This window comes from Rhododendron vialii, chromosome 4a (genome assembly GCF_030253575.1).
Source record: "Rhododendron vialii isolate Sample 1 chromosome 4a, ASM3025357v1".
NCBI classification, from domain to species: domain Eukaryota; kingdom Viridiplantae; phylum Streptophyta; class Magnoliopsida; order Ericales; family Ericaceae; genus Rhododendron; species Rhododendron vialii.
The window spans coordinates 84,619-156,707 of NC_080560.1; the positions used below are offsets into that span (position 1 = coordinate 84,619).

At 41.8% G+C, this 72,089-nt stretch overlaps 2 protein-coding genes, 1 long non-coding RNA gene and 1 other non-coding gene across 5 annotated transcripts; 1 reads left to right on the forward strand and 3 right to left on the reverse strand.

Annotated features, from left to right (window-relative positions):
• Positions 1-1,206: 1,206 nt before the first annotated feature.
• LOC131324974 (small nucleolar RNA snoR100) lies at positions 1,207-1,316 on the reverse strand. The gene has a single exon (XR_009199550.1). It is a non-coding gene; the product is annotated as a small nucleolar RNA snoR100 (small nucleolar RNA).
• Positions 1,317-3,011: 1,695 nt separating this feature from the next.
• LOC131321825 (DEAD-box ATP-dependent RNA helicase 10-like) lies at positions 3,012-24,480 on the forward strand. 2 transcript variants are annotated; one of them, XM_058352779.1, is made up of 14 exons: positions 3,012-3,130; positions 3,518-3,659; positions 3,799-3,922; positions 4,012-4,081; positions 4,953-5,015; positions 6,427-6,501; positions 17,374-17,493; positions 19,423-19,464; positions 19,558-19,632; positions 20,257-20,403; positions 20,592-20,729; positions 21,430-21,541; positions 22,064-22,152; positions 24,175-24,480. In XM_058352779.1, exons 2-14 carry the CDS (start codon positions 3,524-3,526, stop codon positions 24,286-24,288), a joined length of 1,305 nt encoding a protein of 434 aa, XP_058208762.1. In that variant the 5' UTR covers positions 3,012-3,130; positions 3,518-3,523; the 3' UTR covers positions 24,289-24,480. The 2 variants fall into 2 exon arrangements, with proteins under 2 accessions (XP_058208762.1, XP_058208763.1); XM_058352780.1 differs by having other exon boundaries at positions 3,027-3,429.
• A 1,385-nt stretch (positions 24,481-25,865) lies between these two features.
• LOC131321827 (uncharacterized) lies at positions 25,866-30,469 on the reverse strand. Its single transcript, XR_009198640.1, has 2 exons — positions 29,946-30,469; positions 25,866-25,922 (listed from the first exon to the last, which is right to left on the reverse strand). It is a non-coding gene; the product is annotated as an uncharacterized LOC131321827 (long non-coding RNA).
• On the reverse strand, positions 28,720-29,384 carry LOC131321826 (uncharacterized). The gene is made up of 2 exons (XM_058352781.1): positions 28,930-29,384; positions 28,720-28,853 (listed from the first exon to the last, which is right to left on the reverse strand). The coding sequence occupies exons 1-2, from the start codon at positions 29,254-29,256 to the stop codon at positions 28,755-28,757; spliced, it is 426 nt and encodes a 141-aa protein (XP_058208764.1). The 5' UTR covers positions 29,257-29,384; the 3' UTR covers positions 28,720-28,754.
• Positions 30,470-72,089: the final 41,620 nt, after the last annotated feature.

The following is a 72,089-nucleotide window of genomic DNA, read 5'->3' on the forward strand; positions in this document are numbered from 1 at the left end:
TAAATCCATGAAAACTGAAATTATGATTCATGTTTTTCTTTGATTAAAAGAATTCCATGGTAGCTCATGTAACTCTAGTAATTTATAATCTCACACAAGCAGTAACTTATGTTGTTGAATTCTTTTCTTTTCGGATAATCAGAATTAGAAGGATGAGCAGGTAACAATACTATAGAAGCTTATGTAATGGACATGTAATGAATAAGAGGAAGATGTGATCTATGTTGCCGTTAGTATAATGAATAAATAAATCTAGTGACTTTTTATTATTAGAAATGGCTTCCACAATGCTAAACTTATTTATTTTCGAAAGAGGTCTTTGGTGGGACGAACTCACTGATTGATCACGATATTCAAATCCACTAGATTTGGGTCATGACAAGTTTTGTTGATGTAATCTTAATAACAACTCCCTAATTTTTTTTAACAATTTTGCATTTGCTTTGATTCCCTGGGTAATATCTTCTATTGAGATTAAGCAGTTTTAGTGTGAGGGTGCATAAAAGTTTTTCATTGTTTTATTCTAATGCTTTTGAATTAGTGACTTTGGTCATGGGCAAAGTTGCACTCCTCAAATTTTAGACTTTCGAAAGTTTGATCATTTTCAGAATTTGAATACATGTACACTCCTCGACCAAGAAAAAAAATTATAACACTCGATATTTCATCTTAGTCACATTAAAAAACATGTTGCGTCGTGCTTGAAGGCACGGACAATTTCTAGTATCTAATAGTATCATTTAATGGCTTGGTTGAACAGTACCATGTTCGGAAGCGGGGGCATTGTAATCACAGCCGTCCATTTCAGCATTCAGTGGTTTGGATTTAAAATAAACTCTTCTATGAAAGTGAATAATTATTTCTTGGAAGAATTTTTTAAATATTCGGACTGTTGAAAATACTTTCGAACGGTTGAGATGCTCACTCTCTCGAATCCATGTTCCCATGATGAACTCGGGGGTTAGCAGAACCAAATCACTATGGAACAAGGTTTAGAATTTTAAATTGCAATACATGACTGAATTCATATATCAATTTTGTGAGCTTTTCCCCAGGAGTTCAAGCAGCAATAGCAACAATAGAATCCATGCAGTCCCCAATCATTAGAGGTATGGGTGAGGGAAGATTGGAGACAGACCTAACCTTTGGCAATATGAACAAAGTGGCTACTCTCAAAATACTACTGAAACAGTGGCCCCCTATACCTGTTTTGCTGCGAAACTATGCCCCCAAATCAAAGCCAAATGACATCAGAGAAGGCAGACCTAGAAACCCAATTCAATTTCAATGCACATTACCAGGGGTTCAAGCCATTTGTAAAAATAAAAAATAAAAATGATAAACGAGGACATATGATCCGAGTCTTTCAAAAAATTTTAAAACAAAATCCAAGTGGGCCTACACGAGGATTGACTCAATCCGATATGTGTAGATACTCAATTCAAACTTCTCATTCTTGAAAAATTGGGAAAAAAGGAAATAGTAGATTTTCCGATTTTCAAGAATGGGATGCTTGAATCGAGCATTTACACATATTGGATTGAGCTGATCCTCGCGTAGGCCCACTCGGATTTTTTTTTAAAATTTTTGAATGGTTCAGATCATCCGTGCGGGGCCCAGAATCAGCCCAACACGCCGGTCGGTGGAAGTCCACCGACTCCCCCATCAGTGGACGTAGTGTTACTCCCAACACGCCGGTCGGTGGAAGTCCACCGACTCCCCATCAGTGGACGTAGTGTTACTCTTAGATTATTTTAACGAGCCAAAGGTTGAAAGTTGCACGGCATCAGCCTCGTCATTGATTCGGTGGATTTATTTTTGCTACAGTACCTCGTTAAGAAAAGCGCGGCACTGTTCCCTTGTGATTGAATAAAATATTACTCCCTTCGTCACTTTTTTTGTGTCCAGTATTCCATTTTGGGCTGTCCCTTAATAAGTGTCCATTTTGTAAAGTTAGGAGGGTAAAAGTTGGTGCATTGTCTATTTTGTCCCTAAAAGTAGAATTTATTTTGAAAAGTTAGTGAGTAAAAGTGTAATGATGATGAGTAAGTAGGGAAAGTGGAGGAAAAAATTGATGTGAAATGTGTAATGATGATGTCTTTTTAATACGTTGGAGTTACGAAGCAGGACACTTAAAAAGGGACGGAGGGAGTACGTACTTTCAGCAAAAGAATAAAACCTTCAAGCATAAAATGTTTTTATTTTTGCGGGGCTCATTATGGTCTTACAAAGATGATTCAAACCATAAGTCATTCTTAAAATGTTTTTTTATGGGTTCCTAAAAAAAGTTAGCTGAATCCGATATCGGTAAGAACTATTTCAAAATTCTGAAACAGCCTTTACCGACATCGGATTAAGCTAATTTTTTTCAGAAATTCATAAAAATATATTTTAAAAATGACTTGATCGCCTGACCTGTAATGGCCCCCCACAAAAATCATCAATTTCTTGCCCATTTGTTGTGCCTTGTGCCCCAAACAGAGTCCTTGATAAAAAATATTAAATTTAAAAGAGTGAGTAAATAATACTACTATTATTTTTAATGGAATAGCTTTAATATAGAGAGTCTAATGCAATAGATATTTTAAAAGTAATTAGTTAAAATAATAATGTGATTTTTTAAAATATAATTTGGTCCAAAATATAAAGAGTCTGATGCGGGTGCTCTAAAGAAGCCACACGAAAAAACCCTCATAATCAACCAGAGCTCAATAGCTTCGACAGCAATCCGCGTCCGGCAAAGAAAAGAACAGGTACCTATCTTTTTCTTACTCTCTGTGTCGAGCCCCTTTGGCAATATGGATGAGAAAAGAAAAGAAAAGAAATGGGCGTGGTCTCCTTTATTTTGATGAGAAAAGAAAAGTCGTTTCTCATCCTCTCATTTGGATGAACAAAATTGAGAAAAGAAAAAAAAAAAAGTCAATGTGAAGAGTGAAGACAGTGAAGTTTTACCAATATAACCTTTCATTTTATTGCCCTAACGCGATTCCAATATTCCCATAACCTCACAGTTGTCGTTCTCGTCCGTCCAAAAACAAACCAGAGTCCAGATCGGAAGCAGCTGTACATCGACCAAGGAGAAGAAACCGATCGTCGTATCCGGGACTCCTCTGGGCGCGCCGACTCGCCGGTCTGTTCTCTCTCTCTCTCTCTCTCTCTCTCTCTCTCAGTGGTGGTGCGGTGGCTGCGAGGGGAGTGGCGCAGGGGTAAGATCGGAAGAAGCTCTCTTTCTCATGGAATCTCGCCAATATTGGTGAGAAATAAAATGGGGTTTTAAGGGGTTCTTGATTCTCACCCTCCCTCTCCTTCTCTAACCGTTTCTCACCATTTTGATCATCCAAATGTGAGAGAGAGTCCCCTCTCCCTCAGTTTCTTTTCTTTTCTCCTGAAATCATTCAATCCAAAGCAAACATATCGGTGATAGCAAAGGTGGCGTAGTATTTTAGATGTAGATGGAGTATTTTCTATTCAGTACTATTTAAGTTGATTAATTGTTTTTTCTTCGGTTGATTACTAGTTCAACATGGCAGAGGAAGAAGTAGTAGTGAAGTCATTCAAAGATCTTGGACTATGTGATCAGTTGTTAGAGGCCTGTGACAATCTAGGTTGGAAACTGCCATCCAAGATACAGGTCGAAGCCATTCCTCATGGACTTGAAGGTCCTTTCTCTTTGTTTATATCTATCTCATGCCTTCAAATTTTGCGTCTTTGTTGAATTTAATTAAAACCACTTTGTGTTTTGTTTTGGGATTCATTTTATATGCTGACCTTTTTGCGGTATGGAGTTTGTGTTTATAGGAAAGGACCTGATCGGGCTTGCACAAACAGGATCTGGTAAAACTGGAGCTTTCGCACTTCCTATTCTCCAAGCCCTTTTGGAAACTCCTCAAGCATTCTTCGCTTGTGTGCTCTCCCCCACACGGTTTGTTATATGAGCCATTTGTTTGATGCAAAAACAAAATGAACTCGTACATAATCTTCACCTATTTTAATTTTTCCTTTTTATTGTAGGGAACTTGCTATCCAGATTGCTGAACAGTTTGAAGCTTTAGGGTCTGGTATCGGTTTAAAGTGTGCTGTGGTGAGTTTATGTTTGATATTTTTGTATTTCACGTGTATGAGGTTTGTATGTCTTATGAGCTTTGATTGCTGCTATAACCAGATAGATACGCATCTTACTTACAATATCTGGTTATATGTAGTTATTACATGTCTGAAACTCAAGATGACCCAGAAGAAACTAAGCATAGACTTCAAACCATGTTTTCCAGGGTAGATTTCAAATAGTCATATAAATACCATTGTATTCTTAAGTAGTCTTACTCATCAAACAAGTTTATATCGTACTGCGTCCAATTAGACTTTGTGTAATATGGTCAATCAGGGCATCATCTATGAACCTTTTCCTGCAACCAATTACAATTTGTTTGTTGCTATGCATTATAAGTGGGCTTTTGAGTAAGTGTTCACACAATTAGGGAGTCTAGCTCGCTTGACCTCTATGCACTTTGTATACGACTATACGTTACTTCATCGGGAAAAGTATTATCCCATTACCAAATCTGTCCCATGGGCACCTTGTTTAGCAAGTTGCCTAACTTTGTCATCTAATTTTCAATGCAATTTTGTATGAAAAGCATTTGAGGTGGTCTATTTAGATTGGGTTAGTGAATGGTTTTGCTTTCAAATGAAGTGAATACAACGAGGTTGGGACAATGGGATCCCAAAGGTACACAAAATAAAAGAACAAAACAAGATTGGGTAAAGTTTCTTACACAAACCACCTTACTCTTTTTACTTTGACTTTGTATTCTTGACCTTTTAACCTGATGGAAATATGATTCTGTGGTTTTAATACTTTTGAAGAAGTCCATTTGATAGTCCTCAATTTGTTTTGTGTTCTCCTAGAATGATCGAAGTTTTAATAAGTGGGTTCAACATTTATTTTGCAGCTGGTTGGAGGGGTTGATCATGTGCAACAAAGCATTGCCCTTGGGAAGCGGCCACATATTGTTGTAAGTGTTCCTTTATATAGCAGGATGATGTATTTTTGTCCCTTTTTTTCGTACGAGTTTGTGTGACCTGCTTGTTAAATCCTCACAATTTTTTGTGCCACTTTCCGTAGTGAACTGGTAAACCACTTTGTGTACCTGGTACAAATTTTGGCAAGAGTATGTATTCTTCTAATGTTGGCTATTAAAGGTTCGATTAGTACAAGTCAAAAAAAATTCCTGGCTCATTCGAGCTCTTTGAGGGTAGAAATACAAATTTTGATCTAGGTGTTTTGGGCGAGCTGAGGAGTGGAAAACTCTTTATGGCATTGTAGATTTGCATACCAGAGAGGGAGGGGGAGAGAGAGAGAGTGCATGAGCAGGAGTGTGGGAATTTCAATGTTTTAAGGTTTGTTAGAGATGTCACATCAAGTTATTAGACTAGTTGACGCATTCTAAAATGATATACTAAATCTCAGGCACAGACAGAGACAGAGATATGGACTCATAGCATGGCAATTCTAAATTAACAAAGACACGAATATGGCAAGGGATGCGGGAAAAATAGGAGAATAGATAGATATTTTTATATATTTTAAAAATTAATACAAATATCTTATTCGTAAACACCTTAACTAGAAACCAGTACCAACCTTACAAAGGGTTGATCCACCAAAAGACATACCAGGAGGCACAAGTTGCAAGTTTTTTTTCCCTGTTAGTATAAATTTTAACCTTTGAACCAAGTTTTTTACATTGTAAAGTGACCCCATGTGTCTCCAATCTCCGCACTTGTCTCACCTGTCACACTTGTGTCTCAAATGTGTCACGTGTTAAATTTTCTTGTGCCCCTGGCGTGTTGGACACGGATGATGACAACCTTTTAGGTGTGTCAATGGTTCATATTGTACTCTCTCTCTCTCTCTCTCTGTTGCAGGTGCCTATGAGCAACGTACCATAGGTACAATTGCTTCAACGCACCTTCCTCTTTAGCCTCCAAACAATTAATTCTTAAACCTGCAGTGTTGATGTGAAGCCTAAATCCTGCCCCATGAACGTAGGTTCTCGGGGCTATGAGACCAATCGTTGTTGCAGTGCGTCCTAGCCTATGCTTACCATTGTGACCGCGTTTTAGAGATGAAGTTAGAGCCCAGACTATGGCGTTGTCCTTTATGAAGCAGTTAAACGTAAATGGTGCGCGCCATGGTGTAGGATACCATTGCGTTGTATGTACCTACAAACGCTTGTTTAGATAGTCGTGTGACAATTGATTTGATAAGTTCCGTTCTCTGATTCATTGATACCTTTTCTCACCTCATTTGCAGATGTGTTGGTTTTATTGCGGTAGTTTGTAGCATATGTTATCTTTTATTTCATCTTGTTGACTCCCCATTTTCATTTTTGGTATTAACTTAGTTTTTGTGCGTCTTTGTAGGTGGCAACTCCTGGTCGCCTTGAGGATCATCTGTCCAATACTAAAGGATTTTCTCTTCGTACTTTGAAATACTTGGTAAGATGTCTTTCTTTTGTGATTTCCAAGGTGGAATGGCTGTGAAATGTGCCAAATGCACTATTTTTCATGTTAGTATTTGTCATGCAGCATTGTTGCGATCTTCTTGTGTTACACTAGGGAAGCATATAATAGTTACATGCCAAAAGTGCTTGTTGTTTTCTTTTGCATAGGGCTGTAATCAAGCTGAGCATTGGCATGTTCCAGCTCGGTTCGGTAAAAATTGGCATGGCTCGAGCTCGAATTGAGCTAAGACAACTGAGCTCAAGCTCGGCTTGGCAAGTATTTACGAAGCTTGAGTTCGGCTTGTTACAACTTGATCTTTGATAAATGAGCTTGCTTGGCTGTTTCCTTTCCGGTTCAAAATAACTCCTTTTAATCCAAAAAAAGGGAACAAAATTCATTCTATCTCTTGAAATACTTCTGAAAAACAAAAAGAAATACCCACATCATACCAATTATACTATCATACCTACAAATCCATAGATCGAAAATTGGAAACCACCCATCTAAAAACCCTTTAACCATAAACCACCTCTCTGAAAACCCACAAATCGGAACGCCCACAAATCTTTTGCGCGATCTTCTCTCAAATTGAAAACTCACCACAAATCAGTGGAGATCTGGTGGAGAGAGAGGTAGACAAAGAGAGTGAGATCGGAGCCCGATGGGACCTAAGTGCGACAACTTGATTCGGGGTGGCCTGAGAGTGAGATTGACGAATGATGCTGATGCAAACCCAAATACGCATAAATAATGTAGAGAGAGACTCCATACAAAAGAGACTAAGCTCTTGATAGATAATTTGTTCAAAATTATAAAAGCTACCAAATGAAAGGACTCCAACACCTATATATAGGCCCAATACAAAAGACATAAATACCCTTACTACATACTACATCATACTCCCCTACTAAAAAGAAACTTGTCCTCAAGTTAGTGTCCTTCGGCAAATAGGGCACCAAGTGTTGCACGTTGAATGTGATGCTCAAATGAGAGGGTAAGCAGACTTGATAAGCATTGTCATTGCACAAGACTTCACAAGGACCCACTTTCCGATCATTCAACTTCATGTAAGCACCGTGAGGATGCCTATCCTTGCTCAAAATAATCCAAACAAGATCACTTTCTTTGAACAAAACCTCCCTTTTGTGTGCATCAACGACTGCCTTATACTTCGCATTAGACTTTTCAATGTTGAGCTTAACTTGAGAGTGGGTATTCTTCATAAATGTAGCCATATCTTCCGCCTTGGAGTGTCTCTTAGGGGTTGGCAAAGGAACGAGGTCAACCACACTAGAAGGTTTCAACCCGTAAACTGCTTCAAATGGGGAAGTGTGGATGGTGCGATTTAGAGAAGAATTGCAAGCAAACTCCGCCAAGGGAAGAATTCCATCCCAACTTTTTGGATGTTTACCAACTAAGTATTGCAACAAATTCTCAAGCCTCGGTTTACCACTTCCGTTTGAGTTTTGAGCATCAGTTTGAGGATGAAAGGAAGTACTAAAACATAAGTTGGTACCGATCTTCTTCCACAAGGTCCTCCAAAAGTGGGCAAGGAACTTAGCATCTCTATCGGAAACAATAGAAATAGGGACACCATGCAACTTGTAGACCTCCTTGAAATAGAGATTGGCAATGTTAGTCGCATCCATAGTCTTCTTACAAGGTAAGAAATGAGCCATTTTTTAGAACCAATCCACTACCGCCATGATAGAATCACTCCGCCTTTGCGTAGGAGGAAGCCCCAAGACAAAATCGATACTCACGCATTTTCAAGGACTTTCTGGCACCGGTAAAGGCAAATACAACCCCGCATTAGTAGCTGTACCCTTGCTCCGTTGGCATGTTTGGCACCTTTGCACATAGCCCCCACATCTTTACTCATTCCCGGCCAATAGTATGCATCTTGAAGCAGCGCTAAAATCTTATCCTTGCCAAAATGACCCAACTTGTGACTTTCGGCCAACAATTGCTCTCTTAAAGAGCATCAATTATCAAATCTTTGCAAAGCATCGAAAGTGCCAAGAGAGCCACTCTTCAGCATAGGAAAGTGCGAAATTCTTCAAACCCAACCACCTTGTTCTTCATTTCTACCAAGAGAGCCACTTTTCTACTCAACCATTAGCCACTTTGTTGAGAATCCCCGATTTGTGCCTCGAAGAGAATGTGAATTGTTGTAGATAAGCCACCCACTTGGTATGCCGTTCGTTGAGGTGTTGTTGGCTATTGATGTACTTAAGAGCTTCATGATCGGTATTGAGAACAAATTCGTTGTAGGCAAGGTAGTAACTCCAATGCTTGATGGCTTGGATAATGGCATAGAATTTCAAGTCATAAGTAGAGTACTTGAGTTTAGCACCGTTCAACTTCTCGCTAAAGAAAGCAATAGGTTGACCACCTTTGGTTAGGACTCCACCAATTCCCACTCCCGAAGCATCACAATCAAGTTCAAAAGTTTTGTCAAAGTCGGGTAAGGCCAAGATAGGAGCTTCGGTAAGTTTGGACTTCAACAATTTGAAACTCTCGGCGGCTTCTTGGGACCATACAAACACCTTTTGCTTGAGGCAATGGGTAAGAGGAGCTGCGATACTACTAAAGTTGGCTATGAACCTCTGGTAGAAAGTAGCTAACCCATGAAAACTCCTCACTTCATGAACACTAGTAGGAGTTGGCCATTCCACAATGGCCTTAATCTTATCTTCATCCATGTAAACCCCTCATGAAGACACAACATACCCCAAAAATACCACTTTATCAACGGCAAAACTACACTTCAAGTTTCCATAGAATTTCTCTCTTCTTAAGATTTCAAAGACTTGTTGGAGGTGGGACGAGTGATCTTCAAGACACCGGCTATACACCAAAATATCATCGAAGTACACAACTACACATATACCCAAGAGAAGTTGAAGCATTTGAGTCATTACCTGCATAAAAGTGCTTGGAGCATTGGTAAGACCAAAAGGCATTATAAGCCATTCAAAGAGGCCATGAGGGGTCTTGAAAGCCGTTTTCCATTCATCTCCCGGGCAAACTCGAATTTAATGATAACCATATCTTAGATTAATCTTTGAAAAGACCTTTGAACCGGCAAGGCCATCCAACATATCATCTAGCCTTGGAATGGGAAAGCGGTATTTGATAGTGATCTTGTTGATAGCTGTACTATCCACACACATTCTCCACGAACCATTCTTCTTCGGAGTTAAAAGAACTGGCACCACACAAGGGCTAAGGCTTGCCCTTACATAGTCTTTCTCTAGAAGATCCTTAACTTGCCTTTGAATCTCTTCCCTCTCTCTTGGAGACATTCTATATGCGGGTTTGTTCAGAAGGGGCTACCAAGTCAATACAATGTTGAATATCTCACAAATGAGGCAATTTGGGAGGTAACTCTTGAGGAAACACATCAACGTACTCCTTCAAAAGTTTAGAAACGGCCTCAGGAACATCTGACACACCCATATCTGCCATAGGGACCAACACTAGAACATACCCGGCTTCATTACTTTCCTTAAGAAATCATTTAGAAGCAAGCAACGTAGTGGGAGGAGGCTTTGTAGTCACCTTCTCCTTCATAGGTAACAAAGTGAATTGTCGCTTCTCCTTAAGGACGGTGTAGGTATTCTTCTTTCCATCATGGATGGAATGCCTATCATATTGCCACGGGTGACCAAGTAGTATATGACAAGCATCCATAGGAACCACATCGCACCAAGTTTCATCAAAGTACTTTTGCCAAATGGAGAAAGATACCAAGCACCTTTTAGTCACTTTGATTTCATTGCCCTTCTTGAACAAAGAAAGGGTATAAGGATGGGGATGCTCATCTACTTTGAGTTGTAACTTGTAACTTGTCCACCCTGCACCACCTCTTGAGAGACTACATTCTCACAACTTCCGCTATCAATAATCATGTTGCAAACTCTACCACCAACATTGCAAGTGGTGTAAAAGATATTGGTACGCAACCAATCTTCATTGCTAGCATCCTTAGGAGTAAGGAGAGTTTTCTTGATCATCAACGCATAGCCTTCTTCCTCATTATCACCCCCAATTTCTTCACATATGTCTTCGTCATAAACAGGAATATCATCCTCACAACATTGCTCCATTACTTCCTCAATGAAGAGTGCCTTGTTACGACCTCTGGAAGCCTTAACGGCAATCCGAAGACTTGTGAACCCCGGTTCCTCACACTTGAAGCACTTAAAACCTCCACTTTGGAATTGATTCCGAATCCCCGAAGCACCAGATTGAGGCTGATTTTGAGCGGGTATTGAAGCCTTATCCGCTCAATTTTGAGTACCAACCCCAGAAGAAGCGCATTGGCCACCACTAGAGGAAGAACCACCCCTAGAATAGAAGTAAAAGGGCTGCCCGGACTTGGAACCGCCTTGATATTGTTGCCCGGATCTTGAAAACTTCCTCTTTTCTTGCTTTTCGGCCACCAAGTCCCAATTGTAAGCTTCCGAAACCGTCCACAAAGTTTGCATAGCAAGGGCATCTTGGATTTTGGTTGTCAACCCACTTATGTACTTTGCAACCATTTGATCTTCTGTTTCATTCAAATCAACTCTGGCAACAAGTTGATGGAAAGCCTCCGTGTACTCATCAACACTTCCAACTTGTTTGAGATTATGCAAATTCTTATAGAGGTTTTGCATATAGTTGAAAGACAAGAATTGCTCATTGAATTTCTTCATTTTCTCTCATTCTCTTATCTTTCCCTTTCCTCTTCATAACCTAGTTCCTTGCAATTGCTCTCACCAAGCGGAACTTCTTCCTCTAACTTCACATTCTCCTCCTCGGAGACATCTCCATAATCAAACACTCTTTCAACGTTATTCATCCAATCAACAAATTCATTCGGCTTAAGACTTCCATTGAGCTCGGGAAGTTCAATCTTAATGTTCTTCTCCCACCTCAAAGGAGAGTGAGTGGAAGTTGGCCTACGCCAATTCGGATCACCAAACGGGTTGTCAATGTGATATGAGAGTCCTCGGACCCGCCACTACCCGCACGCGACACATGCATGCTTTGCACCATTGCCGTTAGGGTAGCAACTTGTTGTTTCAACTCTACAATCTCATGATTTTGGTTGCCAAACTTAGTATTTCGACCATTATTCACCACAAATCCTCTACCTCTCCTACCTCTAGCCTGATAAGCCATTACAACACCACAATCAACTCCAAAACAAGCAAATCAACAAAATCTACCCACACCCGGTCAACTTAGTCACCAAACCACCACAAATTGCAGGAAATTGCAGAAAATAGCAAGAAAACAAGACTAGCCCAGCTGAAATCGAACCCAAAAACACAGATACGAGTGCCAAAAGAGCAGTTTGGAAGCCCTTACCTCTATTTTGTGGGTCGAAATGGACTAATCGACTGTTCCGAGTTCAGTCGAAGGCTGTTCGAGCCTCAATTGAAGGGTTCGAACACTAAAGAGGCATTTCGCAGGTCTAGAGAACTATTCCGAGCCCCAAAATGGCTGAATCGAGGTCGAATAAGGCTGGGTCAAGTGCGAAATCACCTGTGGAGTTCCGAAACAGGCAGATCTACACTCGAAATGTTGTGAAAAGGCTGGGTCAAGCTCGGAATCACTTATTGAGGTCCGAAACAGGTAGATCTACCCTCGGTTTTGCATTTCGAGCATGACAGAAGGTTTTGGGGTTGAAAAGTGCAGGAAAAATGGACTAAATAGCTTCAAAAATGGTCAATAAGTGGATTTTGAGGGTCGAAATCAAGTTTAGGGCCTTTGGTTGCGTAGATCTAGAGATTTCGAATGGATTAGGGGTTCCGTTGAAGTTTTCTGGCGCCGAATTGGGGTTCCGGTAAGGTTTAGGTTTCTGGCAAGATGAATGTTTGGGACCGAGCTTAGATGGTTTGATACCAAATCATGCAAACCCAAATACCCATAGCTAATGCAGAGAGAGAAACTCCCAAAAGGGATACAAAAGAGACTAAGCTCTTGATAGATAATTGTTCAAATTTCAAAATGATAAAAGCTACCAAATGAAAGGACTCCAACACCTATATATAGACCCAATACAAAAGACATAAATACCCTTACTACATACTACATAAAATGCCGAAAGTGGACGAACAACGGTAGGTGGTGGCCGGGGAGTGAGACCAGCGATGGCGGCTTGGGGTGAGGCGACAGCTTGAGAGTGAGGTCGCCTCTCTCTTGCTCTCTCTTCCTTAGTAACAGTGGAAACAAAACAATAGAGACACATAATAAGGGAAAACCCTAAAATCTACATATATATAGTCCGGCTCACGAGCCAGTTCGATCCGAGCCTTAGAGAGCTTGAGCTCGGCTCATTTGTTAAACGAGCTATGAAACTTTGCTGGAGCTCGTTCATGAACACCTTGAGTCGAGCAGTTACCGAGTTGAGCGAGCTCGAACGACTCAGTTCGCTTACAACCCTACTTTTGCGTGGTGGTTGCATTTCGATTATTTGCTTTAGATTTCCTTCACGGACCATGTTTCTTGACCCATTAATGGAAGAAATGAAGGGATGCATATACCTAATTTCACGATGCTATAAGTTGTACTTGAAGTCAATAAGAATCTTAAATTTATTGTAGCTGTTCCACTTTATTTGAATTATGTAGTCTATAAAGTGTGGAATTGGTGACTTACTTGCCAACTTCATGCACAAATGATGTGTGACATGAATGTCTGTGCCTGGAAAGGTGGCATATGCATGCAATCAAAATGTCAAAGAGAATCAAATATTCAAAGAAATGAGCAAAATCTATAAGGGGATAAACTCCAAAGGGTAGAGAGAGAAACTATGTCTCAATCAATATATTCAATATTCTTAATAATCAAAAGCTACCTAAATGAAAGACCAACATACTTATTTATAGACTCAATACCCTAATAACACTAAGGACACTAAAATGACATAAGTACCCTCAAAGCTACTGCATCATACACCTCCTTTTAAAGAAAACAACTTGTCCTCAAGTTGGACTCAAGACACGACAACTTATGAAGAAAACATAGAACTATAGAACTATTTATCATGCAGCTCCGAAGTAGGCATGTGGCTGCATTTCCTTGATCCATGTCACCCACGTCACAACCAATCTTCAATATGAGCTTCTTCTTGTATACATCCACCGCGGCCATACTTAGGTGTGAATAAGCAATCCATTTGGCATGTCTTCGGTACAACAAAACACCATCAAAAGATCTCCGAACACATACTCCCAAAATATACTTAGACCAATCATCATTCAAAGATTTAATAACGTACACCACATCATATCCATTTCCGTCAAATGACCCGGCCTCCCCTGGCTGTTAGCTGGAACCTATACTTTCTCTCCGTTTCGAATCGTAGTTTTGAAGAAAGATGACCCTCTCCGAGACAAGTTCTTTTGTGGAGCTTCCCGGTTTGCCTGATCATCTTTTTTCTATTTATGTGAAGCTTGAGGATGAGCTAGTTCTTATGGCTGTGCGCTCTTGGAGGATATATAAACCATGTCACGAGTTTGGCCAATTGCTCTCGGAGACCTGCTAGGCGAGATTCCGCTTTAGTTTTTCCTTTTTTAAGAAAGAAGGGGAAGTTCAAGCAAATGAAAGAGGAAATGAAATAGCGCATCTAATCTCCTTAAAGGAATTCTAGAAAGAGTCTATCTTTCAGAAAAGACTCTTTCTTTCAGAGAGGCATTTTGGCATTGGAGAAATTGAATTCTATTTTCCAATGCTTTAGCCTTATTAAAAAAATCTAGCTAGACTGCTTGCATGTCGAACAGATCTAATCACAAGGGGGGCGGCATGTCCTAGAAGCTATAGCTCAGTTCATCCTAGAGTAGGGGCTAAGAACTGTCTCGCGAGGGTAGACCATAGTCCTCTGGAATCCAATGAACAACGATTACTTAGGATCAGCTTGCGAATTTGTGGCAGGAAGTCGTATGCCCGGTTCACCAGGTTCTACCATGGAAGGACCCAATCCTAGTCAAAATCAGAGTTTGATCCTGGCTCAGAAGGAACGCTAGCTATATGCTTAACACATGCAAGTCGAACGTTGTTTTCGGGGAGCTGGGCAGAAGGAAAAGAGGCTCCTAGCTACAGCTTTCTTTCCTACCGGACCAGAGACGGATACGGAAACCCTCCGCGAATGGATGGAGCATATAAGGAGGGACCCTACTCTCCTAAACACTATACCCAAGGGGTCTTCAAATTGTCCTATGAGTGCTTCCACTCCTTTTGGTGAAGTCCAGGGGATGGGTGTGGAGAGAAGTGTTGGCTTGAGGACCAATGTACCACAAACTTGAACATCTTGCAATTGAGACACCCTATGAGGCAAAACTTGGAAGCAATCCTTGATCTTTGGTTCAACCAACTCTTCATCAAATAGTGGAGCTTCCAAATCATTCTCACTCTCATCAAGTAAAGTGTCTTGTACCAAAGGCTACTTGAAAGTCAAGACTTAAGAGCAATCTTCAATCTCAAGGTCACGACTTCCCTCTTCTCCATAACCTTTCGCCAAAACTTCCTCACTATCTTGTCTAGGCCAAAGAAAACTTTCCTTGACAATATCAACAAGTCTTCCCTTTTCACTATCAATGTTGAACTCCTCATTTGGATACTCAACGAACACAGGAACATCTTCAAAATCACCTCCAAAGTTTTCATTTGGATATTCATCAAAAATTGGAACATTAGTGTACTCATAATCATCATTACAACTTGGTTCTTTCACCTCCTTGACAGAGAGAGCATCAAGAACGGGCTCACAAGCCTTTTCACCAACTTTCAACTCAAGAAATGATTCTCCAAGCTTAGAAGCATTTGAATATTCCGCTAGGTGACGGATTTCTAGCCTCCAACATGCCAATTAAAGGTTGTTTTTCAGTGGGAACAGCCCCTAAAGACCGACTCTTACCAAAACTAGTCAAGAAATCGACATTGGGATGTAGGTGGAATGGTAAGAATTCCTCATTGAGCTTCTTCATCTTACCCCATTCCCTAATTCTTTCTTTGCCTATCCTTTGGCGACTATCTTTGAGTTGTGTCCACCAATCCAAAGCTGTCCCTCTAAGGCAAGGAGATGCCAACTTCACCTTCATTTCTTCGGTAAAATAACAGTATTCGAAAACACTCTCAATAGTATTCAACCAACCAATGAACTCTAGTGGGCTTCCACAAAACTTTGGAAGTTCATTATCAACATCGTTCACCGATATGTATTCAAATCTAACCGAATTTTCTCTACGCCAATGCGGAGCACCATAACGATTTTCCAATGAAATGGAATCCTTCCTTTCAGTTGGACGTTGCAAACGCTGCACTTTGTCATATAAGGTAGCAACTTGTTCCCTCAACTCTTTAATCTCATTCCGATTTTGATTTGGATTGCCATGGTTGTAACCATCACCATCATTCACCATGAATGCTCTAGCTCCACTTCCTCTCCTACCTCTGCCTTGATAAGCCATTACCACACCAACAATTCACTACAAACAAGCAAAGGAACCTCAAAATAATCTCACCTAGTCAACTCGAGCAAACAACATGGACTCCGCGAGTTATGAGTCAACACAAGAGTGAGTCAACTCGATCAACAACAAACAAAGATCGACCAACAAATCGAGTTCGGATTTTCAGCAACCTCAATCCATGACATCAAACCAGCAAATTAACCAACAAACAACCCGTATTCTGCCCAAATACAAACCAAAATCGCACGAATCAATTCTGAAAATAAAAAATCCTACCTGTTCGAGTGTTTGCGAGCCACAAATGGGGTCAGAATCTCCGAATCGATCTCCTAGAGCCTCGATTATTGTTCACGCAGCCCTAGTACGTTCGATTAAGCTTCGATTTAAGAGTTTCTTACCACAAAGTAGCTTGAAATGGGTAAAAAATGACTGGGTCAAGCTTGGAAATCACAAAGGAGCCTCAAAACAAGATCCGGGTCCGAAATTGTAATTCGAGCCTCGAAAATGGCTGGGTCACATTTGAAACTGGAAATCGAAGGTTGATTAGGGGCTGGGTCAGCTCGAAATTCACCGACGAGTCCCTTCTAGGGTCTGCCGAGCCTCAAACAGGTATGGGTCTCCCTCGAAATGGCTGCAAAAGGCTGGATCGAGTGGTGTCAGGTACGAAAACACGTTGATAGCTCTAGATCTGAAGTTCTATGGCTCATTTTGGTTCGAAAATCACAAGAACGGGTGGGAAATAGGATTTTGAGTACTGGGTCGAGGTCGAATGGCCTTAATCGAGAATCAATCGAGTGTGAAATCAGCTGGAAGTTGTTTTCGGTTGGCTGAACAGTGAAATCAGGTCCGAAATTGGTGAATCTGTGGGTGTTTAGGGTCGGAATCGAAAGATGGGCTCTTGGGTTGAGTAGATCTGCAAATTATGAGTGAAATGGTGTCTCCGGTGAGATTTTCCGGCGCCGTCTTAGGGTTCCGGTGAGGTTCCCGGCAAGGATTATGATTCTGGCAAGATGAGCGATGAGCTCAGGTGCTCTGATACCAAATGATGCAATCAAAATGTTAAAGGGAATCAAAGATTCAAAAAAATGAGCAAAATCTCATTCAAGGGGATAAACCCCAAAGGGTAGAGAGAGAAACTATGTCTCAATCAATATATTCAATATTCTTAATAATCAAAACTCAAAAGCTACCCAAATGAAAGACCAACACACCTATTTATAGACTCAAGACCCTAATAACACTAAGGAAACTAAAATGTCGTAAGTACCCTCAAAACTACTGCAGCACATATGCTGATAATGTGCCTGGAAAGGTGGCATATGGTAATAATGTTCGGCATGATGGAAGTGTACAGCACTCATTCTTCTCTGTGTGGTTAAATACATTGTATGTTTGACAGGTATTAGATGAAGCAGATAGGTTGCTGAATGATGATTTTGAGAAAGCAATTGATAAGATTTTGGAAGCTATTCCTCGCGAGCGGAAGACATATTTATTCTCTGCTACTATGACAAAAAAGGTAAATGTTAAGTATTTTTTTTCCATGTTCTCTAAAGGGAGTATTTTGTTTTACGAGTTCATTGAACAATATTGCCATGTAATTCGAAGAATTTGTGATAGATATATTACCTGTCATTTTTCTAACTGATTTTGCTTTTATTTATCTTCGTGGTTGAATAAAAATGTTGGGAGTTGCTAACTGCATCCGTAAACTGCAGTAAGGTGCCGTTCCACTTTCTGGAAAAAAAGAACTTTTGGAAAAAGAAGGTAATTTCAAGGTCAAAAATCATGTGTTTACGCAAATAATTTTTCTAGCAATATGGATCTTGTTTGATAGATCTCATTGAGATCTTTTAAACGGTGCAAAAAAAAATTGAAAAACTATTTTTCATTTTCGTTATATTTGTGTTTGAAATTACCTTCTTTTTGAAAAAAAAGGTTTTGGGAGAAAGTGGAACAGGGCCCAAGTATCTTATGTCTAGTTATTTTGTCATCCGATTGGTAGTTCTGACTCTGCATCCAATGCATTCACAACTTGTCACGGTTTTTTTCGAGCTATCAACCCTTTGTAACTTTTGAGTGAAACTCAGAGTTTGGATATGCGATTTCCAGAATAACGGAGAGTTACCTTAAGGGTATTCGATGCTTAGTTATCTGGACATAATCTGCCAGTAGACTTTAGTCCCATTTGCTAGCACTTATAAGCTAACTTATTTAGCTTATTTGCTTAAAAAAATGTAAATGAGTGGTGGTTGGTATCCATTATGAGTAATCACTTATTTAGCTTTTCCAGCTTATTTGACCAAAAAAAGTGATTATTTTAAGCTCCAATTTGTAGCTTTTTTCAGCTCATTTTAAGTTGTAAAAATACGTTTTCCAGAAAAGCACTTAATTCAGGAGTGTTTCTATTGAATGATTACAGTTAATCTATACATTTACTTGATAATAAGCTATCTACCACTTTATTTAACGAACGGTGTGAACTTTTATTTTAGCTTATAAAAAGCTACACCAAACACATCTCCAACTTATTTTAAGGTCGTTAAGTGAATGATCAAAATAATCGTAATCTGAGAATCTAATTCATATAAGTGATAACAAACGGGGCCTTTACGAATTCCTTGAAATGCATGATACCATTTCTCAAGGTTACGTTTCTCATTCCCACCTCCTATCTCTGCCATAGGTTAGCCGACCTTCAAGAAATAATTGATTCATGATCTTAAAATATGTGCCTGAATTAAACTTAGTTATTGTTACGCAGCTCTTGTCAATTGTTGAGGAGGAGCCCATTTTCAAAACATTTTTAGGCTCAAGGAGATATTGAACACTCAACGCTCAAACCTAAAAGTTTGACGTTGGATAATAGGTTCCCTATGGCCTTGCCTCTACTGAGAAGGAATTTCATGCAATCCTCAACGTGTTAAGATGCTCAATTGGACGCATGAAAGGAAAATAATATGAAGTTCAAGAAAGCCTTATGCTTTGAATGTGGGGAGTCCAAAAGCAGGGTTTCAAAGATTGGGTGACTTGTACTCCTGCATTCTATGATGTGTGTTCATATACTCTACCCTAAGTTGGCAGTGATTCAAAGACCCAAGAAGGAAAGGAGAAAGCCTTCCTTTGGATGTGAAGTCTCTGCTTCTGCCAGTGCATTTGTATGTATGTGATGGGATTTTCTACTGATTCTCAGTCACTTGATTGTGTTTGGAAAGAATCAAGTTACAGCAATTTTCCATTAAATCGTCTGCTGTTACTTTTTTTCCTCATTTGGTCCAACTTCTTGTATGATGGATTATGGAAGCAGGAAAGGGCACTTATTAGTGTTATTTTATAGGAACCATGTTTAATATATTTGGTGATTCGAAACTATGTTTTAAAACCTACAAGTTAGGAGAAAGAGTCGTTAAAGGGCTGAAATGACCAAGTTCCTCCTTGTTTGATGCAGGTGCGGAAGCTCCAGAGGGCTTGTCTGAGGAATCCTGTGAAGGTATTCTAACTTACTATCTATCACTGCATCATATATTGTTCTTAATTTTCTTCATTAGTTTCGTGACTAACGTCAAGTTGTAATTCCTTCCAGATTGAGGCCTCATCTAAATATTCCACTGTTGATACCCTAAAGCAACAATATCTTTTGGTGCCTTCGACGCACAAGGTTTCCTTCTATACCATTTTGTGTTGTATGCCATGTTTCATCTTTTTGAAGATTTTGAAAATGAATGCCAACTAGGGTATTGCTTTGTCGACAGCATTTATTTTGGATTTAAGGAAGAGTGATAATCGGCAAAATTGAGGGGGAAAGGGGGAAAACCGTGAATCCTTTAGGTTTATTCTACTACAGAAGTGTGGTTGTTTGGGTTATGCATGAAACTGTTGCTCAAGGAGCAGCTATCAATGTCTTAGTAGTAAATTTGATCCAGCTGAAGTGGGAATGAAAAGGCTAAAATGTATCTTTTTGCAGTGGTTAAAGCTTGTGTTTATACTCCTGAGGTCATTACGAAATAGCAGATGAATGGTTTTCTTCTCTCTCCCCATCACCTCACCTCCCCATCCCCACCCCGAAAATATAAATTTTAAAAACAGGAGGGATTGTTTCCAACCTTTCAAACTAATTTACTTCACCTTGGTATAGTGATTGGGAAACTATGTAGGCACCTTTTGTCTGTGAAAGGAACATGTGGCCAACAATTTACGTAGCTGAAGCAAGGTTTGCCTCCGTGATCACCTGTCATTACTGCGTTTCTGTAGGCCTGAATTGATTTTTAATTGTTGTCCACAGGAGTGCTATCTCATATATATCCTGACTGAGATGTCTACAAGTACATCAATGGTTTTCACTCGAACATGTGATTCAACAAGCCTTCTGGCTCTAATGCTTCGAAACCTGGGTCTAAGAGCCATACCAATTAGTGGTCAAATGAGCCAGGTACGTATATGGATGTTTTGTATTGGTTGACTGCATATGTTTGTTTGCCTTGTTTGTAATAGTCAGTGGTCTTTTTATCGCATGTTATTATTTTTCTAATATGCCCTCATGTTTGTAATATTCAGTGGTCTTTTTATCGCATGTTATTATTTTTCTAATATGCCCTCACCTTGTTTCACTCACGGCAGGCCAAAAGACTTGGAGCCTTAAACAAGTTCAAAGCTGGGGAGTGTAATATCCTTGTGTGCACTGATGTGGCCAGTAGAGGGCTTGATATTCCAAACGTTGATTTGGTTATCAATTATGATATCCCCTCAAATTCAAAGGTCAGGCTTCATTAGTACTTTGTTTTAAATTGTGTATATGGTATCTCATACCTGTCATTTGCATCTGGGGTCTTTGTTTTTTTCCTGCTGTAGTTTTGGTGTGGGTTCGTTTACTTTAGAAGTTATGCATTCATTGTACCCTTCTCCACCGAAGAACAATCTTTTCTTTCTAGCAAGTACCATCTAATATTCGTAATCACCATATACAATCTAGAGTTTGTTTCAAAATTAGGTCTGACCTGGTGGAACAGTGTTCTGTTTCGGTGGAAAGTTTTCTGTTTCGTCTTATGTCTTCATTTTTTGGCATTGTCTCAATTAGTAATCACAGTTGTTGATTACATTTCATCTTTTAACTAACACCTGGGTTATATGGTATGTTTCCTATTTGTTTGAGGTTGGACTATGTGGTCTCTCTGTCTCACGAGTCAGGCTCGTTCACTTCTTCTTTTTTTGAGTTTATTTCTAGTGCTCCTAAATTGTTACTCTTACCGAATTTTTTACATTTGCCAACTTTTGCCGTTCTTATTTCGTTATTTTCGTATGGATTCTTGAAATCCCCTTGTTAGTCACAAGCATGCCTGGACATCGTTACAATTAATGCGCTGTGGATGCTAAAGTTACTGTAATTTAGGGAAAGAAAGTTGTTATCCTCCCTTAATCTGCTGATTCTTATTGTTGCCATATATGAAATGTCCTGTAGGATTACATACATCGAGTTGGAAGAACTGCTCGGGCAGGGCGATCTGGTGTTGCAATCTCAATAGTCAGTCAGTACGAGTTCGAGTGGTATTTGCAGATAGAGAATCTTATTGGTAGGCAACGAATGTTTCGTTTGTTATTATAGGTGTTCACAGTTCAGATGAAAGAAGCTTATTCGTTGTTCTGGTACAAGAAACATAAAAGTTAAACTGAGCCATTGAAACCACTAGTGGAATGCAGTTCTGTTTACTTCCGTATTACATTTCCAAGCCTATTCCTATCACCACTAACTCGTTTTAAGTTAAGTAGACATTTTCACATTATACACCTGATGATATTATGAACTTTGGACCAATTTCATCCTTCATCCACTTATCCAATATAATTATGTGTCATCATTTAGCAATATTAATCATGGATTCATGAGGTCAAAACCATATCGAACCAAATGCGCTTGGTTTTCGATTTTGTGAACCAGGACCAAACCACTCTAAAATAAAACTGGTTCAAACTGTACAAATCACTCTGGCGGCCGGTTTAACGGTTCAATTCCCTCTTTTTTGGGGGTGTGGGTGGGGGGGAATGTTAATCCATGGGCAAGTCTTCTTAAGACTAGCATTGTGTTTTTCTTTCAGGGAAGAAGCTGCCGTTGTTTCCAGCTCAAGAAGAAGAAGTTCTGCTGCTGTTAGAGCGCGTCTCAGAGGCGAGAAGAATATCCATTATGGTATTGACTTCTTAGCTTTTCTATTTTTATCTGCAGTTAGCTTGCCTACCAATTAATGACCTGGACTTGGAACACCTGTTGTAGCAATTGGGATTTGGGACCTAGCGAGTGATTGCGGTCTTCTTGTCTAGGCAATTGATGAAGTTTTATTGAAAGTTGTCTCATGTGGCCTTTTGCCAGCTTTAGTTGTATCGTAATGTTCTCTTGATGGCTTTGTGTTCTATGGCATTCATCGTCTTTAGCTGCCTTGGATCTAATTTTACGCGTAGGAGTTTGAGTGATAAAATGGGACTTCAGGTTGAAGCCAGAAACTAGGCAATTGGATTTCATCCATTGGTGATTTATCGGTTCCATCAGCGAACAAATGATCCTAGTCGAAACTAGTACAAATTTACGAAGACATTGGTCTCTGATCCGCCATATTAGTTTCCAGATGTTTTGATTCTTGATTCAAAGGAATGCTTGTGATGATAGCATATCTATATGTTGTGAACACTTCTTTGACTTTTTGGTACAGACATCGTCCACTAAAGTTAGCCATTTTGACATGCCAAATTAACTGATTTAGACGATTGGAATGAGAAACAAAGAGGGGATAGCCAATCCGAACTGATCTTAAAGGCACACCATTTTCATCCGTCACCGGCCAGCCCCAACCCAGATGCACTCTCATCAGATGCTGGGATAATCGAGGAGAAAATAGAAAAATGAAGTGTCTAAGTAATTTGTTGAAAGACATTTTTTAAGTAATATCCACTGGAAGATTGTTTGGTGCTCTGTATCTTATTTCGTCTAATTAGTTGTTTGTGCGCTTGTTGCCTGAATATGCCCTTTTCGAGTTTGGCATGGGATTTCTTGGCCCCATGCTTGGTTGTGCATGGATGCCTTCCCCGCCGCCCTTGATAATTCACCTTTTCACAGTAAGCAGTGGCATCCTTTCAGCTGGAAAAGCACCAGTGATCTTAATAAGCTTAAGAAGAACTATGCACCATCTAGAGGAAGAGCTCGTAGGACTCAAGCAAGAGAAGATCAAGCAGAGGGAGCAGCTTCGGCCATGGAGAGGTGATTACAGATGGTGGTGGGAGTAGACATGGAAGCCTCAGAGTTGCGCCCACTGTATGGTGTGTTGTAACCAAACCAAGCCTTGTGTCCCAATCAATTGGGGTCCGCTACATGAATCATGTTTTTCTATGAGCTCTGTCTAGGGTACCTCTTCATTTAGATTTAGTAAGCCCAAGTCCTTTCGACTGTAGGGTGTGTCGTCATCTCATAAAAGCATGTCCAAAAGTTTATGTGGAAGCTGAAATGTGCTGGGTTCTGCACTCTAGTCCAATCAAGGAATGATGGTTCAGGTTCCGATATCCAGAATTAGATAAGTCAAAGCCAACTCGAGTGATGGTTGGACCCAAGTTAGCCACAGAAATGCAAGATGGGTTAGTTTCCTTAATGATCATAAAGGAGTACTTGTTCCATTGATTCACTGAGCGAGAGCGCAAAAGCCTCCTTTATAAGAAATACCTAAAGAGCTGGAGTGCCTTAGAGAGTGGTTTTTGTGTGCCTAATTGTTTGTATAGGTACTACTGTAACTGTATACGTCTGTTTAAGTTTTATGAAGACATTTGTTGTAAATAGTGGATTAAATAAAACCCAACTGTTTGGTTAATTGATCGCAAGGAAAAATGTTGTCAGATTGGTAGGTTAATAGGTTCCACTAGAGCACAAGGTTCCTAGGTTGTTGAAGTTCAGGTTAATAGGTTCCACTAGAGCACAAGGTTCCTAGGTTGTTGAAGTTCTTTTCTTTCCCATTTTTCCCGGAGGCCCCTATAATGTTCACCATTGCATATTTAGCGTAGAGTCATCGTTTGAACTTTATTAACATTCTGGAAGAAACATGATGTAACTTGTGCATTGTTGCTTATTACAGATTACACATCTTTTTTCTGTTACTAATGTCCTTGTGAAATGTTTTATACTTTTAACGTCCTCTTTTAATTTCTTTCTTCTGTTTTCAAACTTCTATAGAAAATCAAAGAAAATGGTGGGAAGAATAAGAGAAGAGGTGGAGGAGATGAGGGCGAGGAAGAAGTTGAGAGATATGTGAAAGGAAAAGCAATTAAGAAGTCGAAGAAAAGATGATGGAAAGAGCAGCAGTCAAACAGTGCATGAATGTGAGATCCTCCCGGCAAATTTTGTTTACTTTTCTGTCACAATTTTGCTGTTGTAACTCGTGAGTTTTCTCTAATGTGTAACGTAAACCAGTCTACAATTCGGCTATTCTATTTTGTAAGAACCCAAGTTTTTCATTGCGTTATTGGTGTTCTTAAGCTATTTTAGTCTTATAAGCTGTATTCAGAACGTGCACCTAACACTAAACACGTGTTCTCTAAACTTAAAAATGGCTATCAGGCCTTAATAAGCTGCTTTGCTGCACCAGACACTCTGTTCAGAAAGTTACTCTAATTGAATCTGTAACCTTTGCCAGGCAACCACGATGTTATTACAAGAAACTTCTAATCATGTCCGGTCATTCATTTTCTCCCACGTTATCTTATTTCCAGGTCTCGCATACCGTGGGATGTATTATGATAAGAGAATGACAAAAGTAGAGAATAGTTCCAAATTAAATTTGCTGACATAGATCTTCAAATATGGTTTAATTTTGATTTTGCTATCTCCATTGGAGATGATGTATGGGTTTTTTCTTCCTAAAGTTTGCTCTGGTACTTTTCATTATTGATTGTTGTTTATGGAGTATTCTTTTTGTTTAGTTTTTTGTCGTAATTTGTGAGACTAATCATTCGGCTCAATGAGAGAAATTCAAAAACAAAATATCGACTAAGTTGAAAAAAGTTCATATAGAACAAAGACAAGTGGGCAACTCTTTGGTTTTTTTTTTCTCAGTCTTCAATGGTTGCTTTTCGTCGTAATATTTTTTTACTTTTTAGACTCCTCTCATCGAGACAAATTCAATTCAAAAAGTAACATGAATCTAACAAAGAAAATCCTAGAAAAGGCACAGAAAATCCTAAAATCAACGAGAGCTCAACGACTCCAATAACAATCGGCATCTGGCAAAGAAAACCTAGAATTGACGAAAGCTCAACAACTTCAACAACAATTGGTGTCCGACGAGGAAAGAACAAAACTCTCTCTCTCTCTCTCTCTCTCTCTCTCTCTCTCTCTCTCTCTCTGTTTTTTTATGGTCGCTACCTCTCTTTTATTTTATGTGTTAGTTTATTTCTGTGGTCGTCTTAGAAGATTCTCAAAATGAAAAGGACTTCGAATATTTTTACAGTTCGGACGATGATTACAAAGATTGGTTTCAGCTACCAAATGAAATTTTCCTAGATTTCCAAAAAAGTAAAAATATGGAATATCATATCAAGAGAACTTTACAAGAGAAGCTAATTAAATCCGATTCAACACAAAATTCCATCATACATTTTCTGGATTTTTATTATTACTTAAGTCTATTCTGTAAAAAAAAAAATTAGAATATCAAAAAAATGGATTTTTGTCGAAGGTGAATTTTTTCTGCTTTATAATTTCCCATAAGTAATAAATCGCCTCTTTGGATTGAGGGATTTCAAAGGAAAGGAAAAGAAAAGAAAGTTAAAATTACTCATTTGAGTTCAGTATTTTGGTGAGAAAAATGAAAAATAAAAATTTTGATTGGCTCTAAAAAACGAGATAACGAGATAATAATATGCATAGAGATGAAAAAATAGGCAAGCTTTCACTCGCATGGAAATCGACTTCCTAACGGCCTGCTTGGATGGAGTCAAAAGAGGAGTGAAAATAAAGGAGGGGTAAAAGGGGTGGGCCCAATGGTTTTGCTGCTGCTTGGATTCTCCATTTGTTCCCCTCATTTGTTTTCCTCCGTTCTTCGTTTTCACTCGTTCGAGGGATTCACCTGTGAAACTTTTGGGCTGGTCTAGGGTTCCCCAAAATTTATCCGGGTGTAGAGGGGTGAAATTTGGACGAAATTACCCCTGGTTATCCCCCTTTCCCCAACCCCAGGCCTCCACTGCTTCCTCATTTCTGTCACCGACCCATTGTTGTCTGTGGAGCAGAGAAAAAAGGGTTTTGGTGGCGATTTGGAGTGCAGTGCATATTTGCTTCGTGAACTCAGGTATGGCCTCCATTTTAGCAGATCTCTGTGTGCATGTGTGTGTAATGGCTCCTCGTCTGTTGATTTATTGTTTTGTATGGGTCAAAAATGGAACAGCCATGTGTGTGCGTGCAAAAAAATGGGTACTCTTCTGTCTCATTCATTTTTAGATCCATGTGTGTGTGTGTGTGTGTGTTGGTGTGCGTATGGGTCCTGTTCTGTTGATTTTGTGTTTGGTATGCCTGAAAAATAAAGAAACTACAGGTTTGTGGCCTCTATTAATGTGTTAAAACTGCAGGGGTTTGGTCCTGTTTTATGCCTCCATTTGTGAGTTTATATTGTAGATTTTGGTTCATGTGTTTGGGTGGCTATGATGAAAGCTTTCTGAGCCACAAACTGAGTCAAAACCTCCTCCATAACCTCACCAAAATGCAGCCTCAAACTGGTGCCAAAACCTGCAGTTTTAACCCATAACCAGAGGCCAAAACCTGGTTTTTTTGTGGCTATGATAAAAATTGAACAACACGCAATGAGGACTTAGGCGGGGTAATATGAGAGGGTCGTTTGGCAACTCATGTTGCAGCCTAGTTCTCTCAAAAAGTTATCAACTGTACTCTGAGCCAAATGCCTTAATATGTTCATGTGTTATAACTGCAGCATTTTGGTTCTATTTTTCTAAAGGTTTTGGTTCGGTTTTGTGCCTGCAAGTGTTGGTTTGTGTATCATTTGGTTTCTGTGCTCTGGTTTTGGCCTATGTTTCATTTGGTTTAAAACTGCAAGTGTTGGTTTTTGTTTGTTCCATTCAAAACTGCAGGTTTTGTACTGTATTTGTGAGTTACAGCTGCAGGTTTTGGCCACTGTTGGTGGGTTAGAACTGCTGCTTTTGGCTTAAAGCTGTGTTGGTTCAGTTTTCTGCATGGTTTTGTTCAGTTTTCTAGCTATTACAAACATTTGTGGGTATAAACATGAGGTTATGGTATAAACATGTGGGTATAAACAGATTATGGTGCAGTAAAAGTTGTAGGTTATGGTTCAGTTTGTGATTTAAAACTGTAGTACTTGGTTCAGTTTTCTGGTTCAATTTGTGGTTTAAAACTGCAGTGATTGGTTCAGTTTTGTGGTTTAAAACTGCAGTACTTGGTTAAATTTTGTGGTTCAGTTTATGAGTAAAACCTGCAGGTTTGTGGCCTCTGTTTTATGAGTCAATGAGTGTGTGTATGGTGGTACAGTTTTTGGCTGCCATTTGGTTCTGTTCTGTGGATGAAACTGCAGGGTTTGCTTATGTTTTGTGGCTGTATTTTTCGGCTGTTTTAACCCACACAGATTCTGATTTAGTAACACCTACAGGTTTTGGTTCAGTTTTGTGGTTTAAAACTGCAGTACTTGGTTCAGTTTTGTGGTTCAGTTTATGGGTAAAACCTGCACGTTTGTGGCCTCTGTGTATGTGTGAAAACTGTTGGAGTTTGGTTATGTTTGGTACTTGCATTTCTGAGGTAAAACTGGAGGTTTTTGTTTAGATGTTTTGGTGGCTATGATGAAAGTTTTCTTAGTCACGAACTGAAGCAAAACTGAACTGTATGTATTAAACGAAAATGCAACCACAAACTGAGCCAAAACCTACAGTTTTAACCCACAAAAAGAGGCCAAAACCTTTGTGTGTGTGGCTATGATGAAAAATTAACAAGACACGTTAGGGACTTAGGCTGGGCAACGTTTGAGAGGGTCATTTGGCAACTCATGTTGCAGCCTGGTGCCTTGCAAAAGTTGTCTACAAATCTAAGCCACATGTTTCCAGCTATTTGACTGCAAAAGTCCTCCTATTTATGGTACCATTGTTACTTATGTCATAGTCTGTGTCCTAAATGTGTCAATTGGCGATGATGAAATTTGAGCCAAATGCGTTAATTTTGGTTTTCAACCATTTATTTGCGATTAAGAGGCATTTTGATTCATGCGTTTGTCATGACTTATAATATTGTTTTCGAATAGATTACTCAATGACAGGTGAAGAAAAAGACTATTATTGAGTGATTTTCGTTGGGCATAAGCCGGGCATCTATACAACTTGGGGAGAAGCTCAACTCCAAGTTAATGGATACTCAGGAAGCATGGCGAAAAGGTACAGGACATTTGATGCAGCCGAAGAAGCATTGCTCAAGTTTCACGAGGAGAGATACAACTTGAAAAAGTTGCAAGACAAAAATTCCACATCCGCAAGTGCGTTGGGAGTTGAACATCAAATCAATGGGTGCAAGACATTTGTTGTATTTTTTTTGTTAGGTTTCGTAGGTTGTATTTTCTTGGCACTTGTTCTCGATTCCGAATGAACTTGAACGTTCCAAGTTTCTGTAGAATATCACGTTATGAACAGAGACAAGTTCTAAGATTATTTTAAATTGAAGACGTTCAAACATTACGTTTCAACATCATGAACATAGCCACCAAATGACACATCCATGGGTAATACAATTTATTCTTCCGCGATCTACACCTATTCCTCCGGCTCCTCGGGAGGGGGAATGAAGCAAACACGCCAGTCATCAAACAATGGAAATTGAACATCTCTTGCCACCGGAGCTTGTCGATTAACCTAAGTCAAAATGAATTAATTAAGAACAAGAAATATTTTGATCTTAACAAATTTATAACACTTTATTAAAGCTTACTTGGAGGATTGCAGTCCAAACATCGTCTTCAGCTACCACCATGTTTTGACTTGCGTCCCATTCAAATCTGGGACGATCAATTAGGCCCACAATGATGAAGCAAGTACGACGCCACTGCTTTACCTTCGCTTCAATATGCCATTCCTCAATGCCAGCGTCAGGAAAATCACTGTCCATGATACGTTTCAAATACCTCAAGTAACTTGGACGAAAGTGTCCACTCCCGGTGGTCCACAATCGGGACTCCACCATTGATTTCAGTACTGAAATCAACAGGATCTCCTCAACCTGAACCCAATTGTGACGAGAAGGTGGACGACCAGCCATACAACCAAAAAAAATCTGAGACTTGTTTTGTTATTGAGATTTTTGAATGAGTTTGACAATGAATTTACTTGTTATTTATAAGCAAAATTTACCAACTATTCTACCACATATCCACCATTCAATAATATATCCACAATTCAACATTCAACCAACTTCTACTCTCCATTCTACCAAAAAAATCATACTTTTCATTCAAACCTACCCTAATTTGTCTTTTCTTTGTAAAAAAATCACTTTCCAAAATAATTGAAAAATAAATACTTACCATTCATTAAAAAAAAACGTTTTTTAATATAAATTTTTGAGAATATACATTTTTAAATTCATTTAGCTTTTTATACTTTCAATTTTCCAAAATTTATTTAATATATTGATTTTTGAATTTATATACTTATTTTCATACATAATCAAATTTAACACTGCACATGGGCAAAATAGTCATTTGACAGCTTTTCCCATCATCCACCTCTTCTTATCTCCCCCATTCTATAAACCATCCAAACAAAGTCAAATTTTATCCCTCCTATTTAATACCCCATCCAAACCACATTCTATTTTTCCCCCCCTCCATAAACATCAAATCGATGTGGGCCAACCCATCAAAATTAATACCTCCTACTATCTTATTCACCCTTCTTATTTTTTACTCCCGATTTTTTCCCCACATCCAAGCGGGCCCTAAAGGACACAAAAGACTAACAAAAGGTTTCCTAGTGACCTTAAGTAGGACCGTCCATTGTAAGATCCACTGCCAGACAATGAAAAAAATCACTGCCCATGGGAATCCACTTATTCAAGTTTAATCTTTATCGCACTACTTGTTTAAGTTCTATTTTGGTTTGAATCCGCTCTGGTCAAAACCCCAGACATAAAAGCATTCGCTAAATGCACTAGACAAGACAGGAACAAAGTGTTGCTCAAGCATCATTAAGGGCAAGAACTCCAGAAAGTGGTTTTCCCTCGAGAAGTTCCAAGCTGGCACCACCTCCAGTTGAGATGTGGCTCATCTTTTCCGCTAGGCCAACCTTCTCCACCGCTGCAATAGAGTCGCCTCCTCCAATTATTGTTGTCACCCCCCTTCCACTAAGGTCTGCCAATTTCTTTGCAATTGCCTGCTCATAAACAAAATAGTATTATGTTAGGGCTCTAAGGCAAAGAGGGAAGAGGTTTCAGCTCTAAGAAATGTAAACGTATCAAATGCTTGACCATTCTTGTCAAGCATGAGGCGTCAAACAAGTTCAACAGTTCCTTGGAATTGTTAACTATATGGCTGATTTTATTCCCAACCTTGCCCAATACCGAACTCCTCTCTCAGTTCTACTAAAGAAAACCCCTCCTCCTTGGTCAGCCCTTTGTACCAAAGCTGTAAAAGACCTCAAAGCCATAGCCAAAACTCTTCCTCCATTAAAAAGACCATCTCCACCAAAACTTCATTTCCCAAAGCCCCAGATAAAACCTATCCAGCCTCCAACAATTCCGTCTCCACCATCTATCAAGGGGTCTCTTACTATGTGTAGACACCCCATTCTGGACTGTCCAGATAACGTTATTTGTCGATCTTTTATCTCCCCAGTGATGATTTTGGTCGAGAACAGTCTGAGGACGATGGTGTGTTTGAGCTGTGAGCAGCCCAAGCCTCTTTCAAACCCATGTCGAACCCTTCAAACCAGAGCTAAACGGCCCCAGCAAAACCCAACTGGCTTACGCCAGTACCTTGATAACGTACGCCAGTTAGCTGCCACGTGTCAGTCATCGACCGTTGACTCAGCTATCACCGGCGCACGCCAGTACATATGTGGCGTAAGCCAGTCAATTCCAGTCAAATCAACTTTATTCAGCCACTTGGGCGGGACTTTGTGCCACCCTGACGTTGGCCACAGTAGCCCCTGATGATTATATCGTCCAGGCCCGTTCCCTCTCTCTCCTACACCCCCCATCAAGGCAAGTCCCATGCATTTAATGCATGGGAGGCTCTAACCTTGCCCCAACCAGCCAAACAAGGCTTTAGCCCCAGACTGATCTCAGTCTCTCTCCCCTATAAATACCCCCCTTGCATTCATTTGCAAGGAGTTGGTCTCATTAAGAAGTAAAAAGCCTTCTTCTCCTCTCTTCTTGCTCTCTATTTCTCTTCTTCCATTGAAAGAGAAAAGGAAGCAACCCACCTCCATACACCCTGCTGATATACAGCCACCTTCTCAGCCTCCATCTTCAACCCATAAGTTCAATACCTCCTTCAAACCTCAATATAAAAAAAAGGTATACCACCTTTATGTTCTTTTCTGTTTTCGGCTCCTGAGGGGAACTAGTAAGGCCCAGGCTAGTAAACAATACTAGTCCTGGCCTTAAACTGGTAAAATAAAACAATCGTATGAGGTGTCACATGGCGCACGCCAGTAACCCTATGCCGTACGCCAGACATGGTAGAACGAGCACTACTGGCGTGGGGATCATGGATCACCATTTCTGTCATTTTCTCTTTCTGTCAATCACCCTTGCATGCTAAATAGCCAGTTTACCATTTTCTGTATATTTAGAACTGTTTAGATGTAGTAGCTTATACTTACTTCTATTCTGCTTAAAAGGCCTCTGGGATCCTTCTGGTCGCGTTCCAGAGCCCAGATGATGCAAAGCCAAACACTGGATCCAAAGACAAACTGGCGCACGGTCTCTAATGACTGGCGTACGGCAGTGTCACCCAGGACCCAGTGGCTGGCCCTTGCATCTTAGCTTAGTTTTGGCCTCCTTCCTATCCCCACTCTGTTTAGGGAGTTTCCTGTCTTTTTTTTTATGGCTTCAGGCCATTTCATCTGCCTGAAAATATATATTCTGCTTTATTTAACTGCGTGGTTTGTCTTGGTTGTGCGCTGGTCCCTTTCCAGAGCCCAGAGGGTTGAAAACAAAGATTGAGCAAACAAATAAGTGGAGTACGCCAGTTATGGGGTGGCGTGCGCATGTTCTATCAGCATGCAGTGGTTCGGCCAGTGTATGCTGATACAGAATCTGCTCACATCCCCGCAGGGCAGCGTACTTCAAGTTATCCAGTTTTGCTCAGTGCTTGTTCTCAATCTATATTTAGCATTGCAATCAAGTCATCCATAAACCATTTTGTCACATAAATTGCAACTTGTTATAGTTTTAACCCCCGTTAACTGTTCCCCCGCCCTAACTGGCTAAAAAATGATCAAATGAGAGAAAAATGCAAGCGTTTTACAAAATGCCCGAGTAGAAACCGATCTCCGGATTGGGCGAGAGGGGTGCCATAAAACCCTTCCCCTCTCGTAACCTGGCTCCCGAACCTCAGATATCGAAGGTGACGACGGTCCAGTCTACAAGCCTTTTTTCAAAATCAAAATCAAACAAACGTGGCAAACGTTTTCGAGTTCGGTTCCTTGGGTGTTTTCACCGCTAAAACCCGAGTGGCGACTCTAAATCGAGGCGTTTCGCCGCGCTCTTCCGAAAAAGGGCCGCGCCCGATTTTACAAACAAAATTTCCGGGGGCGCGTGCCCACAGTGGCGACTCCGCTGGGGAACTCATTGCATTGATTGGCATTTGGCGATTAATACATAGATGAACAAATTTCAAAAGCTTGTCAAAACAGTACGCTCCGCGCTGCTGAAGAACGGAATGGTAACGTAACAGGATCTCAGCGTCCGACCAATCCGAACTGGGGCTTTTACTATTGTTCATTTGTGTAATTTTCTCCAAGTGTTGATTAATAAAAGTGAGCCAAATTCAAAAGGGCATTTGTTTTCAAAAGCCTTGCATTTCTCTCTCGTCGAATCATTCTTCGGCATTCTCCGTTCGTATCGATGGTTGGTCAGCCCCGTTGAGGTGTTTTAGGTAACCGACACAGTTTACTGGAGCCCGGGGTCCTCGAATGCCCAACAACCTTGGACGATGATGAGTCGTACTACCGTTCGACCATTGCTTTGCTCTACGCGTTACAGTGGGAGGTATATCACGGCTCTAGTCAGAGGAACCCCTTAAGCCAAAACCGGCCTCTACAGCGCTTACAAAGCACTAGAACCTTTCAACCTAAGACAGGAACCTGCAGGGTAGGATTATTTGTGTCTAACCCCCCATATCCTGTCTATGTGTTACTGCTTTCCGTACCGCATGTCTGTACATGCATTCATGACCATTTTTGCGTAGGAGCATGCTAGGGCGGCTTTTAGGATGTCTTTTGTCGAGTCTGTCTTGCGCCCGTTAGACGTTGCCTTGGACCGATGACGAGTCGTGCATCTCGATGTTGCACGTTACCAAAATTTTCAAGTCCTTAATCAATGAGACTTCGGGATATCAATACTTTCTAAGTCCTTGTCTAAAGCCCCATCGAGGTTTTAAACTGAAAACTAGGAACAGCGGAGGGAATGGCATGATGCTTACACCACTCGGGATAAAAGTGCTAATCACTTACACCAGGCTCCGACACAGTGCTGCTTACGCCATTTCGTTGACGGTATCATGCCCTCTACACCGAGTTGTTCCAAAATCAAACTTTGAAACTTCGAGAAGGATAAAAGTCAAAGGCTTAGGCTGTTTTGGCATCTCTTAGTAACATTCGATTCAATCAAGGATACGCCGTCGAAAAGAAAATCCGAGGATTCTATGGCAACTGTCTGAGTGTCATAAGGCAGACCCCCTCTAGTTCTAGAGTCTAGGAGGACACCGACGACGTTGGCATGATCATTTTCCCATTCTTGTCGATTCTTTCAAATAAAATGACTGCAGGCTGTCCCTGAGCTCTTATACCTTGCTGTCTAGTCATGTCAATGCCAAAGCAGAATTTCGAAATCAAGAGCCAAACCTACTTGGGGCCGTCCGTCGAGTCTGTTTGAGGGTTTGATTTGGGGTTGGTCTCTCAGCCGTTCGCAACGGAAACTCTGGCCTGCACTGTGTCACGGGAGGATTCACCGCCGACTACTCCGCACGAGTCTCCTCCGTCTACTCCGTCTCCACCAGCATCTCCCAAGCTTGTTAAGGCAGAAGTGCTAGCCATGGCAGATGTCCCACCTCCGAATCTTGCAACCGTGCTAGCCGATCTGCAGCGCAACCTAGCCATCATGCAGCAAAGGGCCGACCAGGCCGACGCCTCCATGGCCAATCTTCAAACCCTAATCGAGGAGCGACTTCCCCTTGTAGCAGGAGGGGAAGGCGGCGAAAGGCGAGAATAGGGAGCCGCTGGCCAAGAGGAACCACTGATTGAGAACCCTGCTCCAAGCCCAGAAATGGCGGCCTTAGTCGCCAAGATGGCCAAGTTGGAAGAAGCCGTTGCCAAATCCGAAAGAAAAGGGTCGGGAGTACTAGACATGGACCGCCTCTGCCAATTCCCGAATGCCAGGCTCCCCGATCGGTTCAAAATGCCCGACTTCGCAAAATTCGACGGCACTGGAGATCCGAAAACTCACTTGTTGGCATATCATGGGGCGATGAAACTGCATGGTGTTGGGGAGGATGCCATGGCTCAGCTGTTTCCGCAAACTCTTGCCGGTCCCGCCTTCCAATGGTTCCTATCGCTCGACATCTCCAAGAGGTGGACATGGGAGGACATCGGCACGGCCTTCAATGCTCAGTATAGCTACAACGCCAACTCAAAATGACTACTCGGGAGTTGGAATCCACCAAGATGACTGCAAAGGAGTCCTTTGCAGACTTTATCCAAAGATGGAGAGCCAAGGCCGCTCTCATGCCCGATCGCCCAAGCGAGAAGGATCAGATCCGCATCATCTCCCGTAATCTGCAGCCGGACTTCGCCAAAAACCTCGTGTTGGTTCAGGGCGCAAACTTTGAAACCTTCTATGACTCCGGGCTGGCCATCGAAGAAGCCCTTCAAACCGGTGTTCTGCCCAGGAGCGACAATTCCTCCTCCACCTTAGCCTCAAAATCGAAGCCCCGTGCATACACCGGGAACAGCACTACTTTGTTCGGTGGCAACAGCTATGCCAATGCAAACTCTGCCAACAACCCCTCTGCCCAAAGCTCTAACCACATCGCCAACATCAACCAAGTTCAAACCCCTCAAAGACCTCGAAACCGCAACCAACCCCGTAACTTCGCCAACTTCGAGGCACCTCTTTCCTCGGTATTGGAGAAGTTAGTCAAAATCGGGCATCTCAGGCCTCTAGCCCCAACTCCACTTCCTCAAAATCCACCCCCTAGCCATAACCCCAACGCTTTCTGTGCGTATCACCAAATGCCCGGCCATTACACTGACTCTTGTTATCGCCTCCGTCATGCGATATAGGATTTGGTGGACAATGGCACTCTTCCAACTCCGCCTACCAAGCCCAATGTCATCTCCAATTCCTTGCCCAAACATGACCCTAAACCGCAAGTGAACCAGATAAACCTCAGCTCCACCATATTCAACCCCACCGACCATATTACCTCAACCGTCAATCCTAAGCCGATCGTAGCCTTTCCCTCTGAGCCAAGTATTAACATGATGGCCGCCGGTTGGGCCATAGAGGACAAAGCCAAGGAGTGGGAAGAGCTTTGCAATGATTGGACCGAACAGTATAACATGGGGTTTCCCAAAAAAGGAATTGATAAAGGAATAGTAAGTCTTGTATATTCCATGATACCATTCTATGATATTATGGAGTAGTTGTTAAAGTCTAGATATCACTTCATGGATGCAAAGTTGAGCACATGCAATCTATGCATCTACTTTCTAACCTGAGAATCACTGCAATGTCTATTGGCCTTGTGTATCCGTGTCCCACACACGACATGCTTTTGATATTTAGCTCAGGGTCTGAGCATATAGGGTTAAGTGTTCATCACAACCGGCTATTGTAAATTACTCTAGTTGGATACCTTAGGATTAGAACCACCACACATTTTTGTGGGACCTATGACTAAGTGTATGGCCCCATGTAAATGTGTAGTGGTTCTATATAGTGTGATCTGGAGCATCACGTGAGTACGAGACGGTGCTTCCGGACTAGAACTTTACTGCACAGGTCAACTTAAGTTAAAAACAAGTTGACATACGAGCATATTCTATTTTTTCTTCTTATTTGTGAATGTGCGGTGTGACAAACTCCAGAGAAATAGAATAGAAAGCCTAATTCCAAACTTCATGTGCATCTTTCGAAGTTGGAAAGCTCTTGCATCTTTCGTAGTTGGAAAGCTCTTTAGGAAGTTTTAATCGGTCTGCTTTCGTAGTGGCTCCAATCATTTTTAAATCGGTCTGCTTTCGACTAACTTTTCATAAATGAAACTTTTATTATTTTCATTATTCATTTCCATCATGCTTTAGGACTTTGATAATCATATTCATCAACATAGAATTGGTCTTGATCCGATCGATTTAGAATGAGAGGAATACAAGCCTTTTATCCAAATGATGTGTTTTTTGACTCATTGAGGGTAAAATGGTAATGTCTTTTGAATTACAAATAAGTTTGGACCAAAACCACTTCGATTAGAAAGTAGATTTAACAAACTCTTTAATGGTTCTAACCACACGCAAATCGGATTTCGAGAGTGTCTGTAGCATGCGTGCGATGTTCGGCTTGTTCGGAAATTTTGAGGACTGTGCCCGGGGCGCACAGACATGCGCCTGGGCGCATGAAATTGCGCCTAAGGCGCATCAAAGCTGTCAAAAAAGTCAATCTTTGCAGGCTTGTCCCGGACACTCCCGAACTCCGTTTTACGGGTGGTTTGAACCGTTACAAAGCTTGTTAAATTTACTTTCTAACCCAAGTGGTTTCGATTCAAAGTTATTAATAAATCGGAAGAAGTGACCATTTTACCCTCAGTGGATCAAAAAACAATACATTTCGGTAAAACACACGCATCTCTCTCATTTTAAATCGGATCAAGACCTATTTTGTATAGATAAATAGGGTTTTAAAAGTATGAAAATATGGTGGGATCCGACTATAAAAATATTTAGGTTTCGTTCATGGAAATGATGAATCTCTAGAATAGAAGAAATAGGTGGTCTTGATAGGAATTAATGGACACGTTTCCAAATATATTGGGTTTCCTGTGTTCCAGAGTCTTCCACAATCGTATAGTACCATTCCGTTTTAGCTTTGGAAACTCATATACACCAGATACCACATGCATCACAAAAGATGGAATTTTCAAACTTATGTTTGGACCTTTGAACTTGTGGGGAAGACTGAAAAGTGGAGGACAAATGTAATAGGAAAAAAGGGTAAACGTGAAGTTGCCTCCCATCTCAGTTGGTAGAGCAGGTAATGGACACTTAATTTTGTGAGAGTTCAAACCCCACCCCCACATTCCTTTCTCCTAGTTGGATTTTCTTTAAATTGAAAATAGAAGTATTCGCTTCGAACAAAGAAGGATAGTTTTTTTTTCCATAATAAATACGTGCGCATGAAGTAAACTGCTTGGAATTTTTCGCTCGATACTTGAGTTTCAAGTCTCTATAGTCTGTTGGGAAGAGTTAAACATCTGCTTTAACGCTCATATCACGTGGTAATATCTTAGCTTCGGACTTGAAATAGATGCATTGGAATTTCCTACAAATAGCTATGCAATGTTGACACGTCTGCAAATTTAGTTTATGAAGATAATTGCTTGTGACGTAATAGGGGTGGTTTTTTTTTTTTTTTTTTGTCATTCGTTCTTCCTAATCTACTATATCCTAGGGGACTTGAGGAGAGGGATGGTTGCTTATCGCAGGAACCACAGTAATCGAACCCTGCCCATGTGCGTCGGAGTATAAGAAAGACACCAACTACACTCCACTCCACTTGCAATAGGTGTCATCTTATTTTTCTTCTCCTTAATTAAAAATCAGTCTTTTAACATATAAGCAAGCCAAGGTTTGAACATGTTTTGAAGCTCATTTCGAGTCATGTTTGAGTTAATTAAATTCAACTTTCATTCAATTCAATTGTAAGTGTCTTAAATTGTAAGTACCTTAAGACTATCTCCGTTCTGCTAAGTTTTATTTAAAAAATAAGTAATTATTTTTAATTTTCAAACTTAAAAATAATGTATTTGCTTAAACAATTTTTCGAAAAAAAAAGAAAAAAGAAAAGGAGCAATGTACCAAGGATGGAATTAAATATGCATTATTTACAAACAAAAGTATTCGATTATTCAAGAAAAATCAATATACCCTTGGCCGCATCAAATTTCCCTTGACCGCTAGGAATTACTCTTGGACCCGTTGAATTGCACTTGGCCACATTGAATTGCACTTGGCCGTATCAAATTGCTCTTGGCCGAATTGAATTGCACTTGGCCGCATCAAATCGCACTTAGCTGGTACGAATTACTCTTTTCCGCCTTGAATTACACTTGGCTGCGTCGAATTGCGCTAGGCCACTTCGAATTGCACATGGCCGCATGAAATTGCACTTGGACGCTTTTAATTTCACTTGGCCGCGTCGAATTGCACTAGGCCGCCTCGAATTGCACATGGCCGCATGGAATTGCACTTGGCCGCGTGGAATTGCACATGGCCGGTTTTAATTGCACTTGGCCGCATCGAATTGCACGGCCAAGTGCAATTCCAGGCGGCCAAGTGCAATTCCTAGCGTCCATGAGTAATTCCACGCGTCCAAGTGCAATTTGACGCGGCCAATAGATTCGTAGCAGCCAAGTGCAATTCAATGCTGTCAAATGAAATTCGACGCGGCCAAGTGCAATTCCATGCGGCCATGTGCAATTCAAAGAGGCCATTTGAACGAAAACATCTCAGAAGCTGGACTGGAAGTGGTGCAATAAATTCTTAGTTAAAAATCCCACAAAATCATCTTCATCCACCGAGCAAAATGAGGGAAATAGTTGAAGGAATTATGCTGCAAATGAGGGAAATTGAATGATGAAGAAGCTGAAATGAGTGAAATTCTCTGGATCACGAGGAATTATGGTGTTCTACTACTTCCATGATCAGATGATCGAGAATTTCTAAGTAAGTTTTGTTGCAAGCCCTGCGTATTCGTGTGAGAAGAAGAAGCAGGAATCACGAACAAAATTACTAGTATTAAAGAAAGAGTGTGGCTCGTGGCCACGTTATCTGGAAAGCGTGAAACGGAACTACGCCTCTCTTATAATCAATGGCCGCACTCTTTTACTCTTGGCCGCCCTCTTTTGCTCTTGGCCACAGAATTTGACTCCGGACTGCTTAATTTTGTAACGACGCCATTTGGATTAATGAGAACTCGCATTTCGGGAATACGAGTTCTATGCGCGCATGGGCAAACCCAGGAACCAAACCCGCATCTATGGAATGTGATTTACGTAAGACCTCGAACTACTTCAGCAAATCCCTCCCCTCTCAAACTCACCATCTGTCAAGTTTTCCATACTTTTTTTTAAAAATGAATTTTAACTATTGGGGGCGGATATGAAGTAGGCTATATATGGAATGTTTGTAATGTACGGTGAATTAGGATTTGATTACAGTCACGAATGAAAAATGGGTAGAAAGCATACCATTATAGAAATCGTCGGAGCCACTAAGCCGAAAACACATTTTAAGTTTCATTCAATGCTCAAATCCCTTATTCTTAAGTTTTTCCTCATTGCTTAAGTGTTCCATAGAGTTTCTAGACCATCCACATTTCATGGAAGTGTACGGAAAATCATTTCGTCATCGAGATTCGTTCAAAGCATGGCTTAAACGTTTACACACAATTTTGGACCATAACCACTTTGATTAGAACATAGATTTAACATGCTTTTAACAGTTCTAACCACGCGTAAATTAGATTTCGGGAGTGTCCAAAGCATGCATGCAAAGTTTGGCTTGTTTGGCAATTTTGAGGATGTGGGCACGCGTCCCGGAAATTTTCGTTTGCAAAAATTGGCCGCTGCCCTTTTTCGGAAAGCGCGGTGAAACGCCTCGATTTAGAGTCGCCACTCGGGTTTTAGCAGTGAAGGCACCCAAGGAACCGAACTCGAAAAAAACGTTTGCCACGTTTGTTTGGTTTTGAAAAAGGCTTGTAGACTGGTCCGTCGTCACCTTCGATATCTGAGGTTCGGGAGCCAGGTTACGAGAGGGGAAGGGTTTTAAGACACCCCTCTCGCCCAATCCGGAGATCGGTCTCTACTCGGGCATTTCTTTGTAAAACGTTTGCATTTTTCTCTCATTTGATCATTTTTTAGCCAGTTAGGGCGGGGGAACAGTTAATGGGGGTTAAAGCTGTAACAAGTTGCAATTTATGTGACAAAATGTTTATGGATGATTTACTTGCAACAGTAAACATATATTGAGAACAAGCACTTAGAGCAGTCTGAATAAGTTGGGGTACACTGCCCCGGAGGGTCGTGAACAGACTCCGTACCAGCGTGCACTGATTGAACCAGTGCACGCAAGTAGGACCTGCACACGCCACAGCTGGACTGGCGTACTCCACTTATCTGGTTACTCAGTCTTTGTTTGCAATCCTCTGGGCTCTGGAAAGGGACCAGCGCACACCCAGGGCAAACCACACAGTTAATAGAACAGAAAATACATAGTTACAGACAGATGAAATAACTGGAAGCCATAAAAATAGACTGGAAACCCCCTAAACAGAGTGGGGACATAAAAGAGGCCAAGATTAAGCTAAAATGCAAGGGCCAGCCACTGGATCCTAGTTTTAACTGCCTTATGCCAGTCATGGACTGCTGTACGCACGTTTGACCCTAATCCAGTGCTTGACTTTGCATCATCTGGGCTCTGGAACATGACCAGAAGGATCCCAGAGGCCTTTTGAACAGAAAAAGAGTAAACGATAACTACCACATCTAAAACAGTTCTAAATATACAGAAAGCATTAAACTGGTTATTTAGCATGCAAGGGTGATTGACAGAAAGATAAAGTAACAGAGATGACGATCCATGATCCCCACGCCAGTAGTGCTCATACTGCCATGACTGGCGTACGTCATAGTAGTACTGGCGTGCGCCATATTTCGTCCCATACGGTTGTTGTATTTTACCAGTTTAAGGCCAGGACTAGTATTACTTACTAGCCTGTGCCTTACTGGTTCCCCTCAGGGGTCAAAAACAGGAAAGGACACAAAGGTGGTATACCTTTTTGTGTTGAGGTTTGAAGGAGGTAATGAGCTTAAGGCTTGATGATGGAGACTTAAAAAGTGACTGTATGTCAGTAGGATGTATGAAAGTGGGTTGCTTTCCTTTCTCTTTCAATGGAAGAAAAGAGATGGAGAGCAAGAAAGAGGGAAGAAGAGAGCTTTTCTTCTTAATGAGGCTAACCCCTTGCAAATGAATGCAAGGGGGGTATTTATAGGGGAGAGAGACTGAGATCAGTTTGGTGCTAAGGCCCTGTTTGGCTGGTTGCTTGAGGAAGGGAGCCTCCCATGCATTAAATGCATGGGACTTGCCTTGATGGGGGGTGTAGCAGAGAAGGGGGATGGGCCTGGACGATATAATCATCAGGGGCTACTATGGCTGACGTCAGGGTGGCACAAAAGTCTCGTCCATGTGGCTAAATAAAGTTGATTTGACTGGAATTAACCGGCGTGCGCCACACTTTGACCGGCGTGCGCCAGTAATAGCTAAGTCAACGGTCGATGACTGACACGTGGCAGCTAACTTGCGCACGTCATCAAGGTACTGGCGTAAGCCAGTTGGGTTTTGCTGGGGCCGTTTGGCTCTGGTTTGAAGGGTTTGAAAGAGGCTCGGGATGCTCAAAGCTCAAACACACCATCATCCTCAAACTGTTCTCGACTATAATCATCATTGGGGGAAAATAAAAGATCGACAAATAACGTTATCTGGACAATCCAGAATGGGGTGTCTACAGAGGACTGCGCCCCGGGCGCACAGACATGCACCTAGGGCGCATGAAATTGCGTCTGAGGCGCATCAAAGCTGTAGAACAAATTAATCTTTGCGGACTTGCTTTGGACACTCTAGAACTCAGTTTTACTAGTGGTTTCAACCATTACAAAGCTTGTTGAATTTACTTTCTAACCCAAGTGGTTTTGATTCAACATTATGTATGTAGAGACCCATCCTAATTTGAATTTATTTAATTTAATAATGTGAATATGTGTAACTATTTTAATAATTTTGTGAACCATGGATTTTTTTTAGGTATATATGTGTGAATGTACAGTATGCGTGATTGATCGGATTCAATTTTGAGCGCCAAGGACGAGTTGTTGGGATCCACATGTTAGGGACTTTTTTGGAAAATAAAAACTCAGAGAGTAACTAATTATTATAGATTTGTTAGCTTTAGGAGCAATAGTGTATTGATTTAAAGCATTATAGAAGATGGAGCAATAGTTTAATTTTTGAAGGGGCTAGAGTGCAATTTTGCACTTTAAAAGGCTGAAGTCAGTCGAACTCCAGAGGGTTCTCTGTTTTTCTTTTCTTTTTTCCCTTTCCCGTTCTCTCTCTCCCATTCTCTCAACAACACAAACCCTCATGGTTCAAATGCAAAATCGAAGGTCAAGACTCGAGAATCTCGCAACAAGGCAAGAAGAAAACGTGATCTACGGACAGAGGGCTACGCATCTATCCGAACAAAATCTTGATCGGCCAACTTTGGAGTTCCTAGCAAATTCGGAGGTTTTCATTTTTGAGGTAGGATTCTTGCTAAATGCTTAGATATGGGAAAGTATAGTGAGATACACCTAAAAATCTGTGATTATACTATTTTTCTTTTCAATTTTAAGTTAACCCTAATATGTTCTAGGTAGAGGTGATTTATGCGTAGTATGCCTTGTTCAAAGTATATGTGGACTATGTGTAGCGTGTGTTATTCATGAGTTTTGAATTTTCACGATTGATTAAAGACCTTGATGATTATTTACTAGATTATGTAAATTTTAGTATGTTGGACTGGTTTAAGGATCATCTGGTTTGAGTAAAGGATGATCTAATATATATGTGATGATTTGATTCATGCCTATAAGGTGTTTGATAAAATGACAGAGAGAATAGTTAAACCAATTTTTGTAATTAGACACCACAGTTGATAATGACTCTACTTATACATTGATTTGATGATAATTTTACTACCGTAAATCGGGATTCTAGATTATGACTTTGCTGAGACTATGACTAGATTGTACGATCTTTCTCGTAGTTTTGGATGATTTGAAATTGGTACTTGTTATTTGGGCTAGTGAGCCACGTATTGAAGGTTGATATGACCATTTTGTACATGTTGTGTAGCCGGAAGCATATGGATAAAGGGTTTATCCATCGGTGTATAGTCCGTAAACCCGCGCGGGATAAGGTGTTCCATAGGCCTTTGGGTTAGTAGCCCATAAATTTGGATGATTAAGGACCTGATCAGTCACCTAGGATTTGGTACACAACTTGTTAATTTGGACCATCGGTCTTATGTGCTCTTATTTTCTCCTACTTGACTAAATAATTTAACGTGTTTTGTGTTTGAAGGAATTTGGATATATGAGATGAGATGAGTTTACGTGATTTGATTATAACTTGGTATTTGGGAATTGGATTTTCATCGTATCGTACCGTATCGGATTGTTTTATTTATTTATTTACTTCGGTTTGATATTTGAGAAGGAAATGTTAGTATTTCATTCAATGTTTTTCTTTTGGGATCATTAAAATGCGCATTTTCTTAGGATATTGTGTATACTCTCAAATTGATGTATTCGAAAAGTAGACAAGAACAAATTATTTTGTATATTGTGCATTTTGCTTGTGTTCTGTTATCTTCGCCTTTAGCACATTTCCTATTGAGTGTCGACTCACGTTGTATAATCCAACCTTTTTCAGGTAAGGTGGTGGATCCGGAGGCATGATAGTGTTTGATTTGTTATTTATTTTTTTTGAGCTCACGTGGTCGGGTCGTGCAAGATCGGGGCGTGACAATGTATACATCAAAAGAAGTGACCATTTCAACTGTATGCTAAGTTCAATCCCAATGGATATCTAAATGAGCTCTAGATTTTATCCCAGTTGCCTTTTCTAGTGTCTTTTCTTGTGTCTGGTCCTAATAATTGTATGCTGAGTTGATTTTCAATGTTCAATGTTTAGGGTCTCTTGACATAGTTAAAAGAACCTTATTTAACATGTTTTCATATCATGGGGCTTCAAGTTGTTCGATAAGCACAGCTCGCATCATTTAATTTGGCCCCTGGCAAGAACGAGAAATAGGCAATGCACCATCCTTGCTGCTACATACATAGACCTCTCTGTCAATAATGCGCCCAAAAATGAACCAGAAGCCGGATTTCATGGCACAATATACTAAATAACCAATGCTAACAGTGAAGAGACTAAGAAATTAAAGTTGCAGTCCCGCAATTGACGTGAGTTTTTGCAGAAACCCCTATGTGAAAAAAGGAAAAACAGTCAGGCAAATGGAAAAATGTGCTGTTATGAATTGTTATGATGCAAAGTCCTCCAGTTTGATATAAAAGACAATGCAGTTGGATGCGATTTATTTGCTACTTTTCAGGTAAACGGCAAGAAACCTTGCTCTGTGTAGGGATCTACCACACACGATAAGCTTCAACATCTTCATTCTTCTCCTTATTGAAGGGTTTGATCATCTGAATTGATTCCAGCATTTGAAAATATTTATAAGTAATTCAAATGTAATTTTCTGCACAATGGTGGTATACATGACGTGATTATATAAGCTTGAAGGCATTTCAATGGGACATTTCGGTCTGGGATTGGTAAAATATTTTTTCATCGTAGCCACGTATAATTTCAGGTTTGTCTTCGATGTAAGTGGAGCAACGTCTACCCCCAGTTATCATTTTATCAGCGACAATTACACGGAATAGCAAAAGTGTTGATTACATAAAGTCATTGACAGTGCAGGCAAGGTAAATTTTTATGGGGGGCAATGAATATCTTGATCCTGTTCACTGATTTCAGAACTGTAATAGTTTTGATTCTTTGTGTTTCTTCCCTCACATGTACTCCAGTCGAAAAAGTCCAACAGTTGCGAGAGTTGGTTACTATGTCCAAGGAAGCTAGGCTTGTTAGAATATGCACCAAGGATAACAAATGCTTATGGCTCTGCACACAATTGCCAGTTGATATCTTAGTTTGATTTGAAATCTTTACTGCAAAGCTATTAAGGTTCATCTATTTTTTGCTATTGCTCATCCATGGCAACCAAAGTTTTCAGATTAGGATTGTAAATTAATGTTGCACAGATGGGAATATTCAAGTTGAAGTTGCTGCGGTTGCATCTGTTGTTTACGATCTCTTTTACACTTTTGGATCCATAGTTGCACATTGTGGACTTAGGCTTCTTGATTATCATTGTTGTCAATTCCTCTATAGTGCAGAAATTGACAACAGCGATAAACAACAAGCCTAAGTCCACAAGGCTTTCATCGAGTAGTAACAAGCTCGTACTGTTCGAGTCTGTTTGCTCGTGTTCAAGTCTCACCAGTATTAGTCATTGGCCTTCTCCTTCCTCTACTCTCCTGTGATCTCTGTGTAAGAAAACATTTGTATGACATGAAAACAGATGCTGAGAAAACTGTTAAGGGCAAGTTTGAAGCACCCGACCCTGGAGACAACTGGATAGCGGTAGCCACCTCTCTCTCTCTCTCTCTCTCTCAATAGATTGAAAATAATGAACTTTACATAGGAAATTGCTATTGAGGAGCCTGTTTGCTCTCTTCTTCGTTGATGCGAAGCCAAACCCTTGGGCTTTAGCAGTCGAAATTTGTGTTCTCAATTTCCATTTATTGTTCAATCAGCACCACCCAACTCATTGCATTTTCATTATATACATTTTAGTCATCAAGCAGCAAGTGATGAAATTATCTAATGCACTACAAAGTCCCAGAGGGGGGGTGAATGGGACGACCAATTTAAAATTAACTCAACCACCAACTTAAACAATTCAAGCTACTGTCCAAACTCCATGCCAATTCTATCCAAATTAATAATATAAGTTAAGAGCAATTAATCTAAAGAACGCAAACACCGAGATATACGTGGAAACTACTTAGGGTCAATCACACCCTAAGCATAAAACCACGGCCTAACTACCAAAATTGCTATAGATCAAAAGGTTTACAAAGTGCTAAGAGAGGAATAACAACTTTACCCCAAAAGCTTACCCTAACTCCATCACTTTGATGTAGCTCCCCGAACTCCTTCTTGATCCCATAGCCACCACGAGTCCAATGCCTTGATCTCCGTTCACCACGTCTCCGGTATCATCCGGCCAAGTAGTATCATAGGCATGAAAGTATGGATTTTGTAAAGTGAAGATTTTTATGCAAAAGATTAATCAAACTAGAGAGAATACATGAATCAAGAAAGTATTTCTCTAGATTGAACAAAGATGATTGAATGCCAGATTCAAATCATCCAAATGCAAATGAAAGCACAAGAGCAAAAGAGATAATGTTTTCTCTCTCTAAAGTGGGCTATATCACTCTTGTATACCCTAGAATAATGAAAAACAAGCTTATATATGACCAAGCAAGAAAAATCCTGGAAAGCCCTACAAAGGCGCTCTTAGCACGCGCACAAGGGCCTTACTCGGCTAAGGCACTACTAAGGCTCTCTTAACACGCGTGCAAGGGCCTTAGTCTGGTAAGGTGCCGCTAAGGCGCTACTAAGGCGCAAGCACTTAAAAGGCCTTAGACAAAATTTCCCTTCAAATAAAACAAGGCCAATAATATAAGGTTAGTGCATACATGATATTTCATAAAAGATTAAGACATTGAAAACCTTTAATGATGCATGGAAAAATATTAAGCTAAATGCACATGAGATGCATATACCTTTCCAAGCAAAATGCACAGCACGGCCTTTGTTATCAACTCTTGAACCAACGGGCGGAGTATCTAATCTAGACAAAATAAAATCATCTCCCAAACCCAAATGGAAAAAGAATAAATACAGACTATAACGGTTTGTCGCATCCGGAAATTGCCAATTACATTAACAAGTGAAAACAAGCTTTCGGACTGAATTTGTGGTTCGAGGATACAAGATAAATCTCCATTTGTCGTCTGTCCAACATTGTGCTTTCCGAAAATTTCAAATGCTCAGACTGCGCACGAAATTGCGCCTGAGGCGCATCAAAGCTGTAGAACTAGTCAATCTTTGCGGGTTTGCCCCGGACACTCCCGAACTCCGTTTTATGGGTGGTTTGAACCATTACAAAGCCTGATGAATTTACTTTCTAACCCAACTGGTTTCGATTCAAAATTATTTGACAATTACTCTTGGCCGCAAAAAATTACTCATGGCCGCATATAATTACTCTTGGCCGTAAAGAATTACTCATGGACGCATAGAATTACTCTTGGCCTCATAGCATAACTCTAGGCCGCAAAAATGTTTTGCGGCCAAGAGTAATTCCTTGCGGCTAGGAGTAATTTTTCGTGGCCATGAGTAATTCTTCGCGGCCAAAAATAATTCTTTGCAGCCAACAGTAATAATTGAAGGGTTTGATCATCGGAATTAATTCCAGCATTTGAAATATTTATAAGTGATTCAAATGTAATTTTTCGCACAATGGTTGTCTACATGACATGATTATATATGCTTGAAGGCATTTCAATGGGACATTTTGGTTTGGGATTTGTAAAATATTTTCTCATCGAGCTTTGTTGTCAATGTAGGTGGACCAACGTCTAGCTACAGTAATCATTTTATCAGCGATAGTTACATGGAATAGCAAAAGCGTTTGATTACATAAGGTCATTGACAATGCAAGCAAGGTAAATTTTATAGGGGGCAATGAATATCTTGATCTTGTTATACCGATTTCAGAACTGTAATAATTTTGATTCTTTGTTTTGCTTCCCTCACATGTACTGCAGTTTTTAAATAGTCCGACAGACATGACAGTTGGTCATTATGTCCAAGGAAGCTGGGATTGTCACAATATGCACCAAGGACAGTGAATGCTTATGGCTCTGCACACAACTGCGAGTTGATATCTGAGTTTGATTTGAAATCTTTGCTGCAATAACAGCTGAAAAGCTTTTAAGGGTTCATCTATTTTTTTTCTCTTCTAAGTTGAATGGTAGAAGATTATATCTATTTTTGAACTGAAATATCTACCTTAGTTCGCAAGCTGCCTCTCCGTCTCTTGCTCTCTTCTCCTTCATATTAGCAGCGAGCACACATGCACATGACCTATGTTCTTTAAAGCTGTTTTGATCTAAACTGCATGGAGGAGAATCGGATTAGAAGGCCACATTTGCGCCTAGCTCAGGAGTTGAATTATTTAGTTCCTAATCTTTCTTTTGCTGCTGGTTTAAACCACATATGGGGTTAAACAATGCTAGGATTGTCGAGCACAAATCCAGTGGTGAAGAAGGGGTTATTGCCAGAATCACTTTGGATATCGATACTACATTAGCTCTTGGAGAAACATAAAGAAATCTTACGCAAATAGGCGAGAGACAATTGTGGCCTTAAGGAACCCCTTTGCGCCATGTTAAGTGCAGACGAGAGACCTAGAAAAGAATAACTATAAAAAGGCCCCTAGAACAAGGAAATTGATAAAACGATCTTAGCATCTGATAGGAATACCATTAAGGCTACCTCCTGTTTAGTTGGAAACATGATTCTTTGTGTATTTAAAAACTAAAACTAGGCTCTCTCTCTATGTATTTTAAACTGAAAAAAGGAATTGATAAAGCAATAGTAAGTCTTGTATATTCCATGATACCATTCTATGATATTATGGAGTAGTTGTTTATGTCTAGATATCACTTCATGGATGCAAAGTTGAGCACATGCAATCTATGCATCTACTTTCTAACCCGAGAATCACTGAAATGTCTATTGGCCTTGTGTATCCGTGTCCCACACACGACATGCTTTTGATATTTAGCTCAGGGTCTGAGCATATAGGGTTAAGTGTTCATCACGACCAGCTATTGTAAATTACTCTAGTTGGATACCTTAGGATTAGAACCACCACACATTCTTGTGGGACCTATGACTAAGTGTATGGCCCCATGTAAATGTGTAGTGGTTCTATATAGAGTGATCTGGAGCATCACGTGAGTACGTGACGGTGCTTTCGAACTAGAACTATACTACACAGGTCAACTTAAGTTAAAAACAAGTTGACATACGAGCATATATTTTATTTTTCTTCATATTTGTGAATGTCCGGTGTGACAAACTCCAGAGAAATAGAATACAAAGCCTAATTCCAAACTTCATGTACATCTTTCGTAGTTGGAAAGCTCTTTAGGAAGTTTTAATCGGTCTACTTTCGTAGTGGCTCCAATCATTTTTAAATTGGTCTGCTTTCAACTAACTTTTCATAAATGAAACTTTTATTATTTTCATTATTCATTTCCATCATGCTTTAGGACTTTGAAAATCATATTCATCAACATAGAATTGGTTTTGATCCGATCGATTTAGAATGAGGGGAATACAAGCCTTTTATCCAAATGATGTGTTTTTCGACTCATTGAGGGTAAAATGGTAATGTCTTTTGAGTTACAAATAAGTTTGGACCAAAAGCACTTCGATTAGAAAGTAGATTTAACAAACTTTTTAACGGTTCTAACCACGCGCAAATCGGATTTCGGGAGTGTCTGTAGCATGCGCGCAAAGTTTGGCTTGTTCGGAAATTTTGAGGACTGCGCCCGGGGGCGCACAGACATGCGTCTGGGGCGCATGAAATTGCGCCTAAGGCGCATCAAAGCTGTCTATCAAGTCAATCTTTGCGGGCTTGTCCCGGACACTCCCAAACTCTGTTTTACGGGTGGTTTGAACCGTTACAAAGCTTGTTAAATTTACTTTCTAACCCAAGTAGTTTCAATTCAAAGTTATTAATAAATCAGAAGAAGTGACCATTTTACCCTCAGTGGATCAAAAAACAATATATTTCGGTAAAACACTCGCATCTCTCTCATTTTAAATCGGATCAAGACCTATTTTATATAGATAAATAGGGTTTTAAAAGTATTAAAATATGGTGGGATGTGATTATAAAAATATTTAGGTTTCGTTCATGGAAAAAGGGTAGAAAGCATACCACTGTAGAAATTGTCGGAGCCACTAAGCCAAGAACACATTTTAAGTTTCATTCAAAGCTCAAATCCCTTATTCTTAAGTTTTTTTTGTTGGTTAAGTGTTCCAAAGAGTTTATAGACCATCCACATTTCATGGAAGCGTACGGAAAGTCATTTCATCATTGAGATTCATTCAAAGCAAGGCTTAAACATTTACGAACAATTTTTGTCATGTCTTTTGAATTACAAACAATTTTGGACCAAAACCACTTTGATTAGAAAATAGATTTAACAAGCTTTTTAACGGTTCTAATCATGTGCAAATCAAATTTCAGGACTGTCAATAGCATGCGCGCGAAATTTGGCTTGTTTGGCAATTTTGAGGACTCCGCCCGGGGCACACAGGCATGCGCCTGGGGCGCATGAAATTGCCCCTAAGGCGCATCAAAGTTGTAGAACATCTTGATCCTGTTCACTGATTTTAGAACCGTAAAAAGTTTGATTCTTTGTTCACTGATTTCAGAACTGTAATAATTTCGATTCTTGGTGTTGCTTCCCTCACATGTACTCCAGTTGAAACAGTCCGACAGTCGCGAGAGTTGGTTATTATGTCCAAGGAAGCTAGCTAGGCTTGTTACAATATGCACCAAAGACAACAAATGCTTATGGCTGCACACAACCGCCAGTTGATATCTTAGTTTGATTTGAAATCTTTGCTGCAATAACAGCTGCAAAGCTATAAGAGTTCAGCTGGCGATCAGGGTTGTTTCTGTTTCCACGATGAAGCTTATGTCTCCATTGTTTCACTCTCTGTCCTTGATTAAAGTTAAATAATGACTGGGTTGTACTCATGGTACAAGATTGCTCAAAACTTCACTATTGAATTCCAATTACAGGGAAATTCGCTATTTCATTCTTCATACTTTTGCAGCTTTTGCTCATCCAGTCACTCTTGCCGATGAAAGTTTTCAAATTAGGATTTCAAATGTTGTAGGGTAGTCACTGGGGTTGCAAAGTTGGGCACAATCTATGCACTTACTTTCTAACCCGAGAAGCACTGAAATGACTACTAACCTTGTGTATCCATGTTCCACACACGACATGCTTTGGATATTTAGCTCAGAATCTGAGCATATAGGGTTAAGTGTTCATCACGATCGGCTATCGTAAATTTCGTTAGTTGGATACCTTTGGATTGACAAGCACCATTATCTTACTATGGCAAAGAAGCATACAAACATCAAAAATCGTTGGAGGTTATCAGTTGAGAATTTCAAAACATCAAACACCTACCTAATAGCAAGATTTCATAAAATTAAAAAAAAAAAAAAAAAAACTAGCAGAATACCCACTATAAGATTGTTTTCCCTACTGAACAATCCCAGTGGAAGAACAGTCCACTACTCAATGAACCCTCATTCAATTAAAAGAAGAAGATAATTAACTTGTATGAGTTAATAAAGAATCAAGCATAGAAATCAGGCTCTTACCCAGATAACGTCCCTGAAGCTGGACTGGAAGTGGTGGAAGAAATTCTTAGTTAAAATCCCACAAAATCATCTTCATCCACTAAGCAAAATGAGGGAAATAGCTGAAGCATTAGGCTGCAAAAGAGGGAAATAGAATGACGAAGAAGCTAAAATGAGGGAAATTCTTTGGATCACGAGGAATTATGGTGTTCTGCTGCTGCCCTGATCAGATGATCAAGAATTTCTATGTAAGTTTTGTTGGAAGCCCTGGGTATTTGTGTGAGAAGAAGATGTGTGAATTACAAACAAGTTTACTAGTATTATAGAAGTGTGGCTTGTGGCCATGCGCTTTTACTTTTGGCAGCACTATTTTACTCTTGGCTGCCGAATTTCTTCACTTTTGGCCGCTTTTACTCTTGGCCACGTTATTTGGAAAGCGTGAAACAGAACCACGCTTCTATTTTAAACAATGGCCACGCGCTTTTACCCTTGGCTGCACTCTGTTACTCTTGGCCGCAGAATTTGACTCATGGACGCTTAATTTTGCAATGGCGCTGTTTGGATCAATGAGAACTCGCATTTCGGAAATACGAGTTATGTGCGCACATGGGCACCGCGCAAAGCCAGGAAGCAAACTCACATCTTTGGAATGCGATTTACGTGCGAGCTCGAATTACTTCATCGGTGCCCTCCCCTCTCCAACTCACCATCTGTAAAGTTTTTCGTACTTTTTTTTTTGGAATTTTAACTGTTGGGGGCTGATTTGAAGTAGGCTATGTTTGGAATGTTCTGAATCTCAAGTGAATATTAGGATTTGATTACAGTAACGAATGATATAGATACTACCTCCAGTATGAATTAGTTCAAAAATCAGGATCAGGAACATATTATTGAAGCTTTAGAAAGTCTTTAAAGTTAAACATTCCTTCTTGACCAGGCTTATTTTCGTGCTACCATCTTTGGCTTATATAGTCCAAAGATGTCTCAACATTGAAGCCTCATTCTGCAACTTCCTTAAATCTGATTCTTCGTGAGTAAAAATGGATCCGTCACTGTGTGGTTAAACATCAGTGTCTTTGGTCTAATTAAGAAGCTGCCACCTGATTCTTCTTGGAATTTAAGTTGAGAAGTGTAGACACCCCATTCTGGACTGTCCAGATAACGTTATTTGTCGATCGTTTATTTCCCCAATGATGATTATAGTCGAAAACAGATCAAGGACAAGGGTGTGCTTAAGCCTTGAGCGTCCAAAACCCATTTCAAACCTTTCAAACCAGAGCCAAACGGCCCCAGCAAAACCCAACTGGCATACGCCAGTGTCTTGGTGACGTACGCCAGTAAGCTGCCACGTGTCAGTCATCGACCAGTGGTCCAGCTTATACTGGCGCACGCCAGTAAGAAATGGCGCACGCCAGTCAAACCCAGTCAAATCAACTTTATTCAGCCACTTGGGCGGGACTTTTGTGCCACCCTGACGTCGGCCACAGTGTCCCTGATGATTGCTTTCGGCAGGGGCATCCCCTCTCTCTCCTACACCCCCCCATCAAGCCAAGTCCCATGCATTTAATGCATGGAAGGCTCCCTTCCTCTTCCAACCAGCCAAACAAGGCCTTAGACCAGACTGATCTCAGTCACTCCCCCTCTATAAATACCCCCCTTGCATTCATTTGCAAGGGGTTGGCCTCATTAAGAAGAAAAGTTCTCTCTTCTTCCTCCTTTCTTGCTTTCTCTCTTCTTCTTCCATTGAAAGAGAAAGGAAAGAAGCCCACTTCTACATACCTCCACTGACATCCAGTCACCATACAACATCCATCTTCAACCTCTAAGCTCAATACCTCCTCCAAACCTCCGTACAAAAAGGTATACCACCTTTACGTTCTTTTCTGTTTTCGACCCCTGAGGGGAACCAGCAAGGCCCAGGCTAGTAAACAATACTAGTCCTGGCCTTGAAATGGTAAAAATATGACAATCGTATCAGATGAAGCATGGCGCACGCCAGTAAGTCTATGCCGTACGCCAGTCATGGAAGTATGGGCACAACTGGCGTGGGGACCATGGATCGTCATTCCTTTTTGTTTTATCTTTCTGTCGATCACCTTAGCATGCTAATAACCAGTTTACTGCTTTCCATATTTAGAACTGTTTAGTGTTGGCATCCTATCTTGTTCATTTCTGTCATGTAAAGGCCTCTGGGATCTTTCTGGTCATGTTCCAGAACCCGGATGATGCAAAGCCAAACACTGGAATCAAAGGCAAAGTGGCGTACGGCAGTAATATACTGGCGTACGACAGTAGGCTTCTGGGTCCAGTGACTGGCCCTTGCATCTGAAGCGAAAGCTAGGCCTATCTTCTGTCCCCCCCACTGTTTCGGGGTATTCTGCTTTCTTTCATGGCCTAAGGCCAATTACTTTTGCCTGTGACTGTGTATATTCTGCTATATTAAACTGCGTGGTTTGCCCTGGGTGTGCGCTGGTCCTTTTCCAGAGCCCAGAGGGTTGCAAACAAGGACTGAGAGATCCAACAAGTGGAGTACGCCAGTTTATATGTGGCGTGCGCAGGTCTTATCACCATGCAGTGGCTCGACCAGTGCATGCTGGCGGAATCTGCTCACGTCACCTTGTGACGGCGTACTGCAGTTTGCTCGGGATGCTCAGTGTTTGTTCTCAATCTATACTTAGCATCGCAATCAAATCATTCATAAGCATTTCGTCACATAAACTGCAATTTGTTACCGCTTTCGTCCCCATTAACTGTTCCCCCGCCCTAATTGGCCAAAAAAATGATCAAATGAGAGAAAAATGCAAACGTTTTATAAAAATGCCCGAGTAGAGACCGATCTCCGGATTGGGCGAGAGGGGTGCCATAAAACCCTTCCCCTCTCGTAACATGGCTCCCGAACCTCAGATATCGAAGGTGACGACGGTCCAGTCTATGAGCCTTTTCAAAATCAAACAAACGTGGCAAACGTTTTTCGAGTTCGGTTCCTTGGGTGCCTTCACCGCTAAAACCCGAGTGGCGACTCTGAATCGAGGCGTTTCGCCGCGCTTTTCCAAACACAAAAAGGGGCCGCGCCCATTTTTCCCGAAGCAAAATTTCCGGGTGGCGTGCCCACAGTGGCGACTCTGCTGGGGAACCATTGCGTTGATTGATATTTGGCGATTAATACATAATTGAACAATTCTCAAAAGCTTGTCAAAACAGCACGCTTCGCGCTGCTGAAGAACGGAATGGTAACATAACAGGATCTCAGCATCCGACCAATCCGAACTGGGGCTTTTACTATTGTTCTCTTGTGTAGTTTTCTTCAAATATCAATTAACAAAAGTGAGCCAAGCTTCAAAGGGCATTTGTTTTCAAAAAGTTGCATTTTTCTCTCATCAAATCATTCTTCGGCATTCTCCGTTCGCATCGATGGTTGGTCAGCCTCGTTGAGGTGTTTTGGGTAACCGGCACAGTTTACTGGAGCCCGGGGTCCTCGAACGCCCAACAACCTTGGACGATGATGAGTCGTACTACCGTTCGACCATTTGCTTTGCTCTACGCGTTGCAATGGGAGGTATATCGCGGCTCTAGTCAGAGGAACCCCTTTAAGCCAAAACCGGCCTCTACAGCGTTTACAAAGCACTAGAACCTTTCAACATAAGACAGGAACCCGCAGGGTAGGATTACTTGTTTCTAACCCCATATCCTGTTTATGTGTTACCGCTTTCCCTATCGCATGCTTGTACATACATTCATGGCCGTTTTTGCGTAGGAGCATGCTAGGGCGGCTTTTAGGATATCTTTTGTCGAGTCTGTCTTGAGCCCGTTCGGCGTTGCCTTGGACCGATGACGAGTCGTGCATCTCGATGTTGCACGTTACCAAAATTTTCAAGTCCTTAATCAATGAGACTTCGGGAAATCGATACTTTCTAAGTCCTTGTCTAAAACCCCATCGAGGTTTCAAACCAAAAACTAGGAGCAGCGGAGAGAATGGCATGATGCTTACACCGCTCGGGTTAAAAGTGCTAATCACTTACACCAGGCTCCGGCACAGTGCTGCTTACGCCATTTCGGTTACCGTATCATGCCATCTACACCGAGTTGTTTCAAAATCAAACTTTGAAACTTCGAGAAGGGAAAAGTCAAAGACTTAGGCTGTTTTGGCATCTCTTAGTGACAGTCGATTCAATCAAGGATACACCGTCGAAAAGAAAATCCGAGGATTCCATGGCAACTGTCCGAGTATCATGAAGCAGACTCCCCCTAGTTTTAGAGTCTAGGAGGACACCGACGACGATGACATGCGCATTGCATTCCTTCAAAATTCTTTCAAAAGCTTGCTGCAGGAACACCACTGAGTTCTTATTTACTTTGCTGTAAAAGCTCTAGGCTGTTTCACCGAAGGAAAGAGCCAAACCTACTTAGGAGCGTCTGCCAAGGCTATTTCACCGTCACTTCCAAAGCCATATTACCCTCCTCAATCATCAATCCAAAATGGCAGCACAAACAGAGCTGGCTGAGCTAAAGAGGGTTGTTCAAGAAATGAACCAGAAAATGGACAAACAAATGGCTATGGTCCAGGGACTGGTTGACCTTTTTACCTCTGTCATTTCAAAGACAGATCTGGGGCTAGTCAAAGAACCTCTTCAGGCCCGCCACACTCCTGCGATTGGAACCAAGCTATGCTCGAAAGACGTGTTCAAAGACCTGGTTGAGTTTCATGAAGCCAGGACTCACCCGGAGGAGAATGTTGAATCCTTGTTCAAAGCCAACACCGAAAGGGAGGATATGTGCGACAAAGAAATCAATCCCAAAGGTAAAAGAGTGCACCCTGTTGATGGTGCAATGTTGTGCAACTACAAAGCAAGCAAAGGCTCCACCTTGAACCCCCAATCCAATCGCCGAAACCCACCAAGGACCTTCTCCCGTTTCTCCACGCCTTTGTCCTCGGTTTATGAGAAGCTCCTCGAAGCTGGCTTCCTCAAGCCACTCCTTCCAACTCCTTCGCCGCGAACATTCCCGGCATCCTACAATCCAAACGCCTATTGTGCTTTCCATCAAATGCCAGGCCATCTCACCGATGCTTGCTTCCGCCTTCGACATGAAATTCAAAATCTCATTGATAGTGGCACCATTCAAGCTCCACTCCCATCAAAGCCCAACGGCATATCCAACTTCATGCTACAACACAGTTCCAACCCATGTGTTAGCCAGATATCCGTCAACTCTACTCAAATCAACTCAAGCTCCACTCAAATCAAACCTAGCTCCACCACATTCAACCCAACCCTTTTCATTATCCCAGAAAGTCAAACCAAGCCAATTTTGTCTCTCCCATCCGAACCCGAGGTTAACCTGATGGCCATAGGTGCAGTCGAGGTCCTTACCGCCGATACCTGGAAGCCTACAAAGGAAGAATTCAAGAGGAAGCTTAATCAATCAAAAAAGAAAACGAACTGGCTGAGATCCTTCAATCATGAGAATTTGGGGCTATTGTTCAAGGAGTTCTCTCAAGTGGGTTGGGACGAAGAAGCTGAAGAAGCCGAAGTGCTATTGCTTGAGCCTGTTGTCCTCTAGCTCCCACCTCTCTGCGAGGAAGTCAAGGGTAACTATAAAAGTTGCATTTTCAAATCGCGTCTCTTTTGCATTGACACTTTCGAGTTTGAGTCTGACGCAGTGTCTGTCAAGTCGTCTAAGTCTAGCTCTGAGTCGGAGCTCGTGCCTCTTGGCCCTCCATGTCGTAGCTTCTATTCTCAATTTGAGTCTTTTTGCTGTACTTGGCAACCCCGAGGGTTCTTATGATATGCATTATCCTGCTTTTAAGTACTTTGCTGGCTTTTGAATAAACCGTGTCGACTCCGACGACGAAGGGATAGATTTCGATGGGATCATCCCCAAGGAAATGTGTTCCCTCGCCGAAAGGGAAGACGAAAGGCATGCTCAGCCTCTAAAAATAAGAAGTAATTTCAAATAAACTTGAAAGATGGGGCAGACCCCCGGATGGTTCAAATTGGTTCAGCGCTGTCCCCATAAGAGTATTGCGCCCGTTCAGACTTGTTCAAAGAATTCAACAATATCTTGGCATGGTCTCACAAAGACACGCTTGGCGTGGATCATGGGATAAAGAAGTATCAAATCCCCTGCCGCCGAATGCCAAGCCAAAAAGCAGAAGCTCAGAAGGCTCCAGGCCTCGTACCATGTTCGAAATAGTAACAGCAGTGTTCCGTCAAGCGCACATTAAAAGGGTGCAAAAGTGGTTTGGAGCGAGGCATTTCTAATTGTAGCAGTCAGGACCCTTTTCACTATCAAAGCCATTCTATCTGGGGCTACAATCAAAGATCATCGACCTCGACGGCAGCAAATTCAATACCTTGGTCAACCCAGATCAACTCAAGCGTTATTATCCCTGAGAGATGCTCGTTGGATCGAAAACCACAAGGGTGGGCAATTCCAAGCAAAAGTTAGAGCAGCCTGCTAGACCGAAAACCTATGAAGGCGGTCTAGGCAAAAATGAATTGGCAAAAAGTCGAAAGCTCGCTAGACCGAAAACCTGAAAGGGTGGTACTAGGCAAAAGTTAGAGCATAAAAAGAGAGGTGAAACACACGAGTGAACCTTTGCCTGAACTACATTTTGACCTGATTCCTAGAAAGGGATACATAGGCAGTCTCTCTTCGAGGCTCGGTCATACTTTATCAATTGGATCCATGGTTGACGCTTTGGTGCACATCAAGGGTCAAGAAAGGTCGAGAACAAGACAAGCCGAAGTGCTAACTGGTAGGCTGAAGTCCATTGATTCATCGGAGAATCAGAAGGGGGAAATCATTCATCTTTCAAGTTTAATGCAAACTGCTGTTTCAATTTTAAAGATGAGCAAAAGCCTTAAAATATTTTGAAGCATCAAAAACAGAACGAAATGCTTATGAGGCCTAACGGCTCACGGTTTATTCTAAGTTCATCAACGTCTATTTTAAGCGGCTGCAGTAGCTTTGCAATCTCGCGCGTTAGTTTGAGGCTCACACGCACTTGCACAAAAGTGATGCGCATTGATCTCAAGCCTGCGCTCGCTTCTTCAATTCCTGCATCAGACAGCAGTAGGCAGCCGTCACGCCTAACAAAGATTTTTAGACCCTCGGGAGTACATTTCAAATTCAAAGCACCTCGAATCTCGTTCAAGGGGCTTTTACCAAGTCTTGTCATGCTGTGCAAGTCATATGATCCTAATGTGGCTGCACAGGGGTGTCGGTTTCAGTCCGGGCCTATATGAGTCATCATTTGCGTCTTTTGTCCATCCGTGTGACATTTTTCTAGTTCTTCAATCCATTGTCATGTCGGGATGCTTTTCCTAGTTTTACCAATTTGTACAGGTCAATGTACATTTATTGGACTTTATGCAAGTGTCAGTTTCACCTGTCTAAGGGATATTGAGAATTTTGGCACATTAATGCCCAAAATTTCTTTATTTTCCATATGTCTAGGAGTCCGTGATATATTCGGGGCTCTTCTTCCTTTCTCATTTGAGCTAGGCGAGTCTGTACATATATGTGTCTGTTTGTCGATTCAGTTCGCTGTCAATGCAAAATTAGATATTAGCGATTTGTTTATGCATTCTTTTAGACATTCTCAAAAGAGAGTCAAATAAATTGGGAAATGCAATTTACATTGCTACTCTACCATCTGTGGTCCACAAGCAGTGGAGTCTTGTGAGCAGCGAGGGCATGTCGGCTCAAGGCCAAGTAAAGCTTATCTATGGGGCTCATCCGCCCCAGCATCAAAGAAAAGGGGTACGTCGACCCAATGCCACTCCTAAATGTCAACTGAGGCATGCTGGCCTGCTCAACGTCTATCTAGAAGCACGTCTCAGAAGCAAAGGACAGTGAAGTAAAGAGGCTCAATGGTAGTCCTCAGTGGTAGAGCTCAGCCTCGTTCTCGTCGTTGTCGTCACTCTTGATCTCTTTGAAGTACCTGGGGCTCCTATCTCATCCGCCTCTTTTGAGGGGGGCTTTCGCTGATGGACTATTTCTCTCTCACTCTCTCTTAATCTCTCAAACTTCTCTCTCTGGGCCTCTAAAAAACTCTTTGGCGCGAGCCACCCTTTCTATGGGCCTTTCTTTCAACTGCACACCTTTAGCCACTGGTTATCTATTGCTCTCGTGTCTCTGAGCTGTGGCTAAGGTGACAGTACCACTTTCTGTAACTCTTGTTTATGTGGCCATCCTAGGCCATCAATCCTCTAGAGGCCGCCCTAGTCTGCCCTTGCATTTTCAATTTATGCATTCAATTTCGTACATATCATTGCATATTGTATATCAACTGTTGAAAACAGGGAAAATCTATCCAGCGTCAAAGCATGCCTGTCCAGTATCGAAAGCAGCAAGTAATCAGGATTTTGGGGGTTCATACCTGGGATCTAGTCACTACTGGAACTGGAGCCGAAGCTGCTGCTCTGGGAAAGTGCAATTGTAAGGGGGGTGCCACATGTTGTTCTCCCTATCCATTTCTCCATGGCAAATGTCAAGCACACAGCCTCACTGTCCCACTCCACTAGCACTTGGAGCACACTTTGGCAATCAGAATACAATTCAAAGCAGCAATGGCTCGTGCTACCCATTTCAATCAAATCAACGACGATCAGCCATGTCATCCCTCTCAAATCAAATCAACGACGATCAGCCATGTCGTCCTTCTCAATCAAATCAACGACGATCAGCCATGTCGTCCTTCTCAATCAAATCAACGACGATCTCAATCAAATCAACGACGATCAGCCATGTCGTCCTTCTCAATCAAATCAACGACGATCAGCCATGTCGTCCCTCTCAAATCAAATCAATGACGATCAGCCATGTCGTCCTTTTCAATCAAATCAACGACGATCAGCCATGTCGTCCTTCTCAATCAAATCAACGACGATCAGCCATGTCGTCCTTCTCAATCAAATCAACGACGATCAGCCATGTCGTCCCTCTCAAATCAAATCAATGACGATCAGCCATGTCGTCCCTTCCCAAATCAAATCAATGACGATCAGCCATGTCGTCCTTCTCAATCAAATCAACGACGATTAGCCATGTCATCCCTCTCAATCAAATCAACGACGATCAGCCATGTCGTCCTTCTCAATCAAATCAACGACGATCAGCCATGTCGTCCTTCTCAATCAAATCAACGACGATCAGCCATGTCGTCCCTCTCAATCAAATCAACGACGATCAGCCATGTCGTCCCTCTCAATCAAATCAACGGCGATCAGCCATGTCGTCCTTCTCAATCAAATCAACGATGATCAGCCATGTCGTCCCTCTCAATCAAATCAACGATGATCAGCCATGTCGTCCCTCTCAATCAAATCAACGACGATCAGCCATGTCGTCCTATCGTCTTTTCAATCAATCAACAATGATCAGAATATCGTCTTTTCAATCAATCAACGATGGTCCAACGAGTCGTCCTTCCGTGATGACCCACCGTCTCAAATCAACGATGGTTCAACGAGTCGTCTTCAGTGATGACCCACCGTCTCAAATCAACGATGGTTCAACGAGTCGTCTTCAGTGATGACCCACCGTCTCAAATCAACGATGGTTTAACGAGTCGTCCTTCAACGATGACCCACCGTCTCAAATCAACGATGGTTTAACGAGTCGTCCTTCAACGATGACCCACCGTCTCAAATCAACGATGGTTCAACGAGTCGTCCTTCAACGATGACCCACCGTCTCAAATCAACGATGGTTCAACGAGTCGTCCTCAACGATGACCCACCGTCTCAAATCAACGATGGTTCAACGAGTCGTCCTTCAGTGATGACCCACCGTCTCAAATCAACGATGGTTTAACGAGTCGTCCTTCAGTGATGACCCACCGTCTCAAATCAACGATGGTTCAACGAGTCGTCCTTCAGTGATGACCCACCGTCTCAAATCAACGATGGTTCAACGAGTCGTCCTTCAGTGATGACCCACCGTCTCAAATCAACGATGGTTCAACGAGTCGTCCTTCAGTGATGACCCACCGTCTCAACTCAACGATGGTTCAACGAGTCGTCCTTCAGTGATGACCCACCGTCTCAAATCAACGATGGTTTAACGAGTCGTCCTTCAGTGATGACCCACCGTCTCAAATCAACGATGGTTCAACGAGTCGTCCTTCAGTGATGACCCACCGTCTCAAATCAACGATGGTTCCCGAGTCATCCTCAACGAAGATCCATCATCCATGCTCAACGATGGTCCGTCCATTCTGAATGACTACCTCTACTTCAGTCCAGCTTAGAGCACATTTTCCAGCAGTCCTATTGCTCTGTCTCGGATGGTCCTTGATAAGGAGATTGGCTCTGATTCCCAACAGATGGAATTTAACCTCCCTGACGCGACCTACCCGTGATTGTTGGAACTATTCGTGCCAAGGATAGCTTGACCCCCTCAAACGACGATCCATCCGTCCAATTCCAAATCAACGACGATCTACCTGTCCAAATTCAAATCAACGACGATGCACCTGTCCAAATTCAAATCAACGACAATCCACTCGTCCAAATTCAGATCAACGACGGTCCACCCGTCCAATTTCAAATCAACGACGATCTATCCGTCCCACAGTCTTTTTCCCCAACAGAGTCGATGCTGTTGCAAAAAAAGATTGTTCCCCAGGAGAGTCCGCATTGTGTGATCTATCCGTCAAAGACAACAAAGCAGCGGTCTGTCCGCCCCAACTTCAAATAAAACAGGTTCTTTAAAAATTTACGTATTCTGGATAGCCTTGAAGAGGGTGTCTAGAAAGCCTTTGACGTTACTTGTCTCCAGTCAATGGTGCTTCAAGTGCCGTCAAAGGGGGGCTTCTGTAGACACCCCATTCTGGACTGTCCAGATAACGTTATTTGTCGATCGTTTATTTCCCCAATGATGATTATAGTCGAAAACAGATCAAGGACAAGGGTGTGCTTAAGCCTTGAGCGTCCAAAACCCATTTCAAACCTTTCAAACCAGAGCCAAACGGCCCCAGCAAAACCCAACTGGCATACGCCAGTGTCTTGGTGACGTACGCCAGTAAGCTGCCACGTGTCAGTCATCGACCAGTGGTCCAGCTTATACTGGCGCACGCCAGTAAGAAATGGCGCACGCCAGTCAAACCCAGTCAAATCAACTTTATTCAGCCACTTGGGCGGGACTTTTGTGCCACCCTGACGTCGGCCACAGTGTCCCTGATGATTGCTTTCGGCAGGGGCGTCCCCTCTCTCTCCTACACCCCCCCATCAAGCCAAGTCCCATGCATTTAATGCATGGAAGGCTCCCTTCCTCTTCCAACCAGCCAAACAAGGCCTTAGACCAGACTGATCTCAGTCACTCCCCCTCTATAAATACCCCCCTTGCATTCATTTGCAAGGGGTTGGCCTCATTAAGAAGAAAAGTTCTCTCTTCTTCCTCCTTTCTTGCTTTCTCTCTTCTTCTTCCATTGAAAGAGAAAGGAAAGAAGCCCACTTCTACATACCTCCACTGACATCCAGTCACCATACAACATCCATCTTCAACCTCTAAGCTCAATACCTCCTCCAAACCTCCGTACAAAAAGGTATACCACCTTTACGTTCTTTTCTGTTTTCGACCCCTGAGGGGAACCAGCAAGGCCCAGGCTAGTAAACAATACTAGTCCTGGCCTTGAAATGGTAAAAATATGACAATCGTATCAGATGAAGCATGGCGCACGCCAGTAAGTCTATGCCGTACGCCAGTCATGGAAGTATGGGCACAACTGGCGTGGGGACCATGGATCGTCATTCCTTTTTGTTTTATCTTTCTGTCGATCACCTTAGCATGCTAATAACCAGTTTACTGCTTTCCATATTTAGAACTGTTTAGTGTTGGCATCCTATCTTGTTCATTTCTGTCATGTAAAGGCCTCTGGGATCTTTCTGGTCATGTTCCAGAACCCGGATGATGCAAAGCCAAACACTGGAATCAAAGGCAAAGTGGCGTACGGCAGTAATATACTGGCGTACGACAGTAGGCTTCTGGGTCCAGTGACTGGCCCTTGCATCTGAAGCGAAAGCTAGGCCTATCTTCTGTCCCCCCCACTGTTTCGGGGTATTCTGCTTTCTTTCATGGCCTAAGGCCAATTACTTTTGCCTGTGACTGTGTATATTCTGCTATATTAAACTGCGTGGTTTGCCCTGGGTGTGCGCTGGTCCTTTTCCAGAGCCCAGAGGGTTGCAAACAAGGACTGAGAGATCCAACAAGTGGAGTACGCCAGTTTATATGTGGCGTGCGCAGGTCTTATCACCATGCAGTGGCTCGACCAGTGCATGCTGGCGGAATCTGCTCACGTCACCTTGTGACGGCGTACTGCAGTTTGCTCGGGATGCTCAGTGTTTGTTCTCAATCTATACTTAGCATCGCAATCAAATCATTCATAAGCATTTCGTCACATAAACTGCAATTTGTTACCGCTTTCGTCCCCATTAACTGTTCCCCCGCCCTAATTGGCCAAAAAAATGATCAAATGAGAGAAAAATGCAAACGTTTTATAAAAATGCCCGAGTAGAGACCGATCTCCGGATTGGGCGAGAGGGGTGCCATAAAACCCTTCCCCTCTCGTAACATGGCTCCCGAACCTCAGATATCGAAGGTGACGACGGTCCAGTCTATGAGCCTTTTCAAAATCAAACAAACGTGGCAAACGTTTTTCGAGTTCGGTTCCTTGGGTGCCTTCACCGCTAAAACCCGAGTGGCGACTCTGAATCGAGGCGTTTCGCCGCGCTTTTCCAAACACAAAAAGGGGCCGCGCCCATTTTTCCCGAAGCAAAATTTCCGGGTGGCGTGCCCACAAGAAGCACTGGCCCGGAGTTTTTTAAGCACATTGTTTGAATGGGCAGGGGACTCAATTATTTACCTGAAAGTAAGGAGATTCCACCCATTCCAGAATTGCAACTATACTATAATGCAGCCATTCAATGTTTATACTATAATGCAAGCATTCAATGTTTCTGTTATTAGGATTTCTGGGCTCCACACTATGAATTTTCTTCTTTCTCCCTTGGGATCTTCACTAAGGAGTTGATATTATTTGTAGCTGATTTTATTAGATTATTAACTTGATTTTTTTTTGTTTTGGTTTATGTATTTGCTTCAAGGAGTTGTATCGCTAACTTCTGTTCATATTTTCTACATCTCTTCCAGGTTGGGAGTTGGTGATTTTTTTGTTTTTTGGTTTTGCAAATATTTGTAGAGCAATTCGATGCGGCCAAGAGCAATTCGATGCAGCCAAGTGCAATTCGATGAGGGCAATAATTATTCTTCGCGGCCAAAAGAGTAATTCTTCGCCCAAAGAATTACTTTGCGCCCAAGAGTAATTCTTTGTGGCCAAGAGGCATGTAAAACACAAGAGCATCGTGCATAGTTATCACACTTTCAAAACTTTGCAGAAGGCTTACTGGAACGGGACCTAAAAAAAAGGGTAAAAGTGATAACCATGTTCCTCAAACTTGGATTGTGCAATTGGCTTGTCAAAAGTTGAAGCAAGGTGTGTATGCTAGCTCCCTGTAAGTTAGTGGTGAGATTGGGCCCTCTATCAAATCCATTTACCTATCTCTATTTACATACTGCAGTAAGACAATATATTGTTGAGATATCTTTCATTTCAGTTTTTTTTCTTTCCATTCCCATGCATATATAGCATGCGTTCATGCTAGTTTAGTGTTTTTAGAAATCATTCTTCTCTAGCAATTGTTTTCTTTGGTAATATGTGCTTCAATGACCGAAGCCGAGACCATATGTAGTTGCAGAACCACTATAGGATTACTGGACAGCAACTAATGCATGTGATGATTGGTCGACCAATTGAAGTTACGAAAAATCCACAACCCACCTTGGAAGAGGTATTCAAGTTAATTACACCCTCCTATATGTAAATTGCATTACATAGTGATTATCTGTCCAAGTTGACGCATTTCTATGGGCGATTCCAATGTGGGAGAGGTGTTTAGCTCCCTGTTTGAAGAGAAATGTCAAAACTGAACACCCCCTCCTCTCCAAGTAGGAATGTCAATGTGTTGTGTGCCTTACTTTGCCTACAGAAATATATATAGCAAATAGTCCACCAAAATGTTACTTTGATAGCTAAAACCAATTCTCTTTACATGAAGTTCTCTATTTGCCTCTGTTTTTTTTGGTAATTTCTTTTTGGGTTTTTTTTTTGGATTCGATATAGGACTAATGCTGGTGAAGGGATATATTATATGGGTGGTTTATTTGCCTCCTGATCTTCTTTGGAAGGTGAATGAAGTGCATAGCCAGTTTGTCGAAGTGCTTCAAGACCTTTTCAAAAGGCACAAAGCAAGGGTGGGCTATGCTGATCTTAATTTGAGAGTTCTTTGATCAGTGCTTTGATTTCGTCGCCTCCTCCCTCTTCCCCATATCTTCTTTGTTGTCCATGCCATCTATTGTATCTTCTTTGTTGTCCATCTGTTGTATCATCGACACATTCCCCGGTTTATTTGCTTCATTGTTTAGCTAGCTTGTTTCATTTCCTTCCTATTTCGTTAGGGGAATAAAATTATTAGGAGAGTTTTACTTCGGGGGAGGATGATCTGTCAAAGGAGTCCGATCGATGAACGACTTACCTCGTGATTGATCTCTTGGTCAACTGACATGTACGCATAACATAGAATGTGTAAAATTTGCTGCCTAGCATTTGGCATCCAGACGTAACAAGTGAACCTAATCGCAATCAACTAATAATTAATCAAATCAAACATCATATATACCTTCGTTGGCATAGTTGTAACAAGTTGGTACTGACATCCACGCTCTCGTGTTCAAAGATTTTGCTTTGGACCAATTAAAATATGGAATTTTGTCAAACTTTCATTAAGTGTCATGCAGTGGCGGAGCCAGGATCTCCACTCGGGAGGGGCCGAACTAGGATTTTTTTTTTTTTTGACAAAAATGAAATTCAGATTGATTAAGTATTTTAAAATAGAGTTTAAAACTTAAATAAGTATGCTAAAAACACTCGATTTCTTCTTCTTTTTTCCAAAATGAAAATTTTGAAGTGACCTATGAGATTGTTATTCCATTTTACATGTGGCAAATTGAGTGATAGCCAAACGATGAACACATTATGCCCCTTACATTTTTCCAAATTGAAAATTTTGAAATGACCTATGAGAGTGTTATTCCATTTTACATGTGGCAAATTGAGTAATAGCCAAATGATGAACACATTATGCTCCTTACACTAGGTGAGGGTTCAAACACCACCAATTTCATACTCTTTCTCCTAAATTTGTATTGATTTATTTTGCTTAAAAAAAGAAACTTCACAAGCAAAACCCAAAAATAAATAAATAAACACTCGAGGGGCCTTGGCCACCCCCAGCCCCTTAATGGCTCCGCCATTGGTGTCTTGGTAGTGGACAGCATGATCTATCTCTCCAATTCTCTCATTGGACAACATACCGAGTTATAAAGTAAATGACATTGACACCCAAATGCGAGGTTCAACTGAGGAAATTAAAGTTTTCTGACACTCAAAAAACAAACAAAAATTACTAATAGCACTGAGTGTCAGAAAATTTGAACCCATGCTTCCATTGATCTCTTATACCCTGGCCGACCATACATGGGAGCTGGGGTTCAAATTTTCAATTCTTCTATTTCTATTCTAAGGGTGCCACTTAGGGCTTCACTAGCGTGCCACCTCATCTACTGATTCAGAATAGGAAAGAAATCTAGATGGAGAAATCACAATCTTCCAACGATAAATCCCCAAAATAAAACAAAAAAAATTTGGTCAGGTGGGCATAATCATAAAGCAACTAAAGGGCTTTCATCCAAGAAGTCGGAATTTTGAATATCATGAACGCCAGACATTACAAACCTTGGGTTACTAGAGGTTTGTCCGACTGTTAAATTTTAGGGCCCCAGAATTAGTCGAGGTGCGCGCATGTTGTCATGGACATCTGGTTTTTAAGAAAATGATGAATATCTAGAATAGAAGAAATAGGAATTAACGTACACGTTTCCAAATATATTGGGTTTCCTTTGTTCCAGAGTCTTCCGCAATCGTATAGTACCATTCCATTTTAGCTTTGGAAACTCGTATACACCAGATACCACATGCATCACATATACACCTGTGGGCACGCCACCCGGAAATCCCGTTTGTACAATTGGGTGCGGCCCTTTTGTTGTTGGAAAAGCCCGGCGAAACACTTCGATTCAGAGTCGCCACTCGGGTTTTAGCGGTGAGAGCACCCAAGGAACCGAACTCGAAAAACGTTTGCCACGTTTGTTTGATTTGAAAAAGGCTTGTAGACCGGTCTGTCGTTACCTTCGATATCTGAGGTTCGGGAGCCAGGTTACGAGAGGGGAAGGGTTTTATGGCACCCCTCTCACCCAATCCGGAGATCGGTCTCTACTCGGGCATTTTGTAAAACATTTGCATTTTTCTCTCCTTTGATCACTTTTTAGCCAGTTAGGGCGGGGAAACAGTTAATGGGGGTTAAAGCAGTAACAAATTGCAGATTTATGTGGCAAAAAGGTTTATGGATGACTTGATTGCAATGCTCAACATAGATTGAGAACAAGCACTGAGCAAACTGGATAATTTGAAGTACGCTGCCCTGCGGGGATGTGAGCAGATTCTGTGCCAGCATGCACTGGCCGAGCCACTGCATGCTGTGAGAACATGAGCACGCCACCACACAACTGGCGTGCTCCACTTGTTTGTTTGCTCAGTCTTTGTTTTCAACCCTCTGGGCTCTGGAAAGGGACCAGCGCACACCCAGGACAAACCACACAGTTTAAATAAAGCAGAATATATATTTGCAGACAGATGAAATGGCTTGAAGCCATGAAAATAGACAAGAAACCCCCTAAATAGAGTGGGGACATAAAAGAGGCCAGGATCACACTATGGTGCAAGGGCCAGCCACTGGATCGTTGGACAACTGCCGTACGCCAGTCATAGGATGTCGTACGCAGGTGTAACCATCATTCAGTGCATGGCTTTTGCATCATCTGGGCTCTGGAACACGACCAGAAGGATCCCAGAGGCCCTTTAAACAGATAAAGAATAAGCAATAACTACTACATCTAAACAGTTCTAAATATACAGAAAGCATTAAACTGGTTATTTAGCATGCTTAAGGTGATCGACATAAAAGTAAGATAACAGAAATGATGATCCATGATCCCCACGCCAGTAGTGCTCTCACTGCCATGACTGGCGTACGGCATATATTTACTGGCGTGCGCCATGTCCTATCCCATACGTTTGTCGTATTTTTCTAGTTTAAGGTCAGGACTAGTATTACTTACTAGCCTGGACCTTACTGGTTCCCCTCAGGGGCCAAAAATAGAAAGGGACACAAAGGTGGTATACCTTTTTGTTTGAGGATTGAAGGTGGTATTGAGCTTAAAACATGGAGATGGAGGCTTAGATGGTGACTGGATATCAGTAGGGTGTATGGAAGTGGGTTGCTTTCCTTTCACTTTCAATGGAAGAAAAGAGATGGAGAGCAAGAAAGAAGGAAGAAGAGAGAGTTTTTCTTTTCTTCTTAATGAGGCTAACCCCTTGCAAATGAATGCAAGGGGGGTATTGAGGGGAAAGTGACTGAGATCAGTTGGGCTAAAGCCTTGTTTGGCTGGTCAAGGCAAGGTTGGAGCCTCCCATGCATTAAATGCATGGGACTTGCCTTGATGGGGGGTGTAGGAGAGAGAGGGAGTGGGCCTGGACGATACAATCATTTGGGGCTACTGTGGCCGACGTCAGGGTGGCACAAAAGTCTCGTCCATGTGGCTGAATAAAGTTAATTTGACTGGGTTTGACTGGCGTGCGCCATACTTGGACCGGCGTGCGCCAGTTATAGCTGAGTCAACGGTCGATGACTAACACGTGGCAGATAACTGGCGTACGCCTCCAAGACACTGGCGTAGGCCAGTTGGATTTTCCTGGGGCTGTTTGGCTCTGGTTTGAAGGGTTTGAAATGGGTTTGAAAGGGGTCTGGGACGCTCAAAGCTCAAACACACCTTCGTCCTCAGACTGTTCTCGACTATAATCATCATTGGGGGAATAAAAGATCAACAAATAACGTTATCTGGACAGTCCAGAATGGAGTGTCTACAGAAGCCCCCCTTTGACAGCACTTGATGCACCATTGACTGGAGACAAGTAACGTCAAAGGTTCTCAAGACACCCTCTTCAAGGCTATCCAGAATGCACGAATTTTGAAGAACCTGTTTGATTCGTAGTTGGGGCGGACAGACCGCTGCTTTGTTGTCTTTGACGGACAGATCATAGAACGTGGACTCTCCTGGGGAATGATTTTTTTGCAAAAGCATCGACCCTGCTGGGGGAAGAAGACCGTGGGACGGATAGATCGTCGTTGATTTGGAATTTTGGACAGGTGGACCGTCGTTGATTTGAAATTTGGACGAATGGATCGTCGTTGATTTGAAATTGGACGGGTGGACCGTCGTTGATTTGAACTTGGACGAGTGGATCGTCGTTGATTTGAAATTGGACGGGTGGACCGTCGTTGATTTGAACTTGGACGAGTGGATCGTCGTTGATTTGAAATTGGACGGATAGATCGTCGTTGATTTGAATTTGGACGGATAGATCGTCGTTGATTTGAATTTGGACGGATAGATCGTCGTTGATTTGAAATTGGACGGATAGATCGTCGTTGATTTGAATTTGGACGGATAAATCGTCGTTGATTTGAAATTGGACGGATAGATCGTCGTTGATTTGAATTTGGACGGATAAATCGTCATTGATTTGAAATTTGGGCCTCTACTTGGGGATAACTTCGACACGAGTATCAACGCATCCCTTGGCAATTTAGGACACTGTTCGAGAATGGATCCCGTCGTATGGGGTGATTTGGGCCCCAGGCCCAACATTAACTGGCGTACGGTAGAACCACGCTGGCGTGCGCCACTTATTATACTGACCCGAGCCCAGACCCGGCCCAGATCCGGCCCAGCACGCCCCTACGTCGAATAAACAGTTGCAGAAGGCAGAGAAACCGCCATTCCTTTAGTTTTCGAAACTTCAGACATCCAACACTCTCCCAAATCTCCAATCTCTTCCTCAATCCTTCACCCTTCTCATAAACCCACATACCCACGCACACTCATGGTGGAATCCGGAGGCTGCAATGGCAGTGATAGAGGTGGGGGTGACGAGGTTCGACCCAGGGACGAGCCCGAGAGCCCTCAAATCGACGATCAAGCGCTAGGCGAAGCCCCGTCGGCGATTGGTGTAGGGGTTTCTGGTGGCTCGAGCGACGGTGATGGCCATGCAAAAAAGGTGGTTGGTGGCGAGGAGGGGCGTACGCCAGGAGGGCTGCGGCGTATGCCAGGTTCTGTTGTGATTGTGGGTCCATAGGTTCGTCGATTAGATCCAGGCAGTGGGGTAGAGGGTGTGGTGATTACCGGTTTGGGCTCGGTTGGAGTCGGCGGCAGTGGAAGGGGCAGTGGTGATGGTGGTGATGATGGTGGCCGGCCGGAGACACCGGTGAGAGATCCGGCGAGGGGCAAAGGTCCCGTGGTTGAGGAGGGTGTATCCGGAGAGGCACCCACGGAAGGGGTTGAGTTCCGGCCAGAAGTGGGGTCCTCGGTGCACGTACCCATCACTCGGGGGGACTTTGCAGAGTTCGTATATGAGGAAGAACTCGGCCGCTTGCTCCGGGAGAACCCGGGGGTGGTGGCTGCAGTGCTGGCAGCAAGGGCGGATAGGGCTCGGCAAGTTGAGAGAGCGCAGGAGGAGGAGCGCTTGAGGGAAGAGGCCGAGAGGGCCAGGGCTGAGGAGAAGGCCTTTGTGAGCGAGACTGAGGCAGCCGAGGAGGCTCAGGGGGAGGTGTGGTCCTTTGAGCGGGCAGTGACGCTCGCAGAGTCCATACGGCTGGCACCCCGCGCTAGGTTTGATGCGGCCACCTATGCTTTGCCCGAGCCACACTTGTTCATTCCGTTTGGGGTCGAGAGCCTTGCACCTTTGAGGGAGAGCTACGACGCGGAGCTCATACTGAGAGACCCACAGAGACACCTGTCCGTGGATTGGGCGCAGGTACCCTTTTGAACTCATTTTGATATGCATGCCTTGTCATTTGTACCAATACATAGTTTTGAACTGTTGTAGCTTAGTTCGTAATGCATGTTGACTAGAACCCTGAGCTGTAACTTGACTGAGAAAGTAGAACTTTGAATAGCATGCCTCGACCTCGAAACTTGGCTTGAATGATATAACACTTGAAGTAGTTGAATCGACTTGTAGAATGCCCATGACTTCGACCAAGCCGTTAGTGCCAAACTCGAATCAATCATAAGTGGCCTCGACTTGATAAGATTGTCCTTTGAACTTGAACTCGACTAGGGAGATTGCCATGACATGTCGAACGCCCGGATGGCGTGTCCATTAGTTTGAATCGACCACATTGATAAACAGAATACTTGTGAAATCGACTGAGAGCTGT

Coding starts and splice junctions, on each gene's coding strand:
- LOC131321826 (XM_058352781.1), bottom strand. CDS start 29,256: ATGGCTGGTCGTCCACCTTCTCGTCACAATTGGGTTCAGGTTGAGGAG. Junction 28,854..28,929: donor TTTGGACTGCAATCCTCCAA/GTAAGCTTTAAT, acceptor ATTTTGACTTAG/GTTAATCGACAAGCTCCGGT.
- LOC131321825 (XM_058352779.1), top strand. CDS start 3,524: ATGGCAGAGGAAGAAGTAGTAGTGAAGTCATTCAAAGATCTTGGACTA. Junction 3,660..3,798: donor CATTCCTCATGGACTTGAAG/GTCCTTTCTCTT, acceptor TTGTGTTTATAG/GAAAGGACCTGATCGGGCTT. Junction 19,465..19,557: donor GTCTGAGGAATCCTGTGAAG/GTATTCTAACTT, acceptor AATTCCTTCCAG/ATTGAGGCCTCATCTAAATA.